The sequence below is a fragment of the Notamacropus eugenii genome, chromosome 2 (assembly GCF_028372415.1).
Source record: "Notamacropus eugenii isolate mMacEug1 chromosome 2, mMacEug1.pri_v2, whole genome shotgun sequence".
Classification (NCBI taxonomy): domain Eukaryota; kingdom Metazoa; phylum Chordata; class Mammalia; order Diprotodontia; family Macropodidae; genus Notamacropus; species Notamacropus eugenii.
This window is the reverse complement of record NC_092873.1, coordinates 351739992-351812080: the sequence shown is the minus strand read 5'-3', so window position 1 is coordinate 351812080 and position 72089 is coordinate 351739992. Positions and strand designations below refer to the sequence as shown.

Below are 72089 nucleotides of genomic sequence, written 5' to 3'. Positions count from 1 at the left end.
TCCTCAAGTATGGCCCTTTAACTGAATCCAGACTTCACAGAACAAAACCACTTAATAAAGGAATCATTTTGTAAAACTTAGACTCAGTCCAAATGTCGCACCCAAGGACCTAGAATATCACATGTGGCTTCAAGGTTGCAGGTTCCCTACCCTTGGGAGAACAGAGAGGGGGTGGAACTTCTGGAGTTCATATGGAGAATAAAGAATTGACTTAAGGAGAGTGGAGAAAGGGGGGAAATGGAAGATTTTTATTTTGATCATAGTGAACTTCAGAATAATGGAGGGATAGTAACTTTGGAGCTAGATAGATGCTAGGTGTTACTGAAATAAAGGGTATTTCTATCTATTCCTGTGAATGACTGAGGTAGATTGAAGTTGGAGGTCATGGGAATTGAAAAAGTTGGTGAACTTAGAGGCTGATGAACACCAGGGATCATTGATGTATGTATTTAAATCCCTGTATATGAGAGTAAATGGTAGGGTAGAGAGAAAGCATGTGAAGCAGATACTAAACTTTGAGAAAGGAAGGAGTATGACCTGGAGGAGGAGTAGATGACTGACAGAAATCTGGACTGAATGATATAGATGGAACAAACATCAAAGTAAGAGAAAGCAGAGTGATGTTGGCAAAAGGATAGTCTGGAAGTGGCAACAATAATTGAGGCATATACCTGCTTCTTTTCCTGGCCCAGAAAGTTGTAAAACATAATAAAGTGAATGTCCAATCCTGTAAAGGGTATTCAGTGTCATTTGGAGAGAGCCAGGTTTTTATGAACACTACAAGACAGAAAGAGTATAAAATGAAGGAGTGGAGTTGAAATGGCAGAGAAAAAGCAGGGACTCATCTGAGCTCTCCCAAATTCCCCTCTAAGCACCTTTAAAGTAATACCTCAAGAACAAATTCTGCAGTGGCAAAACCCCCAAAAGGACAAAACAATTCTCTAGCCCAAGACAACTTAGAAGGTTGGCAGAAAAAAACTTTCCCATTTGGGCAAGAGAAGAGTGTAGTCCAGCACAAGCCACACACTGGCAAGCCAACAGCAGGCCTGGGTTGGGGAGTGCAACTGAATCAGTGGAGGTGGCTTCTGGAGCTCTCAGCCCACAGATAATATGGGAGTTGAACAACTGGTCAGAAGGAGATTACAGGGGTCCTTTTGCTAGCACTGGGTACAGGACTCTATTACATTGCCCATATGCAAATCTGGGCCAAAGTTCCACATTGCAGTCCCAGGGCAAAGAAGGGCACCAACACACCAAAGTTTGCAGCCACAGGGAAACAGGGACTCTGATAACTTACCAGGTGGAAAAGAGTGCTTGTGGTCATTCACAGACCAGAGTACAACCCAAGAGAGTAGTAAACACATCTTTGCTTAGATCATACCACCTTAGAAGAACTGAAAACTTATAGACCCTCTCCCAGAACTGCACAAAAATCCTGAAACTTGAAGCATTGCCTCCTCCACCCTGAGAGCAGAGCCTAATTATAACATAAAGTTAAAAGCCAAGACACAGGCTGGAAAAGAGAGCAAACAACAACAACAAAAAAAGAACTTAAACACAGGGAAGACAGGGAAGATCAAAGCACAAACTCAGAAGAAGACAACAAAGTCAAAATTGCTACATTCAAAGCCTCCAAGAAAAATATGAACTGGTTTTGGATCCATAAAGAATTTATAAAGGAGGAGGAGTGAAGCCAAGATGGCAGAGTAGAAAGATGCACATACTCCAGCTCTTCCCCCACAGCCCATAAAATATCTGTAAAGAATGACTCTCAACAAATTCTAGAGACGCAGAAGCCGCAGAATGATGGAATGGAGGAGACTTAAAGCCCAGGGTGACCTGGAAAGCCAACAGGAAAGGTCTATTGCACCAGATGCAGAGTGGAGCACTTCCCAGTCTTGGCTGCCTGGCACTGGGAGGAGGACTGGAGTAGGCTGCGGGGGTGGAATTCTCAGGGGCAGCAGAGGTGGTTGGCAGATTTATCAACCCACAGGTGCCAAAGGTCAGTGAGAGGGCTTATTCAGCCGGCCAAGAAGGAAGCAGTGTCCCCCTATAGCTCTGGTTCTAGGTGGCTGCGACAGCTCCCACAGCAGGCAGTCAGCATCCGTTGTTGGAGGCCTCCTGGTGAAAGAGGTCCAAAAAGCCAATGAAGAGAAGAATGCTTTAAAAAACAGAATTAGCCAAATGGAAAAGGAAGTTCAAAAGCTCACTGAAGGAAATACTTCCTTAAAAATTAGAATGGAAGAGATGGAAGTTAATGACTTTATGAGAAACCAAGAAATCACAAAACAAAACCAAAAGAATGAAAAAAATGGAAGATAATGTCTCATTGGAAAAACAACTGACCTGGAAAATAGATCCAGGAGAGACAATTTTAAAATTAGGGGACCACCTGAAAGACTTGATCAAAACAAGAGCCTAGACATCATCTTTCATGAAATTATCAAGGAAAACTACGCTGATATTCTAGAACCAGAGAGCAAAATAATTATTGAAAGAATCCTCTCATCACCTCCTGAAAGAGATCTGAAAAGAGAAACTCTTAGGAATATTGTAGCCAAATTCCAGAGTTCCCAGGTCAAGGAGAAAATATTGCAAGCAGCTAGAAAGAAACAATTTGAGTATTGTGGAAGTACAATCAGGATAACATAAGATCTAGTAGCTTCTACATTAAGGGATCAAAGGGCTTGGAATATGATATTTCAGAAGTCAAAGGAACTAGGATTAAAACCAAGAATCACCTACCCAGTAAAACTAAGTATAATACTTCAGGGAGAAAAATGGTCATTCAATTAAATAGAGGACTTTAAAGTATTCTTGATGAAAAGACCAGAGCTGGAAAACAATTTGATTTTCAAACACAAGAATCAAGAGAACCATGAAAAGGTAAACAAGAAAGAGAAATCATAAGGGATTTACTAGAGTTGAACTGTTTACATTCCTACATGGAAAGATAATATTTGTAACTCTTGAAACTTTTCTCAGTATCTGGGTAGTTGATGGGATTACACACACACACACACACACACACACACACACACACACACACACACACACATACACACACACACACACAGAAAGAGAGAGAGAGAGAGACAGACCATAGGGTGAGTTGCATAGGAAGGGATCATATCTAAAAAAATAAAATTAAGTGGTGAGACAGGAATATATTGGAAGGAGAAAGGGAGAAATGGAATGGGGTAAATTATGTCTCATAAAAGAGGCAAGAAAAAACCTTTTCAATGAAGGGAAAAAGGGGGGAAGTGAGAGGGAAAAAGTGAAGCTCACTGTCATCACATTTAGCTTAAGGAGGGAATAACATGCACACTCAATTTAATATGAAAACCTCTTACAATACAGGAAAGTAGGGGAGAAGGGGATAAGCAAAGTGGGAAGGGTGATGGAAGAGAGGGCAAATGGGAGGAGGGAGCTATTAGAAGTAAACACTCTTGGGGAGGAATGAAGTAAAAACAGAGGATAGAAGAAATGAGGGGCAGGATAGGATGGAGGGAAATATAGTTAGTCTTACACAACATGGTTATTATGGAAGTCATTTGCAAAACTACACACATATATAGCCTATATTGAATTGCTTGCCTTCTCAGTGACAATGGGTGGGAAGGGAAGAAGAAAGAGAAGTTAGAACTCAAAGTTTTAGGAACAAATTATGAATATTGTCCCTGCATACAAATGAGAAATAAGAAATGCAGGTAATGGGGTATAGAAATTTATCTTGCCCTGCAGGACAAAAGAGAAGATGGGGATAAGGAAAGGCAGGGATGTTAGAAGGGATGGCAGATTGGTGGAAGGGGTAATCAGAATGTTTGGCATTTTGGGGTGAGGGGGAGAGATGGAGAGAAAATTTGGAACTCAAAATTTTGTGAAAATGAATGTTGAAAACCTAAAATTAATTAATTAGAAAAAGAATTTATAAAGAAGTTCAAAAGTATTTTAAAAACCAAATTAGAAGGGTAGAGGAAAAATTGGGGAAAGAAATTAGAGTGATACAAGAAAATCATGAAAAAAGAGTCAACATCTTGGTAAAGGAGGCATATACACAACATACTGAAGAAAATAATACCTTAAAAACAGAACAGACCAAAAAGTAAAAGAGGCACAGAAATCCACTGAAGAGAAGAACACCTTGAAAAGAATAATTGACCAAATGGAAAAAGTTAAATAAAAATTTACTGAAGATAACTCCTTTAAAAGTAGAATTGACTGGTTGGGAAGAAAATATGTACAAAAATTCACTAAAAAAATAATTGCTTAAAAATTAGAATTGAGTAAACAGGAACTAATGACTCTATGAGACAGCAAGAACATTAAAACAAAATCAACAGAATGAAAAATAGGAAAATATGGAATATCTCATTAAAATAATAACTGGTCTGGAAAATAGACTGAGAAGACATAATTTAAAATTATTAGATTACCTGAAAGTCACGATCAAAAATAGCTTAGTCTTTATCTTTCAAGAAATTAACAAGGAAAACTGTCCTGATATTCTAGAACTAGAGGGTATAATAAAAACTGAAATAATTCACAAATTACCTCTTTAAAGAGATCCTAAATTGAGGGTGCAGAGGCAAGATGGCAGAGTAGAAGGATGGACCTGCTCTAGCTCTCTCCCCATAACCCACAAAGTACCTTTAAAAAATGACTCTAAACAAATTCTAGAACAGCAGAAGCCCTAAAACAACAGAGTGAAAGAGATTTCCAGCCCAAGACAGCCTGGATGGCTGACAGGAAAGGTCTATCACACCAGGCTCGTATTGGAGTGCAACCCAGCCTTGGTGTGTGGCAGGGACAGGACTAGAGCAGGCTTCAGAGACCAGAATCACAGGTAGCAGCTGTGGTTTCCAGAATTCTCAACTCACAAATGCCAAAGACAGCTTCAAAGGTCAGTAAGAAAGATCTTTCACCTGGGTGAGAGCAGAGTGTGGGTCCAGCCTAAACCCCTGCCCCAGGGTGGTGGCAGTCACTGCAGCAGCGTCCACTTTTGGAGCCCTGGACTAAAGATCCTGGGGGAATTGAGCAGCCTATCTGGGTATTGGCCCTGAGTGGTGGTCCTGGGGTGAGTGACATGGTGGAGCTGGTGATGACAGTGGAGAGGGAACCCTACTTGCAGTTCCAGGGCAGAAAAGAGTGCTTGTCACTCCCAGACCAGAACACAGGCCAGAAGAGGAGTAAACTCCTTTCCCTTGATTGTGCCACCTTGCAAGAACTGAAAAGGTGCCTAAAGTATACCCTCCATTTGACAAAGGACTCAAAAGTCAAGTAACTGGCTGAGAAAATCCCCCAAAAAGGGAAAAAATAAGACTATAGAAGATTTCCTTTTTGGTGAAAAGATATTTTCTTTCATCATTTCAGATGAGGAAGAACAAAACATACCATAAGAGGAAGACATGAAAGTCAAGGCTTCTACATCCAAAACCCCCAAAAAAAAATATGCAATGGCCTTAGGCCATGAAAGAGTTCAAAAAGGATTTTGAAAATAAAATAAGTGAAGTGGAGGAAAAATTGGGAAGAGAAATGAAAGTGATGCAAGAAAATCATGAAAAGTGAATCAACAGTTTGTTAAAGGAGATCCAAAAAAAAATGGTGAAGAAAAAAAAACACTTTTAAAAATACACTAACCCAAATGGCAAAAGAGATCCAAAAAGCCAATGAGGAGAAGAATGCTTTAAATAGCAGAACTGGCCCATGAAAAAGGACTTTCAAAAGTTCGCTGAAGAAAATAGTTCTTTAAAAATTAGAACGGAGCAGATGGAGGCTAATGATTTTGTGAGAAACCAAGAAATTATAAAACAAAACCAAAAGAATAAAAAAATAGAAGATAATGTGAAATATCTCATTTCAAAAACAACTGACCTGGAAAATAGATCTAGGAGAGATAATTTTAAAATTATTGGTCTACCTGAAATCCATGATCAAAAAAAGAGCCTAGACATCATCTTCCAAGAAATTATCAAGGAAAACTGCTCTGATATTCTAGAACCAGGGGTAAAATAGAAATGGAAAGAATTTGCCGATCCCCTCCTGAAAGAGAACCCCAAAGGAAAGCTCCTAGGAATATTGTAGCCAAATTCCAGAGTTCCCAGATAAGGAGAAAATATTACAAGCAGTCAGAAAGAAACAGCTCAAGTATTGTGGAAATGCAATCAAGGTAACACAAGATTTAGCAACTTCTATGCTAAGGGATCAAAAGACTTGGAATATGATATTCCAGAGGTCAAAGGAACTAGAATTAAAACCAAGAATCACCTACCCAGGAAAACTGAGTAATCTACTTCAGGGGGAAAAAAGTGAAATTTCAATGAAATAGAAGACTTCCAAGAATTTTGGTTGAAAAGACCAGAGCTAAATAGAAATTTGACTTTCAAATACAAAAATCAAGAGAAACATAAAAAGGTAAACAGGAAAGAGAAACCTTAAGGAACTTATTACAGTTGAACTGTTTACACCCCTACATGGAAAGATGTCATTTGAAACTCATGAGACCTTCTTCAGTATTAGGCTAGTTAGAGGGAATATATGTATGTAGGTATGTATGGTTCTGTACGTATGTTTATATTATATATGTGTAGGTATGTATATGTACATGGGTGTATGTGTATTTATACACACACATATACACAGAGGGCACAGGGCAAGCTGAATATGAATGGAGAATATCTAAAACATAAAATTTACTGTGGAATGGAATGTACTAGGAGTTAGAGAAAGGGAGAGATAGAATGTAGCAAATTGTCTCACATAAAAGAGGGAAGAAAGAGTTTTTACAATGGAGGGGAAGAGAGGGGAGATGAAAGAAAATAATTGAGCTTTACTCTCATGGGATTTGGCTTAAGGAGGGAATAACACACACTCAGTTGGATATGGAAATCTATTTTGCCCTGCAGGAAGGCGAGAGAGAAGGGGAAAGACAATAGAGGGTGAAGACAGAAAGGACAGCAAATTGGGGAAAGGGATAATCAGAAGTAAACACTATTGAGGGAGGACATTTCAAGGGAGAGAATGGAATAAATGAAGGGCAGGATAGGACAGAGGGAAATGTGGTTAGTATTTTACAACATAACTATTATGGAAGTGCTTTGCATTGTTACACATGTAAGACCTATGTTGAATTGCCTGTTTTCTCAATGAGGGTGAGTGGGGAGGGAAAGAATATGGAACTCAAAGCTTTAAGAATGAATGCTAAAAATTATTTTAGCATGCAACTGGAAATTAAGCTATAACAGCAATGGAATATAGAGATCTATTTTGCCCTGCAGGAAAATAGAGGGGAAGGGCGATAGAAAAAGGGTAGATAATAGAAGGGAGGACAGATTGGAGGAAGGGATGGATGGGGTGAATGCTGTCCTGGGGTGGGGGGTGGGGAGAGATGGGGAGAAAATTTTGAATTCAAATTCTTGTGGAAGTGAATGTTAAGAACCGAATATACATAAATTATATATTTTTTAAAAAAGAATTTGAAATGAAATGAGCAGAGCCAAGCAAACAATATGTATGACTACAACAATGTGAAAAAAAGGCATAACCACCATTAAATAAAGCAACTGAAAATGAAAGGTGCAAAATCATAATGAACAAGCTTGACACCAAAGTGAAATGAGAAAACCTCTCCACCCAACATTCATTTCCAGAATTAGGAAGTTGGACCCAGGGTCAGAAATTGCATATATTGTCAGATTTTTTTCCCTAATGTATCCACTGGTTTTGCTGATTTTTTTCCTCTTCTTCTTGGTCCTCCCCCTATTTTCTTTTTGGATAATTATTTGTTATATTCTCAAGGAAGGGAAGGATGCAGCAGAAAATATATGCAATGTAAAAATTAAACATATTAATAAAAATTATCTGAGAAAAAAAGAGATTCTAAATCTAAACTTCCAGGAATATCATAGCCAAATTCCAGAGCCCCCAGGTCAAATAGAAAATAGCACAAATAGCCAAAAAGAAACAATTAAAATAGCATGGAGCCACAGTCAGGATAACACAAGATTTAACAGCTTCACATTAAAGGATCAGAGGGCTTGGAATATGATATTCCAGAGAGCAAAGGAGCTAGAATTATAACCAAAAGTTACCTTCCAGCAAAACTGAGTATAAACCTTTGAGGATGGGGGGAGAATGGACATTTAATGAAACAGAGAACTTTCAAACATGCATGATGAAAAAGACCAGAGCTGAACAGAAAATTTTGCTTTCAAATAAAAGACTCAAGAGAATCATAAAAAGTAAACAGGTAAGAAAAATGTTACAGGATTCAATAAAGTTAAATTGTTTATATTCCTACATGGGAAAATGATACTTGCAACTCCTAAGAACTTTTACATTATTAGGGCACTTGGAACGAATATATATAGAGTGCATGGGTCTGAGTTAAATATGATGGGATAATATCCAAAAAAATAAAATTAAGGGGTGAGGAGGAATGCTCTGTGAGGAGGAAAGGAAAGGTAAAATGAGGTAAATTATCTCACATAAAAGAAGCATGAAAGACCTTTTACAGTGGAGGAACCTCAGTCTTATCGGAATAAGCTCAAGGAGGGAATAATACACTCAATTGGCTATAGAAATCTATCTTACAGGAATGTAGGAAGGCAAAGGGATAAGAGAAAAGGAGAGGATCTGATAGAAAGGAGAGCAAACTGGAGGAGGTGGTGGTCAAAAACAATATACTTTTGGGAAGGGACAAGATGAAAGGGGAAAGAAGGAAAAAATGGAAAATAAGATGGAGGAAAATACACAGTAGTCATAACTGTGAAAAATTTTTTATAACAAGTTTCTCTGATAAAACCCTCATTTTTCAAATATTTGGAGAACTGAGTCAAATTTATAAGAATATAAGTCACTCTCCAATTGATAAATGGTCAAAGGATATGAACAAGCAGTTTTCAGAAGTAATCAATGGTATCTATAGTCATGAAGAAATGCTCCAAATCACTATTGACTAGAGAAATGCAAGTTAAAACAACTCATACCACCTCACATCTATTGGTCTGGCTAACTTATTAGCCAAACAGAAAAGGAAAATGTCAGAAAATTGAGATATTAATGCACTGTTGGTAAAATTGTGAACTGATTCAACCATTCTGGAGAGTAATTTGGAACTATGCCCAAAGGGCTATAAAACCATGCATACCCTTTGACCTAGCAACATTACTACTAGGTCTGTATCCCAAAGAGATTTTTTTTTTAATTTATTTATTTGACATTCATTTTAACAAAATTTTGGGTTCCAAATTTTCTCCCCTTTTGTCCCCTCCCCCCCAAACACTGAGCATTCTAATTGCCCCATCACCAATCTGCTCTCTCTTCTGTCATCCCTCTCTGCCCTTGTCTCCATCTTCTCTTTTGTCCTGTAGGGCCAGATAACTTTCTATACCCCTTTACCTGTATTTTTTATTTCCTAGTGGCAAGAACATTACTCGACAATTGTTCCTAACACTTTGAGTTCCAACTTCTTTACCTCCCTCCCTCCCCACCCCTTCCCTTTGGAAGGCAAGCAATTCAATATAGGCCAAATCTGTGTAGTTTTGCAAATGACTTCCATAATAGTTGTGTTGTATAAGACTGACTATATTTCCCTCTATCCTATTCTGTCCCCCATTACTTCTATTCTCTTTTGATCCTATCCCTCCCCATGAGTGTCGACCTCAAATTGCTCCCTCCTCCCCATGCCCTCCGTTCCATCATCCCCCCCACCCTGCTTATCCCCTTATCCCCCACTTTCCTGTATTGTAAGATAGGTTTTCATACCAAAATGAGCGTGCATTTTATTACTTCCTTTAGTGGGATGTGATGAGAGTAAACTTCATGTTTTTCTCTCACCTCCCCTCTTTATCCCTCCACTAATAAGTCTTTTGCTTGCCTCTTTTATGAGAGATAATTTGCCCCATTCCATTTCTCCCTTTCTCCTCCCAATATATTTCTCTCTCACTGCTTGATTTAATTTTTTTAAGATATGATCCCATCCTCTTCAATTCACTCTGTGCACTCTGTCTCTATGTGTGTGTGTGTGTGAGTGTGCATGTGTGTGTGTGTAATCCCACCCAGTACCCAGATACTGAAAAGTTTCAAGAGTTACAAATATTGTCTTTCCATGTAGGAATGTAAACAGTTCAACTTTAGTAAGTCCTTTATGACTTCTCTTTGCTGTTCACCTTTTCATGTGTCTCTTCATTCTTGTGTTTGAAAGTCAAATTTTCTTTTCAGCTCTGGTCTTTTCATCAAGAATGCTTGAAAGTCCTCAATTTCATTGAAAGACCATTTTTTCCCCTGAAGTACTATACTCAGTTTTGCTTGGTAGGTGATTCTTGGTTTTAGTCCTAGTTCCTTTGACTTCTGGAATATCCTATTCCATTCCCTTCAATCCCTTAATGTAGAGGGTGCTAGATCTTGTGTTATCCTGATTGTATTTCCACAATACTTGAATTGTTTCTTTCTAGCTGCTTGCAATATTTTCTCTTTCACCTGGGAATTCTGGAATTTGGCCACAATGTTCCTAGGAGTTTCTCTTTTTGGATCTCTTTCAGGCGGTGATTGGTGGATTCCTTGAATATTTATTTTGCCCTCTGGTTCTAGAATCTCAGGGCAGTTTTCCTTGATAATTTCATGAAAGATGATGTCTAGGCTCTTTTGTTGATCATGGCTTTCAGGTAGCCCCATAATTTTTAAATTGTCTCTCCTGGATCTATTTTCCAGGTCAGTTGTTTTTCCAATGAGATATTTCACATTATCTTCCATTTTTTCATTCTTTTGGTTTTGTTTTGTGATTTCTTGGTTTCTCATAAAGTCATTAGCCTCCATCTGTTCCATTCTAATTTTGAAAGAACTATTTTCTTCAGTGAGCTTTTGAATCTCCTTTTCCATTTGGCTAATTCTGCTTTTGAAAGCATTCTTCTCCTCATTGGCTTTTTGAACTTCTTTTGCCAATTGAGTTAGCCTGTTTTTCAAGGTGTTATTTTCTTCAGCATTTTTTTGGGTCTCCTTTAGCAGGGTGCTGACCTGCTGTTCATGCTTTGACTGCATATCTCTCATTTCTCTTCCCAGCTTTTCCTCCACCTCTCTAAGTTGATTTTCAAAATCCTTTTTGAGCTCTTCCATGGTCTGAGCCCACAGAATATTTAGTCTGGATGTTTGGGCTACAGAGGCCTTGACTTCTATGTCTTTGCCTGATGGTAAGCATTGTTCTTCCTCATCAGAAGGGAAGGGAGGAGATGCCTGTTCACCAAGAAAGTAACCTTCTATAGTCTTATTTCTTTTCTCTTTTCTGGGCATTTTCCCAGCCAGTGACTTGACCGCTGAATATTCTCCTCACACCCACCTCACCTCCTGATCCTCCCAGCCAGTGCTTGGGGTCTGAGATTCAAATGCTGCTTCCCAGCCTCAGGGCTTTGGGTGCGGGCAGGGCTGCTATTCAGTGTGAGATTAAGTGCAGGTGGTCAGGTTGGGGCAGGGCCGCCTCTCAGGCTCAGTTCCCTCAGGGGGTTTATGCACAGACCTTCAACAATGGATCCAGGCTCCTGCCTGCTTGGGGAGCCCTGGTCTGCCACTGCGTCAGCTACTGCCTCCCAAGGGGGCCTGAGTTATGGGGGCACCCCACTCCCCTCTCAACCTGCCAAGAAGACCCTCTCACTGACCCCCATCACCTGTGGGTGGAGGGACCCGCATGGCCGCTGGAGATCCCGTCCCTGAAGCCCGCTCAGATCTGCTCCTCTCCGTGCCGCGGCCGTGGCAGGGCTGGGCTGGGCTCCACGTCCGCAGTGCGATGGACCTTTTGCGAGAGGCTTTCAGGTCCCTCTGGAACAGAAATCTCCTTTGCTCCACTGTGCTGTGGCCTCTACTACTCCAGAATTTGCCGTGAGTTCCTTTTTACCGATGTTCTATGGGTTGTGGGTTCGGAGCTATGTGTATATGCGTCTTTCTACTCCGCCATCTTGGCTCCGCCCCCCGAGATTTTTTTTAAAAAGGAAAAGGAATGATGTATACAAAAATATTTATAGCAGCTTTTTCGTGGTGACAAAAAATTGGGCGTCTGAGGATGCTCATAAATTGGGAAATGGCTGAAAAAGCTGTGGTATATGATTGTGATGGAATACTACTGTGCTATAAAAAATGTTGAGCAGAACCTGTAAACCTGTAAAGGCTTACATGAACTGCTAAAGAGTGAAGTAAGCAGAGCCAGCGCAACGTTGTACACAATAACAGCCATATTGTATAATGATCAACTGTGATTTAGCTATTCTCAGCAATACAAGACAATTCCAAAGGATTTATGATGGAAAATACTATCCACATCCAGTAAAAGAACTGATGGAGCCTGAAATCAAATTGAAGCATACTTTTAAAATTTTTCTTTAATTTTGTTTGGTTTTGGTCTGTGTTTTCTTTTACAACCCGACTAATATGAAATTGTTTTGCATAACTGCATTATATAACCTATATCAAATTGCTTGCCTTCTCAATGGGGGTGGGGGACAGAGGAGAAAGAATTTGGAAATCAAAATTTTTAAAAATGAATGTTAAAAATTGTTTTCACATGTAATTGGGGAAAAATAAAATATTTTTAAAAACATTTTTAAGAGAGCATAAGATGAAAAGAGCTAGGATGAAGAGGAGCTTAACAGAGTGGCAGAGGACAGAAATGAATGGAGGGGAAGATGAGTGAAGGAAAAATAAGAATTAAAATCTGTAAAAGTTTCAGGACAAACATTTAAATCACTTTCCCCCTGAAGTTTGATAGATCTATTTTTTAGTGAAATGAAGGAAGACAGCATTTGAAAGTACTGCCAGAGTTAAGAAAAAAAATAGGCATGTGGTTTGCATTTTACAGTGGCCTCTTATTAACCCTTCTTTCACCATGAAAAGGTAAAAGATTATTTAAATCAGGGACCAACTTAAAAATAAGTAAAATTTAATTAAGGAATAGAAAGTATAATTTAAATTAAAAAGATGCCTAAAATAAGGGACCCCCCAATCCCAACTCAGAGAGCCCCTTTCGGATCCCTGTCCCAGATCAGGGACATCCTCAATCCCTCCCCACCCCAGTTCAGAGAGCCACCTTCTGACCTCTATTCCAGATCAAGGACTTCCTGTGTCCCTCATCCTAGCTCAGAGATTCCCTTCTGACTCCCACCTCAGCTCAAAGACCCCAACTGATGCCTCCAGTTCAGAGACCCTCTCCCTTTGACCCTATTAATCTCTTTCATTTTAGATCAGGCTACCAAACAAAGGTGCTAGGAAAAAAAATACTGTAAAAATATAGAGAAGCCGGAGTTATATTCTGGACTCAGAAATTTATTACCTGTGTGATCTTAAGCGAATTCCTCAGTGTCCCGATCTGTCAAGAGGAAAATAATAACGCTACCCACCTCCCAGGATTGTTGTGAGAATCAAATGATTGTGAAGTGCTTAATGCCATGACTGGCATATGGTAAGCACTATATAAATGTTGATGACAAAGATGATGATGAACTACTACTACTATTTCTTTAATTGAATGCAGTAACATGGATTTTAGATGTGATTAGTATAGAATACCAAAGGTAATAAGATTAATGATTTTCTACGTGAGATACTTTGGAAATGCATTTAGCTGAATTGATGTCATCTGACTGGTAATAAGTTTTGTTTTGTGCTTTAAATGATATTGTGAATGCTGTTGTATTTCTAAATTCTCTTATATTGTGTGGCAAAAACCAGTTCAAACCTTATGGAGCTAAATCTGTTAACAGAAGAGCTACAACAACTTTAAATTAGAAAACTGCAATTCACCTGAGGCTTTAGAAACTTTTAGTTCTTTTTATACCACTTGCTGTTTCTATTTCTATCTACACCCTTTACTTGATAAAAGATCCTCAAAAAAATTCATGGGAGTCTAACTTGTAAAATGAACTCTTCTGTCTTTTGAAATTATTAGACATTTTTAAAATGGGAAAATAATTTCACTTTCTTTACAATTATCAATGCACTTTTATATATAAAATCCATAATCCAGTTTTGAGAACTTGTTACTAAAACATATTCAAAGCCTAAATTTCCATGTTAGATCCATTTGGAAGTCAATCATATGCATATATACGTATATCCTAGAAAACAGTCTAATCATATTTTCTCAAAATCCGCTTAATTAGAAAACTTTTACATTATGTCTTTGTTTTATTACTTTGTCTAATTCCCCCTTTAAGAGAATATCATCCCTATATGCCACAAATGCAAATTGAAATTGTAAGATTTTTTCGTACTTGCATCTTATTATAGTAGAGTAATCTAGTATCGACCTATGAACTAACTAATTTAGTATTGTTCTTACAAAATGTATAATGTTCACCTGCCCTGAGTGTTGAAATTTGCTCTGAAAGGAAAAGGAGGGACATAGTTGTAATAATATCAAGTTGTAATAATATCAATTGTGCCTCAAGGGCACAATTAATCTGACATATACCACAATGAGGGGAAAAACTCTCAGTTCTGTCTGATTTTAGACACAAGTCATATCTGATGGTCCATCATATAGTCACAAGGTATCAAAAGCCTGGCTCAGGATTAACCAGGTGGGGAAATTTCCTGTTCAAAAAGGAAATAGTACAATGGAGAAAATAAATCAAGACTATCCTATTTTAGGTCAAGCCACAGTTTGTCCCCTCAACTTTTCCCAGGGATAGACAACCACCTGCAGCAGTTCTCAGACTGCAGCACATTCCATTTTCTACTACTGGCTTCATGACAATTCAAATAGTCATCCCTGTGATCAAAACTCAAAACAACAGTCAACTATAATGCCAAGAATTTTTACCTCAAGTAGCAAAATTTCACTAACTACAATTTAGGATTTAAAGATTACTTTCTCATGTCTACCTAACAGTTACATTTACGTTCATCCTTTACTTATAAATTAAAACTAACCATGTTCTGAGGGTTTCAGACATACAACAAATACTTGATAGTCAACTTATATTAATGTATTGAAGTCACATTTTTAAAACACACTATACATTTTCATAACTTTTATGTGATAGCCAAAAATTTTCAAGAGAAAATTCAATCTTTTATTATAGCATAAGGAGGCTTAATGTTATGTAATACTGATAATCATTATTGTAATGTTTTGTGCCCCCCCAAAAAAACAATCCAATGTGCAACAAAGGCAACTAAAGCATAGTTGTGAGCATATTTTATTCAATTTATTAGGGAGACTGGTGGTCAGTCCCTAAGCAATTGGATCCAAGACATTCCTCTGCAGTCAAGGATCCCTCTTTTTAGACTTTTGAGTTTTTGTAGCCAATGAGAGGTTACCACAAATAGAAAAGTGCAACTATGATTGGTTATTACAGAAGAGAAAAAAACTCTTTAATTGTCCAAGGGACATGTCCATCCATCACTGGTCTTCATTCAATGTTTAGTCACCAGAGTTCTGGAACTTTCCACAAGCAGTTATGAACATTAGGAGTGAAATAACAGAGAAAATGGGGAAACTGATTTTTTTGGAACACAGCTCTCATAAGTACATTCAGAGAGGTGGGGTAGAGCAAGACTAGTATCCAAATTAGTATAAATCTTTAAAAGCAATATAATCATTAATACATAGTGAGTTAACTTAGGTAACTCCCATTCCAGAAATGTTAACTAACTCAAACTTAATCCTGTCCTTTTTATTTATAATGACTAATACCCTTAAATCACAAATGAACTCAGTAAATGCTGATTAAATGAGGATATCAAAATTATTCTTATAGCTTTCATTTTTTGTTTCATAGTATTTATGTTTATGCTAAGTTTTCTTGGTTACCTTAGTGACTGTAAATCTCCCCTCTCAAAATCAGTCCATTCATTGTGAGCCCTCTATGTAGTTCAATCCATAGCCTGACTTATGCAATTCTGATTATTAATATATGAAAAACTTTATAGATTTTGTTTATAGGTAAGTGATCCAATGGAGGTAAGGGAACTAGCCCCCTCTCCCATGAATCAAAAGGGGAAATTGAGATAATTAAAACAGTAATAGTGGAAATTGAGTGAATCACACTGACTCCACCTTGTAACTCAATTTTGGAGCTGAATCCGGTGACCAGATGGCTCAGGAAGAGAAAGTGAGGCTAGTGACCTTGCACAGCCCTCCCTCACTCAAAACAAAGTCCAGTGCAAGTCATGTCATCATTTCTCTGATGTCATGGTCCTCTTTGAAAACAAAGGACAAATTCAGCAACAACTCTGGAGCTAGTTCAGTTCCCTTTCTATTCAATTATGGGTCTAGTCCAACTTCTGTCTTGAGAGAAAAACTTTACTCAGTGGTGGGAATTGGGAGAAAACCTTATTGCATTATTTGAACCTACTCGTGCATGACTGGGATGCCACATCTACCTCCTTCTTAGACCCTAAGGACCTAGGTTATGCTGACTAAAAACCTGGTCAGATCTGAAGATTGATGCAAGGAGGTTTCTCACAATTGTACATTTTAAGCAACCCTTATGTCTTATCTGAAAACTGGCCCCATACTGGTCAATCAGTTATTGTTTCCATGTTCCTTTGATTGAATACAGATATTTGTGGGGAGTGAGACACCTCCCGTTCTGATTTCAGGGAATTGTGACTGCTCACTCTCACCTCCCAACCTGGAAAGTCCCTAATCTTTCTTTCTTCCAATTAGAAATCAGATTTCTGTCTGATTTTGTATCCTGGTTAGTTGTTTTCTTTTAATTAATTGGTCTTATTTGATTGTTTTTTAATACATATAAATCACTCTGTTTTCAGGGTCTTTGGACTGAGAGGTTCACTGACCAGTTCATTATGTCTGTTCTGTTAATAGTATTGCTTGGATTGTTTCCTCAGTTATTATTAATTCATCACTACAGAAGCATACTTTACAGTATCTTTGGTGTTCTGTGGCTAGGAATCTGTGATCCTGAGTCCTGCTACAGAGCAGGCTGGCTTTCAATATCTTGAATCCTTTTGGTTAACATCCCCTACAGATCTGGAAAATAGCTAAATGCAATTACTATCTTGGAAAGATTAGGAACCATCACTTTTTTCATAATTTTCGGTGATTTTCTCAAAAAATATTCTGTGTTTTGTTCTAGCTGAAGCAGCAAGAAGCACAGAAAATGAATCAGAAGCTTCCCAAGTCAGAAAGAAAAAGGTGTAATATACTTTGTAGTCCCTACTAGGCACAAAGGGAAGTTTCTGTCTTCCTCAGAGTTAATGCAACCAAATAAATTATCTATTATAGGAAACGAAACGATTACGGTAGGTGGGATAGGGTAATGATTAAAAATAAAACTCAATATCTTATTATAAAAGTTTCCCCATCACCTAGGACCAGATGGCAGCCAGAAATAGTTCTGTGATACTGATTTCCCAAGGGTTCCAAGAATAAAGTCAAGCTTGGGGTTGTGGTAGAATGCCCCTTCCCAATCAGAGCTGGCATCCCCTTCTGTGGAAGGTTGAAAACAACTGCAGATAGCTGAGTAGGAGGTTGATCAGTTTGATGAACCCACAGGATAGGAGGACTTAGACTGAATCTCAGCCATTGAGGATCATTTGGCTTGGCCATTGTGGACTGGTGGGTGATAAATTGGTTGGCTTAGCTGCTGTGGATTGGAACTGTCTCCTTGTTCTGAGAACCCTCCATCAAAAACTTAGTGCTTTTTCTTTTTTTCTGAGCAGAGACCAGGGGCCCAAGAAAGGACTTTGGTCCATAAAAGCAGAGATATGATTTTGTAGGGTGGAGAGTCAGCCCCCAAGATTCAATCCTACGTAAGCTCTGAACTTGGAATCCTGGGTTGTGAATGTAAATTCACAGTGGAATACCTCATTCAACTGGAGATAGAAGAAACAACAGTGAGAGTACAAACAAATTATTCAAATTATTAAGTGAGGGAATCAATATTCTTAGAGGAATAAGGTCTTCCAGTCCAATCCTTCTGGAAGACAGTCTCTTCTACAATATCCTTGGCAATATTCTTATTTGAAGAAAGCCAACTCAGTTACTTTTCAAAGAAGTCTATGGCTCTTTTGCTCTAATAGTGAGCAAGTTTTTCCTTGTATCTTATGCATCTTCAGTTTTGCCCTTGCCACAGACTCATTTCCATTCTTAGGATTGTATTTGCTCTTCCTTTCATGCTTTAAACCCCTCTCTTCTTTCCTAACTCATAATAAAAGTTATGACCTTATTTCACCTCAACCTACCTTTACAATTTTGCAGTCCTTTTCCACATAGGTTCATAGAGTCCTCAGGGGCCATCTAAGTCAAATTCCTCATTTTACATATGAGGAAACAGAAGTACAAGAAAGTTAAGAGATTTGCTCAAGTCCCATAGGAAGTATCTGTTTCACTTACCTGAAGTTTTTAATGCTGAAAGACAGTGCAGAGGTGGCTAGATTTGGATAGTGACTCATACTTATTACCAACTCATTTCATCTCTCTGAGCCTCAGTTTCCTCATCTGTAAAATGAGGAAGTTGGACTAGATAGTCTCCAAGTTCCCTTCAAGCTTGAAATCTGGGATCCTATAACCTGTCATACATAACTTACAGAGTTACTGTGAGACAGAATTTGAAAATCAGCAGGGACCTCAGTGACTAACTCATCTAAAAAAGGAATCCCATTATAACAGACCCAACAAGTAGTCTGGTAAGATAATAATGTATGTGAAACAGTTTCAACTACATTAGTTAATAGTATCAATCACTTCAATCCTACCTTATGGCAGCTAGGTAGAACAGTGGATAGTGCTGGACTTGGAATAAGGAAGATGAATTCAAATCCTGACTCAGACACTCACTAATTGTGTGACCCTGGTCAAATTCACTTTAATTTCTTCATTTGCAAAATGAGCTGGAGAAGGAAATGGCAAACCACTCTAGTATCTTTGCCAAGAAAACCCCAAATGGGGTCACAAAGATTCCAATACAAGCGAAAAATGACTAAACAACAAAAACATATCTCCTAAGTGTGGAAGGTGCATTTTAAACCTCAGATCTTCCTGACTCCAAATCTAACGAGCAACAGGAAGCAATGGAAATAGCCCTGGCCTGGGAGTCAAGAGATCTGATTTCTCCCAGCTCCCTGGTACTCCACTGATTTAAAAGATACTGGACAAATTGCTTCTGGATTTGGGCAGTTTTCTTTTCTGTAAAAAGGAGAAGGTTGGGCAAAATACCTGTTGTTCTATGAGGCTGCTTTCTCTTCTTAAACTCATAGAATGTTAGATTTAGAAGACATTTTAATCTTACTTAGTTGAATGTCCCCATTTTATAAGTGAGGGAACTGAAGCAGAGAACTTCAAGAATCAGAACTCTAGAACTGGAATTTTTGCTGTTGTTTTTCAATTATTTCGGTCATGTCCAACTCTTTGTGACCCTTTTTGGGGTTTTCTTGGCAACTGGTATGATTTACCATTTCCTTCTCCAGCTCAGTTTACAGCTGAGGAACTGGGGCAAACAGGGTTAAGTGACTTGCCCAGGGTCACACCGCTAGAAAGTATCTGAGGTCAGATTTGAACTCTGGAAGATGAGTCTTCCTGACTGCAGGCCTGGCACTCTATCAACTGCACCACCTAGCTACCCCATAATGTATGCAAACAAGATACAGAAATATTTCAGTAGGGTGGACGAAAATACTAACAAATGCACAGATCTGGGAAAGACTTGCTTAGGAGGAAGAATATAAGTTAAGCCTTGAAGGTAGTTGAATAATCCAAGAGACTGAAATAAGAAAGGACAACACTCTAGTCATGGGGTTCAACTATATATATATATAACTCCCACATCAATAGATCCTCCTCTACTATCTCTCCTGAACTCCAATTCTGTATTACTCACTTAGTGGACAGCTCCAACTGGCTGAATGAATTAATTAAAAAACATTCATTGAGTAGCTACTATGTGATAAGTTCTAGGGATATGAGTAAAAAAAAGAAGACAATTTCTGCTCTCAAGAAACTCACCCTCTAATTGAGGAAGGCAAGACATGCAGGATGAATGTTCCATAGGCACCTCAAACTTAACATGTTTAAAAACAGAATTCATTATCTTCTTTTCAGAGGCCTCCACTTTCCATAGTTTTGCTATGGAAGGTACTACTGCCCTTCCATTCAACATTTAGAATCATCCTTGTTTCCTCCCTCTTCCCTGCCCTTCACATCCAATTAGTTGCCAAGTCTTGTCAATTATATTTCCACAATACACATCCAACCCCTTTTCTATACTTACTCGACCTCTACTTCACCTCTATTGGATTGTTTCAAGAATATCATTTTTCTCTTGAGAGTACTTTAGTCATATCCCAGAAATTTTATTATGTTGTTTCATTATTATAATTTTCTTTCTCATAAGTATTGCCATGTGTTTTTTCTTTGACTCACTATTTAGGGCTTCATTGTTAATCTTTTTTGGAGTCAACTCTTAGATGGTTTTAGTAGCGTGCAAGTTGCTTACTCTGCCTTGACCTAAATGCTAATATGTATTTTTTTAAACATGGTTGCTAATAGCTTAGATTTCTTCCTTTGAAAAGTTCTTTTCTATGTCTTTTGACCATTTATCTTTTGGTGACTATCATTCTTATACAATTAAATGATTTCTCTATACATTGGATATGAGACCTTTATCAAAGAAACTTGCTGCAAAGATTTCCCCTGCAAAGTTTGTTTTCCTTCTAATTTTAGTTGCTTAGTTTTATTTAGGTCTTAGTTTTCATGAAAAAACTTTCAAAATTTCACATATCACTTTGTTACCACTTTTTTCATTATTACCTTTGATATTCTTGATCTTTTTTCCCTTCATATGAACTTTGTTAATATTTCTTCTAGTTCTATAAATTAATTGCTTGGTAGTTCCATTGGCATAGCAATGGTAAATTAATTTTAGTATTGTTATTTTTATTATATTGGCTTGACCTACATTTTTCTAATTATTTAGGTCTTTATTTCTGCAAAGAGTTTTTTACAGTTGGATTCATATACTTCCTGCATGTAACTTGATACACTCTGAAATATTTTATACCTTTTGTAGTTATTTGAAATGGTTTCTCTTACTAGTTCTCCTCGATAAGTTTTGTTAATGATGTAAATGAATGCTGATGATTTATGTGGATTGATATTATACCCTGAAACTTTGACAAATTTACTAAGTCTTTCAATTAATTTATAGTTAACTCTAGGATTTTCTAAGTAAATCATATCATTTGCAAAAAGCAGTAATTTTGCTTCCTCTCTGCCAATGCTTATTCCTTTGAGTTCTCTTTCTTTTCTTATTGCTATAACTGACAGTTCTAGTGTTGTGTTAAATCGTAGTGTGATAATGGATGTCCTTGCTTTACCTCTGATCTTGTTGCAAAAGTCTCTGATATTTCCCCTCTGTATATAATGTTTGCTCTTGGTATTAGAAAAATGTTATTTACTATATCAAATTAAGTTCTATTTATCTATATGATTTCTAATGTTTTTAAAAATACAACTGGGTGATGAATTTCATCAAGTTTTTTCAACATTTACCAACAGAATCACATGACTTTAATATTTATGCTATTAGCATGACTTATTCTATCTGCAGCATTTCTCATGTTGAACTAAGAATTGTAGGTATAAATCTAACCTGTTAATATTGTATAATCTTTCTAATATGTTATTATAACTTATCTGCTAATATTTTATTCAAAAATTTGCATCTTTTTTAGGGATATTGTCTATAATTTTATTTCTCTACTTTGTCTCTCCTAGGTTTAAATATAAAAATCATATTTATATTATAGAAAAAGGTTGAAAACTTGCCTTCTTTTCCTCTTATTGCAGTTTGTAAAGTATTGGAATTAACTGTCCTTTGAATGTTTGCTGGAATTCACTTGTGCATCCATCTGGTCCTACAGTTTTGCTCTTTCCGAGTTCACTTATGGCTTGTTCCATTTTCTCCCCTGTCATTAGGTTATATAAATAGTCTATTTCCTCATTTATTACCCTGAATATTTTACATTTTTGTAAGTATTCTTTCATTTCCTCTAAATTATCAGTTTTGTTGATATATAATTAGTCAAAATAGTTTCTGATAATTTCCTTTATTTCTTCTTCAGTTGCTGTGAATTCTCCTTTTTTCATTTTTGATAGGAAGTTTGATTTCTCTCTTTTAAAAATCAGGCTATTAATTAGTTTTTCAAAAAAACAGCTCTCAAATTCATTAGTTCATTAGTGGTTGTATTACTTTCAGTTTTATTAATCATTTATTTAATTTTCATATTTTATTTAATTTTTCTCTCCAGCTTATTTAAGCGTGGTTTGTTAAGTTTTTTAGTAGTGCCCAAATTCATTGATGTATTCTTTTTCTTTTATTGATGAAAGTGTTTAGGGATACAAAATTTCCCCTAAGAAGTGTTTTAGCTGCATGCCATATGTTTTATTATATTGTCTCATTCTTGTCATTTTCTTTGATAAAATTTTCCGTTATTTCAGTAATTTGTTTTTTCACCCAACATTTCTTTAGGATTAAGTAATTTAGTTTCCAGTTACTTTTTCATTCTTTCCTCAAAAGTCCCTTATGGAAGAGAATTTTTATGCTATTGCAATCAGTAAATGATGCGTTTAGTATTTCCACTTTCCTACATTTTTTAATCAGGTCTTTATGCCTTAATTCATTATCAGTTTTTGTAAAGATGCCATGTAAAGCTTAAAAGTATGTAAATTATTTTCTATTATCATTTTTTGTCTAAGATCTATCACCTCTCATTTCTCCAAAGTCCTGTTGTAGTACTTTCTTTTTTATCTATTCATTAGATTTGTATTGAAAAGGGTACATTGAGGTGTTCCACTACTGTAATTTTACTTTTTATGAATTTCTCTAAATTAAATTAATTTTTTCTTTTTAAGTATTTAGATGCCAAACTATTTGGTAGGTATCTATTTAATATTGATTTTGATTTAACTATAGTGCTTTTAAGTGTAATGTTATTTCCCTCTTTTTAATCATGTCTATATTTTCTACATTTTTATTATGTCTATATTTTCTACATCCTTATCTGAAATCATGATTGTTACTCCTGCTTTTTTGAATTCATGATAAAGTTTGCTCCCATCACTCATTTAATTCTATGTGAATCTTTTTATCTTTCAAGTGAGTTTCTCATAAGCAACGTATTCCGTTTTCTAATGCATTCTGTTACCTCCTTCCATTTTAAAACAAAACCTTTTGAAAAATATACATGATAGAGCAAAATACATTCCCACTTTGTCCATGTCCAGAAATATATGTCAAGTGCTTTCTGCAGGAAACCTATCCTGAGTTTCTGATATTTCCCAATAAATTATCTTGTATATTTTTTGTATTCAATTTATATACACATATGTATATATATATGTATTATGTATGTATGTATATACTAAATTGATTACTAATTATCCAGAAAACCTGTCTCTTAGGTTTTTTCATTCATCACAGTTAGAAGAGAATAAATATGAGAGATGCTGTGAAGGCAGAATGAATAAGATTTGGCACCTTATTGGTAATAAGAGCAAAAGAGAATGAGAAATCAATAATTCTGATGTGAACTTTAGTGTGCATAATCTTGGAGTTTTTTTAATCTTCTTTCTCCTTTCTCATATTCAATAAATTTCCAGGTTCATTTTCAATAATATCTCTCAAATCAACCCCTCCTCTATATCCTCACTGCCTCCATTTTAGAAAGAACTGTGTTAACACCAAGAACCCTATTAGCACCAATAATCCTGTCCCTAGTAGCCTTAGGTATTGTTTCCTCCACTCACTCCCCCTCCAATGCATTACACACACACACACACACACACACACACACACACACACACACACTTATACATAAATATTTTTCATGTATAGATCTTTTCACATCACTCCTTTGCAAAAAAGGTTCCTTAGTGCCTTCTGAATAAAATTCATGCACATGGCTCCTGAAACTGAAGGAACCACAAGAGATTAATTCTAAGCCACAGAATGATGAGGCATAGACCTCAATTTTGCCCTCCACTATAATCATGACTGTCCAGAAATCTCAAATGTGTTTCCCTTCTTGAGGGGAGTCCAAGTACCCTTAGAATGTCAGGATATTGCCTGTTGGTCCACCTCAAGCTTGTTTCTCTTTAGAAAGGAACCAAACCACAGAGTTGTACTATGAATCTGGAGTGTTAGAGGACCCTGGGAAAAGGCAGGATTCACCATAAAGGTAGCAGAATTTGTATGAATTGCTGTTGGACTACTGCGGGTAGTTAATGTTTCTTCCACATTTTCTATGGGGTTGAATAAAGGATGTCTTGTATCAAATTGTTACATTGAGAGCTGGATCTAGGGACTTTCCTTTCATATCTGTAGAGACCTAGACGAGCTATATTTAGAGATTCCCCAAGGGAAAATCTGGGTGAGGTTTAATGTCAGGACGCTACAAAATATGATCAACATTACCTTCTATAGCCTCCAACCTCTAAAAAAGCAGGGCCACATGATAGAGGACCCTTGTACTGCTCTGGGGGTTACTGATCACAAAACAATGTGGGTCAATAATACTAACACATTTTTTTCGTTTTATGGAATTTTAACTTTGCAAAGCCCCCTGTTATTATCTTACCCCAACAACCACCTGAGTAGGCATGAGGTATCTGGTGAAACAACTTGCAAAAGGTCACACGGCCCATTAGAGAGGGGAGCAGAGCTGGAGCTGGACCCTGGGTCTCCTGACTCTGAGCCCTGAGTAAGATCTTCTCCCAGAGAAAGCTGGCCCTGGGGAAAGGAAGAGACTCTCCTGCCTGAAGCATCGCTCCAACTAGTTTCATTCCATTGACTAGTCTGAGGTAAAGTCTAGTTAACGATGGGCAGAGAAAAAGCTGGGGCAGGAGCCACAGGCTGCAGGGGCGTTGGAGTGGCAACGGCCAGGTTTTAGTCTTCCCAAGGCAGCCAGGCCTGGCTCATTTAACTCCAAAGAATCCACCAGTAACCGTCAACAGTCTACTTTCCTGGCCCCTGGACCGAGATGTCCCATGTGCCCAGGCAGCTCTGGGTGCCAATCGGGGCTTAGCAGGGAAGGCATCAGATATCGCCTTGAGATCTCTCACAACCTCCTGAGGTACTAAGAGAGTTCAGTCTTCTCCTAGGAGAGTCGGTCCGCCGGCTTCCTCTTCCTAGTTCTCGCTTCATCCTTGGACCTTGCCAGCGTCGCAGGAAGAGTTCGTGTCCTGGTTAGGGGAGAAGGAAGACGCTTGTTCCTGAATAGAGGAGGGAGGCAGGAGGAAAGTTGATGCCGAGGGTAGATGGAGTCCAATGGTGCAGGTGTTTTTAGGGGAGGGATTTAGGCGGGCGGAGCCTGAGCCAGAGACTCAGCACTTTTAGATCAGAGAGGTGGGTCAGATTCATTTTGCCTGCTGTACTCCTGATGGATTATTGTGGGTGAGTGAGAATGCGGGAGGCGTGGGGCTTGGAGGGGGATAGAAGAAAGTTGAGGAAGTGCGGGCTGTAGAGGAATTGACTACCTTTTCTGAGACTCGGGATTTACAGCCATAAGGTACCTCTAGAAATCAACTACTTCAAAACTTCATTTTCTAGAGGAAGAAAAGGTCCGGGCGAGGGGAAATTGGCTTGGCGAAGATCAAGCCGCCAATAAGTAGTAGGGAATGACGCCGAAGTTCCCGTAAGACCTGTACTTTTCCCATTATTCCCCTCCACTTCCTTGGTAAATGGGATACGGGTGATGATGGGTAAAAATCTCCGGAGTAGACAGGTGCTGAGCTTTTGGAGCCGCGGAGAACTAAAAACAGAGCTGGAGAGAATAGCACCTCTCCGGTTTTTACCGAAGCTAACAGTCTTACCGTCTTCTCTACCAGCCCTCAAAGAACTGTCCTTTTGGAAGGTTACAGCCAGTTCGAAAGTTCGCCTTTTGTCTGCAACGTTCAGTTCTGAGCACTCAAGTCCGTTGGCACGTCCAACTTGGAATGCTCCCTTGAGAAAGCTAAATTTGGGAATTTAGAATCTACTCATCCCTCGCGGTGTCAGACCCTTTCACCCGGGTCTGCCCAGTTCAGAAAGCTGAGAAAGAAATTGCTGCCTGGTAGGACGAAACAAAGCCCCTGCCACCATTCGCCCTCTCGCCCCCTTTTATGTGGTGACTGAGAGCCCTCTGCGCTTAGAGAGCCTTCTGCTCCAAGTCTAGGAAGGAAAATATCTCCTTGGTCAATGTGCTCCCCCCTTAACAACAGTCTTTTCTTCCTCTCTATCCAATTTATTGATCCATGACTGAGGAGAGAGGAAGAGAGTATGGGCATCAATTCCATTCTCTGAAAATAGACAAGGGCAAGAGTCCTGGTATGAGATCAAAAGACTTGAGCTGCAAGCCCAGCTCTGGGAGGCAGTTCTCAGTTCTAGATGACAGTTTCCTTCTCTGTAAAGTGAGATCATTAAAGTAAATCATTTTAAAGTCTTTCTTCTAGCTTTATGAACTCCCTGAGCCTGTTTCCTAGTCTGTATAACTATGATAATGATCTCTTCCCTATTTACCTTCTCCAGGATTCTCAATAAGATTGCATTAGAGATTTTGCCTAAGTTATAGACTTTTTTTTAAAACTAGCCTAGTTCTGTCACAGAATTTGAGTTGGAAAAATATCCAGGGCTATATAATAATGTAATGATGAGGAGGAAGATATCATTTTCATAATGCTTTAAGGTTTTGCAAAGTAATGTAATCTCATTTTATCTCTTCCAAACTCAGTACTTGAACAGCAATTCCTTCTCCCACCCCTCCAAGTAAGGGTCTTCTTACTCATTCTAATTTAAGCTTGCTCTGAGTATTAGAAACATTTTCCTAATGTAGGTCTAAATCTGCCTCTTTGCAAGTTACCCATTGTTCTAAGTCCTGCCTTTGGGGCCAACAGACCAAGCTTAATCTCTTGTCCACAGAACAGTTGTTAAAGTATTTGAAGACTACTCTCTTGTTCTCCCAAGCCTTTTCTTCTCTAGGTCAAATGTTACCAGTTCATTCACTGTGTGTCTCAGCCCTTCACCATCCAATATCCTTTCTACTATGGCACCCAGGTCCAAGCACAATACTCCAGATGTGGTCTGAGCAATGCGCAGAGGGACTCTGACTTTTTTATCTTGTGTTGACCTGAAAACTTTGTTAAGAAAAGGCAACAGGCTAAGTGCATACATTTTATGATTTAATTAATTAATTGATCAATTCCCTATTAAAGAAAACAGTAACATAATGCATTATGGAGCCAGAAATGTTCTGGCTACCCAGTGCAGGAATCTTCTGGCTTATATACATTTTGCCGTGAGAAAGGAACTCTCCTAGTTGAACAAATCATAAATTTAGTAAGACAAGACAATTAACAAAGTAATGTTGGTCAGGCCTTGGGATTCCAGCTGGGTAAACATATGTCTCGGTGATAAAGAAGGAAATCCCACCACTAGTAAGTGGCAGGCTTCCTGCCCTAAACAGATAACTGACATAGGAAAGGGTAAACAAAGTTCAATAGAAATTACAACCTAGGCTAAAGGTCTCCTAAGGAGTGTAGAGTCAGCCTTGGCTGGCTTTTGCTGACATAGGAAGAGGCATTCTCTGAGTTTGCTTCAGAGAGAACAAAGAGATTATTCCAAAATTTTATATCAAATATTATCACTTGATACTGTGTTCATGCAACCTAAAACTCTCATATTAAAGCAAATTCCTAAATGAACCTATAGACCTTGAAAATCCCGTATCTTTTTCAGATAGACTGCCCTCTTTGACCCCCTCCCCTGTATATTGTGAAGCAATTTATTGAACCAAATATTTATATTTGCTTCCGTCAAATCCCATCTAATAAGATTTTACTCATTTGAGCCTATTGCAGTCTTTCTGTATCATTGCATGTTAGCTCTATCTTGCAGCTGCACATTTTATATGCATCCTGCCTATTCCTTCATCCAAGTCATTGATAAATGGGTTTAATGCAACACAAGGCCAAGGACAAGGTCCCTGGGATACTCCACACATTCAGTCAATTCTGAATCCACCAAACTGTCCTATCTTTATTGGTTTCAGAGAGTGAAAGATTTGGAGATAAAGATCCCTAGAAGATTTCTATTCAGTTTTAAGGTGTAAAGCAGGGGTATCAAATACATAACCTGTGGCCCACAACACTCCTTAGGGCTACCCAACCAGATTAAAATGTAACTGGAGTGAAATGAGCAGAATCAAGAGAACATTGTACACAGTAACAGCAATATTGTTTTAAGAATAGTTTTGAGTGAATAAGTTATTTTGTCTATTATAAATACCCAAATTAACTATAAAGGATATATAAAGAAAGATGCTATCTGTATCTAGAGAAAGAACTGATAAATAGAAGTATGTATAGAATAATTTTACATACATATGTGTGTATGTGTGTATTTATATGTGTATATATACGTATATGTATGTACCTATTTATATCTAATAGTAGCCAACTCCAGGGTGGGGGATAAGGAAGAAAAAAAATTGGAAAAAGAAATTTACTTGATAACTTTGTTGTATATTTGAAAAGAATAGCAAATTGTGCATAGGAGATTTGCAGTTTCATGTGCAATCATCTTTTTTTTATTGTACTATGTTATGGAAATGCTTGTTTAATTTTATAAATTAAAAAATTTTAAGATCAACCTATACAAGATATAGGCTATCTTTTGCTGTTAAGGAATTGATTAATCAAGGAAAAGAAAAATGTAATTGGGAAATATTAAACAAAATGTACAGAAATACAATAAAAATAGATATTATGTTTTAAAGCTAAGTCAATATGTGGTTCATAGGAATCTTTATATGTGGTTTAGTGGCCCCATTTCTATTTGATTTTGACATCACTGGTGTAAAGGATTAAAAAGCTTAAAGCTAATGCTAATGTCCTCAACTTCAGTTATACCCAGGGCTTCTCACTCCCCATGTCCTGGGTGCACATTTCCCAGACAGATGGATGGTAGTGTTCTGCTATTTTCCCTGTGCCCAATATTTTTGTTCATGTGTCTGACTTAGACTGTGAATTCCCTGCATGAGTCTCTGTCATTTACATTGCTCAGACCCTGTGCAATTAGACACCTAGTCCAAGTTCTGTGTTGTGTTCATCCTTCATTGCCAAAGATGACCATGAGAAATGGTGGGAGAAAAGATGACATGACTTACACTTGACTTTTTGAGCAAGGGAGGGCTGTGCAGGTCACCAGCTTCACTTCTCCTCCAGAGCCATCTGAATCCAGTGACCAGATATTCATCAGGATGACTGGAGATGACCCAGGATGCACTGGGAGATCCTGGGCCCTTTAGGCCAAGGTCTATTTAGATACTCACTTAGGGTGAGGTAATGCCCATTAAGTGAATAGGCCTGTTTAAGAAGTAATCAGGGAATGGCCCCTTTAATGAGGCAAAGAAAAATAACTATATCAGGCTGGGAGGGAAACATCAGCAGTTACTATTGGTAATCACTCTTAAGCCAGGAGGGTCCAGAAAACAGCTCCTAAAGTGGAACTTGGGCAGGGGCCTAGTGTTGTCCTATCGATGGACTTCAGAATGCAGTAGGCATAAGGTTTTGGGAAAGGAAAGAGGAAAGAAAAGGGAAGGGGAGGGAAGGGAAAGGAAGGGGAAAGGAGAAAAAAAAGGAGAGGAAAGGAGGAAAGGAAAAAGGAAAGGAAAGGAAAGTTCTGTGAGTAGATGAATCTCTAAGGTAAGATGTTGTTTCTTTCTTTCAACAGCTGGAGATCCCTGAGGCAATGGGTCCAATTCAAATGGTTACTGGTGTTTTCCCTTTTGTTGGTTAGTGCTCTTCTCTTACAAATCTTCAAAACTCTGAAGGAATCCCAGGAATACCTACGGAAATCAGACTCTCCACCTCCCTTTGCCTTGAAGTTATTGTCCCAGGAGGAAATCAGGAAACTCTTTAACTATAATGGACTCTGGTGAGATATTGCCCCTTACTCCACTTCTCTCCTCTGAGTCCTGGTTCTGCTCGTTCACTCTATAGATTTAAATTATAGATTAATAATTGCAAGGGCCCTCAAAGACCAATTAATCTCATGTCAACTTGAAGATTTGGAAAATGAAAATGAAAGAGGCTTAGTGCCTAGCCCAAGGTCATAGTGGTAGTAAAAGGCAAAGTCAGGATTCAAACTCTGGTTCTCTAACTCCAAATTCAATATTGGATGAGCATCCTTCTTCTCTAGGTAACCAGAGAACTGTGTCGCCCTCCTCTTTGAGTTGCTTCCAGTCCTCAAATCCTTTATTTTAAAGGTCACTTAATTATAGACCAGATATATGAGCTGGACTGAATCATTGATCATCCTTAACAAGGTATTAACTTATAAAATATGGTCAAGATGAATATTATGGGGAACACAAACAACAGAGAAAGATTTTTTAAAGAAGAGGGCAATTTAGCCTTGCCTTGAGGGAAGTTAACAGATTTCCAGAGGCAGAGATGAGGAGGAAGAATCACAAGAGGAAATCACTTATGTTGTATAGCAAGAAAGGATTATGCTTAGACTTTAGAAAGAACTATTTTTTATTTTTAAAATTATAAATTTAATAATCATAAAATCAAGTACGTAAATTTTAGGAACAGTTCTAACAATAGAATCCTTGGGTCCAAAGGTATGATTGGTTTGGGGACCTTTCTTGCATGTTACCACATGGAACTTCAAACACTTCAAACCCAGCTACTGTCCCCCCAACAAAGTCATCAAAATGTCTGTTTCTCTGTAGCTCCACCAACATTGAATCTGATCATTTTTTCACAGTTAATGGATATCAAGCTGTCTTATTTCACATTTCTCTGATACTTAGATTATTTGAACATCTTTTAAAATAGTCACCCACAGTCAAAATTTCCTCCATCATTAATTGTTCATGTCCTTTGATCACTTCTCCATTGGTGTGTGTCTGTTACTCTTAAAGTCACATATTAATTCTTTACAAATTCTGGTTGTCAGAACACTATCAGCTGGAAACTTGTAACTTACTATAAATATTTTCCCTAAGCTGTTTTTTTCTTTCACTTTGGAAGTACTACTTTTTGGGGGACAAAATCTTTTTAATCTTTGTATAATCAAACCCATGCATTTTATTCCTGATCATATATTTCATTTGTTTTCATTATAAAAATTGTTACTTCCTTCTCCATAACTGAGTTAAATGAGTTCTTCCCTTTTCTTACAATTTTTTATGACTAAAGCAATTCATATCATTGATCTAGTTAGTATTGTAGTATATCATATGAAGTATTTCTTGAAACATATTTTTTCACAATGAAGCTATGATTTTCCTAACAGCCTTTATTGGATTGTGATTCTATGCCCCATGGATTTTTAGACCTGTGTTTGCCAAATACCCACAATTAGAGCTGTCTCCAATGGAATGGGCTGCTTCCAGAAGTTGTGGCTTTCCCTTCTTTGGAGGTCTTCAAGCAGAAGACTGGATGAACACTTGTAGGCTATGTTACAGTAAGGATTCCTTTTATTTATGGGATGAACTAAATAGCTCTGAGGTCCTTGCAAGCCTTCAAATTCTCTTATTCCATGGCTGCATCAGTGCTCAAAGTTGTAGGTTTCTATAGCTTAACATGGCCAACGCTTTGGGAAGCTTTGACATATTTAGAAGGTCTTTATATGTCTTCACACATTGAAGACCAATTATTTGATGCAGTTCTTGCTATTGCAAAAGTGGTTTCTCTGTAAATTTTCTTTATTTTGCTAGTGGCATGTAAGAATATATATATAATTTTGTGGTTTAACTGTATATTTTCTAAAGTTATGTCAGTGCAATTAGATTTTTGTTGAGTGATTTGAGTTTTCTGAGGATGCAATCATGCCAGATGATTTTTAAATCATAAAGAGATCTTTTTAGCTTCTTTAATGCGTATGCTCAAGCTATTAATTTCTTTTTTCATGTTAGCCACTAAAACATAATTTAAAGCAGGGATATTTGCTTTCATTTTTTGTTTGATGGTTTTTGAGAAGTTAGAGATAACTATATTTTAAAACAATAACTTGCATTTGTTTTTGAATTTTTTGCCATTTTTGAACAGATCCTCCTATTCTCATATTTTTGGCATCTTTAAACTTAATATAAATGACTACTCTATTTTTATGAAAGATTTTCTCTGCATCTCTTTGTATAATCATACCATCTTTATTTTTTCCATTGTTACTAAGGTTTATAATGTTTATTTCCTGCTATTAAAACATCTTTGCATTTAAATTACAAAGTTCATTTGATCCAAAGAGACAGTTTTGCTTTATTACTTAATCAGTTTGCTAGGTTTTTTTTTTTTGTTTTTACTGCTATTTATGATTGTAATGGCCTTTAGTTTTCTTTCTTAGTCTAATTTTTGTCTAGTTTGGCAATCAAAATCCTATTTTCATCATAGAAGGATATAGGTACTTTCACTTTGTGCTCAGAAAGAACCTATATGAGATATGAGTACTTGTTTTTAAAAATTTGGGATAATTAACTTGAGAGTCCATCCGAACCCAGTTCCTTTTTTTTCAACTATAATTTTTTTCACGAGCACTATAATTTCTCTTTCCATAAGGTCTTGATGGTTCTATTTAGTTCATGTACTTCTTAGATTGTTAATTATGACATTTTGTAGTTTTAAAAAGTCATCCATTTCTATTAGGTTTTTAAATTGCAATTATGTGTCATTGTCCTTAGAATATAATAGTTAATAATAATAATTAACATTTATATAGTACTTACTATGTGTCAAGCACTTCACAATTATCTTATTTGAGCTACACAACAATCATGGGAGGTAGGTAGGTGTTATTATTAACCCCATAAGAAACTGAGATGAAGAAAGTGACTTGCTCAGGGTCACACAGTTAATAAGTGTGAGGCTGAATTGAATTCAGGTCTTCCTGATTCCAGGCCTAGTACTCTGTCCACTGAATCACCCAACTGCTGTCCTTCCTGGTGAATTACACATCGTATGTGCAGATGTTCATTGTCCTGTTTCTAATCCAATCATGTAAAGAGCCTTGGTGAGATATTTTTATCCATAAGTGATTTGAGGGCCAGTGCTGTGTTGACTTTTGGCTGACTATGGACTTGGGAACCAGGGACTCAAGAGGTACTGAACTGAAAACTGTTCAAATATAAAAAAGGTTTATATATTTCTACCTCAGTCTCCTTTTCTTTCTTTTCCTTCCTGGAAGTGTGTGAGGCAAGAACTCCTATGAGCTACTGGGAAGGTAGGGGACTGCCCAGTCTCCCACTTAGCCACCATGTGACTATGAACACAAGCCTTTTCTCCATGTTTTGTTCGGATTCTTTCCTGGTCTTAGGTGAATGGGTATCCCTAGATTGGAGTGACCAGTGAGACTGAACAATATATCAAAGCTAATAGGGGTTCCACTGGCTGTCAGAGTCACTAATAACAGTAGCCAAGGTCAATGACAAGACCCAACCAAAGCCTAGCCACATGATTAACTAATCCAGCAGTGGACTGAAACCATCAGCTGAGACCTGCAAGGGGACAGAGAACCTAGATTAAAGTTATCTTGACTGCAGCAGAAATAAAAACATCAGATCACGGTCCAAGATGATGCACAAATTTCCCCTACTGTCCAAAATGGTTGAGACTTTTACCTGGTTTCTTGAAACTAATTATGGTTGCTTATATTTCAGCCCAAAATACCTGGTTAAAGCACTTCATAGTCAATTATTAATTTTCAAAAGTTAAAACATTTTACAACCAATTTGACCCACTCATTAATACATTCTATCAATGTACTTAACCCTCATAATTGTTCCACTTATGTTTTCTTACTTATCTTGCCTTGCCTGGTCTTATCATCTACTTTTTCCTCCCCCTTTTATCTACCACTTCAACCTCTACTTCCTAGTCCAGCTTTATCCTCTTTAATCCTTTTATATCCTCTTTAATTGTCCTTGTTCTTGCTTCTCTTACAACCAGAAAGTAGAAACCGAACCAGGATCTGGACCTGGAGATTGTTTTCCTTCAACTCTTCTGCAATTTCTTCTAAATTTGAGTTTCAGATATTATCTTTCCAGGTAGGAATGTAAACAGTTCAACTTTAGTAAGTCCCTTATGACTTCTCTTTCCTGTTTACCTTTTCATGCTTCTCTTGATTCTTGTGTTTGAAAGTCAAATTTTCTATTCAGCTCTGGTCTTTTCATCAAGAATGCTTGAAAGTCCTCTATTTCATTGAATGATGATTTTTTTCCCTTGAAGTATTATACTCAGTTTTGCTGAGTAGGTGATTCTTGGTTTTAATTCTAGTTCCTTTGACTTCTAGAATATCATATTCCAAGCCCTTCAATCTCTTAATGTAGAAGCTGCTAGATCTTATGTTATCCTGATTGTATTTCCACAATACTCTAATTGTTCCTTTCTGGCTGCTTGCAATATTTTCTCCTTGACCTGGGGAACTCTGAAATTTAGCCACAATATTCCTAGGAGTTTTTCTTATTGGATCTCTTTCAGGAGGTGATCAGTGAATTCTTTCAATATTTATTTTACCCTCTGGTTCTAGAATAACAGGGTAGTTTTCCTTGATAATTTCATGAAAGATGATGTCTAAGTTCTTTTTTTAATCATGGCTTTCAGGTAGTTCCATAATTTTTAAATTGTCTCTCCTGGATCTGTTTTCCAGGACAGTTGTTTTTCCAATGAGATATTTCAATAGTCTTTTATTTTTTCATTCTTTTGGTTTTGTTTTGTAATTTCTTGGTTTCTCATAAAGTCATTAGCTTCCCCTTCTGCTCCATTCTAATATTGAAAGAATGATTTTCTTCAGTAAGCTTCTGAACCTCCTTTTCCATTTGGTTAATTCTGCTTTTTAAAGCATTCTTCTTCTTGTTGGTTTTTTGAAACTCTTTTGCAAATTGAGTTAGCCTATTTTTAAAATTGTTATTTTCTTCAGCATTTTTTTGGGTCTCCTTTAGCAAGCTGTTGACTTGCTTTTCATGATTTTCTTGCATTGCTCTCATTTTTCTTCACAATTTTTTCTCCACCTCTCTTACTTGATTTTCAAAATCCTTTTTGAGCTCTTCCATGGGCTAAGACCATTGGATATTTATTTTGGAGGTTTTGGATGCAGAAGCCTTGACTTTTGGGTCTTCCTCTGATGATAAACATTGTTCTTCCTCATCTGAAAGGACAGAAGAAAATATCTGTTCACCAAGAAAGTAACCTTCTGTAGTCTTATTTTTTCCCCCTTTTTTGGGCATTTTCCCAGCCAGTTAGTTGACTTTTGAGTCCTTTGTCAAGAGGGGGGCATGCTCTGGAGACCTGTAAGTTCTCATTTTCTCCAAGGTACACAATCAAGGGAGAGAAGTTTACTCCTCTCCTGGCCTGCACTCTAATCTGGGAGCAACCGAAGCTTTTCTGCCCAGGATCTTCAAGTAGAATATCTTTTCCAGAGCCTCCACCAGCTCCACCATGCCAACCAGCACTCTTCCTCAATCCAGGGCTGCCACTTAGGGCTGAGACCCAGATCAGAGGCTCAATTCCCCCAGAGTCTTTAGGCTGAGGTCTCCAAAAATGGATGCTACTGCTGCTGTAGCTGGCTAGGATCAGGCCTAGGGGAGGACCCTGATCCCTTCTCACCTAAGTGAGAAAGCTTTCTCACTGACCTTTGAAATTCTCTATGGCATTGTGGCTTGAGGGACCTGAGAACTGAAGATGCTGTGGGGGATTCTGCCCCTGAGGCCTGTTCTGGTCCTATTCCTGCCAGTGCCAAGTGGCCAAGACTGGGCTGGGTTCTGTTGGCTGCACTCCCCTCCATGCCCTGTGTGATAGACCTTTCCTGTCAGCTTTCCAGGCTGCTTTTGGCTGGAAATCTCTTTCACTTTGTCATTTTGTGGCTTCTGCTGCTCTACAATTTGTTTGGAATCATTTTTTACAGATATTTTGTGGGCTGTGGGGGAAGAGCTGGAGTAGGTGCATCTTTCTACTCTGCCATCTTGGCTCCACCTCCAATTTCTTCTAAATTTTATCAAGTTTTTTTGTCTCCCCAAATTCAATTTCTGCTCTGCTTTGCTGGTTCAGACCCATCCAAGGTGCTGAGATGATTTCCTTCTTCCTACTTAGCTCAAATCGCCTTCTTGTCTCCTATTCCTCCTCCCATAACTTTCTCCCATAGAAGTCATATGTGTGTGTATGTATATGTGTGTATATATATATGTATGTATACAGACATACACACATGCACATATATAATCCTAGAAGAGATGAATATCAGAATTTCTTAGCAGGAAACTACACCCAGCAGAGATTAAACACAGAAAAGATAAACACCACCAGACCAATAGTTGCAACACCCAGTTTAGACTGTAGACTGATCAATCATCCAGGGTCACCTAGACACCCAGGGAATAATGCACTCAGAAATTGATCCACACCAAGACAGAATCAGGTTCAGTGAGGACTGCATGATAGCACCACCAGAAGACAATAGTTATCTTACAGCATAACAGACATGAATCTCTCTTACATTTGCTCTGAGTACACATATATCTGAATAGCTAGAAGGCACAGTTGATAGAATACCAAACCTGGAGTCATGAAGACTCATCTTCTGGCATTCAAATCTGTCCTCAGACACTTCCTACCTCTGTGACCTTTCACAAGTCACTTAACCCTGCTTTTCTCAGTTTCCTCACTTGTTAAATGAGCTAGAGAAGGAAATGGCAAAACAATCCACTATTTTTGCCAAGAAAACTCCAAAAAGGGTCATGAAGAGTCAGATACAAATGAAAATGACTGACCAACAACATTTATTTCCTATTTGCACACATTCTTCCACATCTATGCTTTGGCTAGGTTTTCCCATGAGCATTCCATCTCTAGAATTCTCTGCATCCTCATTTCCTCCTGGCTTTCCTCGTATCCCAAAATTAAACCCTACCTGCTTCAGGAGCCCTCTCACATTCTCTTCCAAGTCTAGTTCATTCACTCTGAGAATATTTTTCATTTAAACTATATATATATATATATATATATATATATATATATATATATATATATATATATATATATATATATACATATACATATATATGTATATATATATAGTTTGTATATATATAGAGAGAGACATATATATATATATAATTACAAGTTTCCAGCTGATAATGGTCCAACAACCAGAATTTGTAAAGAATTAATATATGACTTTAAGAGTAACAGACACACACCAATGGAGAAGTGATCAAAGGACATGAATTAATGATGGAGGAAATTTTGACTGTGGGTGACTACTTTAAAAGATGTTCAAATAATCTAAGTATCAGAGAAATGTGAAATAAGACAGCTCGATATCCATTAACTGTGAAAAAATGATCTAATTTAATGTTGGTGGAGCTACAAAGAAATAGACTTTTTATGACTTTGTTGAGGAGACAGTAGCTGGGTTTGAAGTGTTTGAAGTTCCATGTGGCAACATGCAAGAAAGGTCCCCAAACCAATCATACTTTTAGACCCAAGGATTCTATTGCTAGAACTGTTCCTAAATAATGCTATGCATATCTGTTGTAAAATATATGTACTTGATTTTATGATTATGAAATTTATAATTTTAAAAATAAAAAATAGTTCTTTCTAAAGTCTAAGCACAATCCTTTCTTGCTATACCTCTTGCGATTCTTCCTCCTCATCTCTGCCTCTGGAAATCTGTTAACTTCCCTCAAGGTTAGGCTAAATTGTCCTCTCCTTTAAGATATCTTTCCCTGTTGTTTGTGTTCCCATAATATTTTTCTTGAACATATTTTATATTTAATCGTGTATTTATTTTTCCTTCCGATAGAACTTATAAGCTCTTTGAGGGCAGGGACTGTTTTGTTTTTGTCTTGGAATCCCTAATGCATAGCCCAGTGCCTGACTTAGTAGGTTCAGCCATGTTATCATTTGGAGTTTTGAGAAGCAATATGTATTTAGAAACAGCTTTACTTCCCTGGCCATCATTTCATATCTCTTCTATTAAGTGCAACAAATTTCTGTTCCCTTTCCTAGAGTTGGACTGACCCTTTTGATTTCTCTGCATATTTGGAGAACTGTATCTGTAGTTGCTTGGGCTTCCTCTTCTTTTTTTTTCATTATTGTGAAGTGACTTTGGGGTGAATCCCAACTATGGAGACTTGACTCAGGGAGAGTGGCATTACATGATATATTTATATATAAAATATATATATATTTATATTTATAGACAGTGACTCTGGTCCTATAGCTCCTCCCACACCTCTAGTTTTGACATCTCTTTGTATTTCCATGGAGATAACCACTCATCTCCTAGTCTTTTACTCTAACTAGACCAGCTCCAGGAAGAAAAGGAAAGAAATAATGGGATGCTGTTTTAATGGGCTGAGTCTAGGAGTCCACCCATTCCAGTCCACCAACATGAACCATATTTATAGATTTTTTCCTTTTTGCAGGTTGTTCCCCCAAAAGCAGTGTGAATGTGAAAAGCAACCAGGGAACTACATTTTTCAAGAGTTCTACAATGAGAGTGAACTTGAGGCAGTGAAAATCAGGAGAAAGGCAGAATTTGAACACTTCCAAAGGAGGTAATACAAACTGTACATGAGGAATCTCTAAAATATCTTTGGCTGTGTCCTAGGAGGATTTTCCAGTGTCTCTGTCTCATGTGGATCTTGAGGCAAGATCTCTCTTGAGGTCACCATAGAATCCTGGTAGCATTTATACTCATTCCCCTTTTCCTGGCTTTGTGAGTGATCCTTCTTTTGTCATATGCCATTAGTGAGGGGGTCTTGGTTCAATCTGAGGGCCTAGGAAGATGGAACTGAGGTAAAAAAACAGGAAATATCTGAGGGTGAGGGAAAGATTTATATAAAGGAATAGAGATGGACAATTGGGTGATGCAATGGACAGAGCACTGGGCTTGGAATCAGAAGGACTCATCTTCATGAATTCAAATCTGTCCTCAGATGCTTACCAATGGTGTGACCCAGGGAAAGTCACTTAACCCTGTACACCTCAGTTTCCTCATCTGTAAAATGAGATGGAGAAGGAAATGTCAAATCACTACAGTATCATTGCCAAGAAAACGCCAAATAGGGTCGCAACTGAACAGCAACAACAAAAGGATAGAGAATCCATTTGGAACTTGAGTTTTGTGTGGTATTTGGATCCTATTCAAAGGCAATCATTATTCACCACCAGTGATGAATATGATACCTCTGGGGACAGAATTCTGTGTCGATCACTGTTAGTGGTAAGATGTGTCTGTGTGTGTGATGGGTTATGAAGCCTAAAAAAAATAAGAGGAATTACATGTACTAAAGGGTCATGGAAAGACAGGGTAAAAATTAATTGAAACTAAATAGTTTAATCCTAAAGAATGAGTGAGTCAAAAAACAAATCATAGAAACAATAACTGCATCCAAAAAAATGATAATAATGAGACAATACATCAAAACTTCTGAGATGCAGCAAAAGCAGTTCTTAGGGGAAGTTTGATATCTCTAAATGCTTACATGAATAAAATAAGGAAAGAGGAGATCAATGAATTGGGTATGCAACTAAAAAAGTTAGAAAAAAAATAAAACTCCCCAAATAAATGCCAAATTAGAAATTCTGAAAAGGAGAGATTCATAAAATTGAAATTAAGAAAATTATTGAGAACTAATAAATAAAACTAAGAGCTGGTTTTATGAAAAAAATAGATAAACTTTTGGTTAATTTGATTTTTAAAAAAGAAAGAAGAAAACCAAATCACCAGGATCAAAACTGAAAATGGTTAATTCACCACCAGTGAAGAAGAAATTAAAGCAATAATTAGGAGCTATTTTTCCCAACCGTATATCAATAAATTTGACAATCTTGGTGAAAGGGATGAATATTTACAAAGCTATAAATTGCCCATTTTAACAGAAAAGGAAATAAAATACTTAAATAACCCCATTTCAGAAAAAGAAATTGAACAAACCATCAATGAACTCCCTAAGAAAAAATCTCCAGGGCCAGATGGATTTACAAGTGCATTCAATCAAACATTTGAAGAACAATTAATTCTAATACTATATAAAGTATTTGAGAAAATAAGCAAAGGAGTCATGTAAAATTCCTTTTATGATACAAATATGGTGCTGATACCTAAACTGGGAAGAGTCAAAACAGAGAAAGAAAATTATAAACCAATTTCCCTAATGCATACAGATGCAAAATTTTTAAATAAAATATTAGCAAAAAATTTGTATCAACTTATCTCAAGTATAATACACTATGACAAGGTAGGATTTACTTCAGAAATGTGGGACTGGTTCAATATTAGGAAAACTAATAATAGGATAATAGATGACCATATCAACAACAAAACCAACAGAAATGGTATGATTATCTCAACAGATGCAGAAAAAGCTTTTGACAAAATATAATACCCATTCCTATTAAAAACACCAAATGGATACAAATGGAGTCTTCCTTCAAATGATAGGTAGCATCTATCTAAAACCAACAGCAAGCATTATGTGTAATGGAGATGTTAGAAGCATTCCCACTAAGATTAAGAGTGAAACAAGACTGTCTGTTATTATCACAGTTATTCAATATTGTACTAGAAATGTTAGCTTTAGCAATAAGAGAAGAAAAAGAAATGGAAGAAATTAGAATAGGCAAAGAAGAAACAAAGAGATCACTCTTTGCAGATGATATGATGATATACTTAGAGAATCCTAGAGAATCAAGTAAAACTACTTGAAATAATAAACAAGTTTAGCAAAGTTGCAGGATGTAAAATAAACCCACATAAATCATTGAAATTTCTACATTACCAACAAAACCCAACATCAAGAGATAGAAAGAGAAATTCCATTTAAAGTTACTATAGATATTATAAAATTTTTGGGAGTCTACCTGCCAAAATAAACTCAAGAACTATATGAATGCAATTACAGAACACTTTTCACACAAATAAAGTCAAATCTAAACAAGTGGGAAAATGTCAATAGCTCATGGGTAGACAGAGCTCGTATAATAAAAATGACAATTCTACCTATATCAGTTTACATATTAAATGCCACACCAATCAAACTACAAAAAATTATTTTATAGAGCTAGAAATAAATAATAACAAAATTTATCTGGAGAATAAAAGATCCAGAATATCAAGGGAATTAATGAAAAGAAATGGAAGGGAAGGTGACCTAGCCATACCAGATCTTAAATTAAACTATAAAGCAGCAATCAAAACTACTTGGTACTGGTTAAGAAATAGAGTGGTGGATCAGTGGAATAGGTTAGGTACACAAGACACAATAGTCAATGACTATAGTAATCTACTGTTAGATAAACCTAACGACTTCAGTTTCTGGGATAAGAACAAACTATTTAACAAAAATTGCTGGGAAAAATAGAAAACAGTATGGAAGAAACTAGGTATAGACCAGCATCTTACACCACATACCAAAATAAAGTCAAAATGGGTACACAATTTAGATATAAAGGTTGATACTATACGCAAACTCAGAGAACAAGAAATAGTTTACTTGTCAGATTTATGGAGAAAGGAAGGATTTATGACCAAACAAGAGATAGAGAACATTATGAAATGCAAAATGGATGATTTTGATTACATTAAATTCAAAAGTTTTTGCACAAAGTCAATGCAAATAAGGTTAGAAGGGAATCAGAAAGCTGAGAAACAATTTTTGCAACTAATGTCTGTGATAAAAGTCTCATTTCTAAAATATATAGAGAACTGAGTCAAATTTACAAGAATACAAGTCATTCCCCAACTGATAAATGGTCAAAGGATATGAACAGGCAGTTTTCAGAAGAAGAAATTAAAGCTATCTATAGTCATATGAAAAAATGCTCTAAATCATTATTGATTAGAGAGATGCAAATCAAAACAGCTCTGAGGTACCTATCAGATTGGCTAACATGACAAAACAGGAAAATGATAAATGTTGGAGAAGATGTGTTAGAGTTGGAACACTAAGTCATTGTTGGTGGAGCTGTGAGCTGATCCAACCATTCTGGAGACCAATTTGGAACTATGCTCAAAGGGCTACAAAAATGTGCATATTCTTTGACCCAACAATACCACTTCTAGGACTGTATCCCAAAAAGATGATAAAAATGGGAAAAGATCCCACATGTACAAATATATTTATAGCAGCTCTCTGGTGACCCAAAACTGGATATCAAGGGGATGCCCATCAATTCTGGAATGGTTGAACAAGTTGTGGTATATGAATATAATGGAATACTATTGTGCTATAAGAAATGATGAACAGCAAGACTTCAGAGAGGCCTAGAAGGACTTATATGAGCTGATTCTGAGTGAAAGGAGCAGAACCAGGAGAGCATTGTATGTAGTAACAGCCACAGTGTGTGAGGACTATTTCTGGTAGATCTGGCCCTTCACAAGAACCTAAAACATTCCCAATGGACACTTGAGGTAGAATGCCATCCACATCCAGAGAAAGAACTATGAAATTGGAATGCAGAATGAAGCAGAATAGTTTCTCTTGTGTTGTATTATGTTTTGTTTTGTTTGGGTTTTTCTCATGGTTTCTCCCATTCATTTTAATTCTATACAACATGACTAATGTGAAAATGCGTTCAATAAGAATCTATGCATAGAACCCATATAAGATTGCATGCCATCTCAAGGAGGGAACAGGAGGGGAAGGGGAGAAAATCTAAGACTTATGGAAGTGATTGTAGAAACTGAAAACAAATAAATTAATAATAATTTTAAAAATTAAAGTCAGTGTGCGAAAACAAAAAACCAACCACAAACAAACTTGGATTTGTCAGGGTTGTTGTAAAAAAAAGAAACAGAGTGGTGGATCAGTGGAACAGGTTAGGTACACAAGATACAATAGTCAATGACTATAGTAATCTACTGTTAGATAAACCTAAAGACTTCAGTTTCTGGGATAAGAACCCACTATTTAACAAAAACTGCTGGGAAAATTAGAATAAAATATGGCAGAAACTAAGCATAGACCAATATCTTATACTACATACCAAGATAAAGTCAAATTGCATACACAGTTTAGATGTAAAAGTTGATACTTAAGGAAACTGAGAAAAAAATAGTTAGCCTGTCAGATTTATGGAGAAGGGAAGAAGTTATGACCAAACAAGAGACAGAGGATGTTATGAAATGCAAAATGGATGATTTTGATTACATTAAATTCAAAGGTTTTTGCACAAACAATGCCAATGCAACCAAGATTAGAAGGGAATCAGAAAGCTGGAAAACAATTTTTACAGTCAATGTCTGTGATACAGGCCTCATTTCTCAAATATATAGAGAACTGAGTCAAATTTATAAGAATACAAGTCATTCCCCAATTGATAAATAGTCAAAGGACATGTATAGGGAGTTTTCAGAGGAAGAAATTAAATCTGTATATAGTCATATGAAAAAATGCTCTAAATCACTATGGGTTAGAGAAATGCAAATCAAAACAACTCTAATGTGCCACCTCACCACCTACCAGATTGGCTAACATGACAAAACAGGAAGATGATAAATGTTGGAGAAGATGTGAGAGAATTGGAACAGTAATTCATTGTTGGTGGAGCTGTGAGTTGATCCAAATATTCTGGAGAGCAATTTGGAACTATGTCCAAAGGGCTACAAAAATGTGCATACCTTTTGACCCAGCAATATTGCTTCTAGGACTGTGTCCCAAAGAGATCATAAAAATGACAAAAGGTCCAACATGTATAAAAATATTTATAGCAGCTCTTTTTGCAAATGGATTAGATCCTCAATAGAGAATTTGTGGAAAACATGAACAATAATTTTACAGGGTAAGAATCCTTGAGGGGTTACAGATTCCATCAAGCAATAGTTTCACACTTGTGAAATCACTACTCCATCAATGTATCAAAGGGTCTTGCGGTAACTATTAGATGACACTGTTTTGTCAAAGACTCCTGGAAAGACCAGCCCAATCATTGAAAATCCTTCCTTAGACTCTTCAGGTTCAAGAAAGTTCCCTGAACCTCATCCAGTAACCTAAGTTTTCAAACTCTACTATGCTCCAGTGAGAAAATATGGAAAAGTTTGTACATTGCCTCTCAACCCATCACTGGATGACTGTATAGATGTTCTCAAGTTATATTTGGTGTCCATACCCTATTTCCTACAGTCAGATTAGGTGCTTACAGAAAAAAGGTACTATGTCTCCCATAATACAGTGGGAGCTCAAGCCAAAGGCAAGTACCACATTTCTGCAATCAGAATTCCATACTGTTCCTCTCCTCAGTTGCACTTACTCCTCAATAGCCACTATAGTATTTATCACTTCCAGATTTAGACTTAGCTGATGCCTTTAGCTAAAGTAATGTTGCACTCTTTTAGGAAAAGGCAATGACTTTAACCCTAAATTTAGAAAAGACTTCAACTTCTGTTCATTGGAATAGTTCCCCACAATGTCTGTCTTCCCACAGACCATCACAAGTCACTGCCCTTGGAAAATATTTTGTAATTGTTTCTTGGAGGTGAGAACAAATAGCACAAGAGGACCTCAAAACACTGCATTCATATTTCTCTTTCTTCTGCAGAGAAGGGCTGCCCCACCCTCCACCTGTGCTGGCCCAGCCAAACATCCCTTTTGGGTACCCTATCCATGGGGTGGAGGTGATGCCCCTTCACACAATCCTGATCCCAGGTAGGTGCCTGCCCATTTCCTTGGCCCCATTCACCTCTCTTATTTTCATGCTTGTTCCCAAGGCTGAGTAACAGACAATTTATTAGTTAATTCTCTCACTCTTAATCAATCAATCAATCAATGGTCATTAATTAATTGCCTACTACGTTCCAGGCTAGTTCTGGGGATATAAAGAAAAAAGTGAAAAAGTTCTGGCCTTCAAGGAGCTTACATTCTAATGAAGGAGAAAAAACACACATATATAAGTATATACAAAGCATGTATGTAACACCTGAGGTAGTATACCTCTAGTATAGAACCCCACCCCACCAATCTCTTGTCTGACTCATTCACCTCAACCTGAATTCACACTGTCAGTTCTAAGTTCTCAAAGAAGTGTTAGCTATGCTCAAATTCTCTCAGGATCCTAAGGTAGCCTTTTTGTGGGAGAATACATTTTTCATACTCATCACAGATCTCATACTCTCACCTATGGACTTACATTTATATAAATTTAACCACTCACAATAATGGCATGTTAGATAGTAAATGAAACTATTTACTTAACAATAAATTAAAAGAAACAAAAATGACATCATAATTATTCATGTAAGGCAAATGCAAGAATGATAAATACATCACACTTTGCACCTAAAACTGAGTCACAGTCTTCTACCAATATACTGAGTGCCTGTCCGGAAGAGTGGACACAAACCTGGCAGAGAAGCACATGAGTGAGGAAAAGCCAGTGTTACACTCTTTTAGGGAAAGGCAATGACTTTTACCCTAAGTTTAGAAAAGTTCTCTCCAATATAACTTTGATTTCTTCATTGCAAAACTGCCTGTTTATGTCCTTTGACCATTCATCAATTGAGGAATGTGTCATATTTTTATAGATCTGACAAGGTTCTTTATATATTTGAGAAATTAGACCTTTAAGAAACTGTCTATAAAAATTTCCCCCAATTTTCTGCTTTCCTTCTAATTTTGGCTACATTGGTCTTATTTGTACAAAAGCTTTTTAATGTAATCTAATCGAAATTATACATTTTGCACCTCATAATGCTTTCTCTCTTGTTTTATTCATAAATTTTTCTCTTATCCATAAGTCTGATTGGTAATATGTTCCATGTTCTTCTAATTTTCTTGTGATATCCTCTCTTTATAGCTAGGTCATGTGTCAATTCTGACTTTATCTTGGTAAATTTTGTAAGATATTGGTCTATGCACAATTTCTGGCAGACTGCTTTCCAGTTTTCCTAACAACTTTTGCCAAATAATAAATTCTTATCCTTAAAACTTAGTCTTTATACTTGTTAAACACAAGGTTACTATAGTCATTTGCCACTGTGACATTGTGTGTTTACTCCATTCCACTGACCTACCTATTTCTTAGCCAATACCAGATAGTTTTGATAATTACTGTTTTATAATATAGTTTAAGATCTGGTACTGCTAAACCTCCATCCTTTTTAAAAAAATTAATTCCTTTGAAATTCTTTTGTTTTTCCAAAAATGAATTTTATTATTTTTTCTGATTCAGTAAAATGATTTTTTGGTAATTTAATTGTGATGACATTGAATAAATAAATTAGTTTAGGTAGGATTGTAATTTTTACTATATTAGCTCTCCCAATGAACAATTACTATTTCCCCAATTATTTCAATCTGACTTTATTTGTATATAAAGTATTTTATAATAATGTTTCTGAAGTTCCTGGGTTTGTTTTGGCAATTATATTCCCAGGTATTTTATACTGTCTTCAGTTTTTTTAAGTGGGGTATCTCTTACTATCCCTTCTCACAGGGTTTTGTTGGTGATATTCAGAAATGCTGATGTTTGATGAGGGTTTACTTTATATCCTGAAACTTTGCTACAATTGTTAATTGTTTTAACTAACTTTTTAGTTGGATCTTTAGGATTTTCCAAAAATATCATCATATTGTCTGCAGAAAGAGATAGTTTTATCACCTCATTGCCCATTCTAATTCTAATTCTTTCAAGTTGATTTTCTTCTCATATTGCTATTTTCTACTTGTATTGCTAGCATTCTAAATAATATTGAATAATATTAGTGATGGTGGGCATTCTTGTTTCACTGCTGATCTTATTGGAAAGGCTTCTATCCTCACTACAAACAATGCTTACTGATAGTTTTAGGTAGATGCTTCTTATCATTTTAAGAAAATATCCATTTATACCTACTTTCAAGTGTCTTTAATAGAAATGAGTGTTATATTTTAGCAAAAGCTTTTCCTTCATCAGTTGATATAATCATATGATTTTTGTTGATTTTGTTCTTGATATAATCAATGGTGTTAATAGTTTTCCTTATGTTAAACTTCCCTGCATTACCAGTACAAATTTCACTTGGTCTTTGTACTATATTTTTGTAGTCTCCTTACTACTACTTTATTTTGGATTTTTGCATCCATATTCATTAGTGAAATTGGTGTATAAATTTCTTTCTCTATTTTTGCTATTGTTATCAGTCTCCAGAATGTTAGCAATGCTGTTATAGTATTCTTTCAGCACCATGGTCAGGGGCATAGGAAGGAACAAAATACTGTGAGTTCAATCAATACTAGAACAAGGGTTGCTTGCAAATGAATTGTGCTGTTTGCCATTGTGGGTATATGGGAATGGCATGTAGTATGATATTTGAGAAGGTTATTGTACCTGCAGGAAGTTTGGAAGTAAGCCTCTTGGGCTTGCAAAAGGTGCCATTTCATTGTCTGGATTTCCCCAAGCAAAATTTCCCCTGATATTGGTATGTCATCATGCTTCTTAGGTCTCTTCCCCAGTATAGCAGGAAAACAACCAGGAAAAAAACTGTGTGTGCATGTATGTGTGTGTGTGTGTGTGCGTGTGCGTGGGTGGGTGTTTCTATGTCACATCTCCAAATGTCAGGTGTCTTGTAGACACTTTTTGCATCAGCTTCAAAGGGTCAGGGCCAGAAGGGTCTGAGACTGAAATGAGGAAGTCTTTTCAGAGGCAGCTTTGACTGTGTCTGATTTGATGCCTTTTCTGAGACTTTCATCATTCTAAGTATTTATAAGAGCCCAGACATAATGTAAAATATGAGACATACTCTTACACCAAGGTAAGGATAAAGATGTGATCTCAAGACAACTAAGGTTTCAATTGCCCATGATTTAATTTCTAGAGTGAGAAAGGAGGGCACTAAGTGAACAGAAAAACAGTATAAAATTGATTTGGGAAATAGGGTAAATAGGGCAGTAGCAAGAGTCTTGGGTTTTAAAACAGAGGATTAGAGTTCAAATCCTGGTTTTACTACTGATATGGAATTTTCAGCAGGCCAATTAACCTCTCTGAACCTTAGTTTCTTCACTTAAAAATGAGGAGTTGGTCTGATGCTGAGTGAAAAGAGCAGAACAAGGAGAACTTTGTGCACAGCAATGACCACAGTGTGCAAGAGTTTTTTCTGGTAGACTTGGAACTTCGTAACAACACAAGAACTTAAAAAAAAATTTCCCAATGGTCTTCTAAGGCAAAATGCCTTCCACACTCAGAGAAAGAACTATGGAATTCATTCACAGAATGCAGCAGATCATTTGTGTGCGTGTGTGTGTGTGTGTGTGTGTGTGTATTATGTTTTGATTTGTTATATGATTTCTTCCATCTACACAGCATGACTATAGTGAAAACATATTCAATAGTAAAGTATATGTAGATCCTATACAGAATTGTATGCTGTCGTGGGGAGGGAAGGGGGTAATGGGAGGTAGGTAGCGGGGATAAAAAAATCTAAGTTTTATGGTAGTGATTGTAGAACATTAAAAATAAAAAATAAATTTAAAAAAATGAGGAGTTGGACTACCTAGCACTCAGATCCTTTCCAATTCTATATTTTATGATCCTAAGATTTTCAGAGGAATGAGTTGAACAACTCTATGAATACTTTAATTCTAGGATATGTAGCAAGGCTCTACTGCACATGTAATATGGGAGTGTCATTATGTAGCTCCAAGGAAGGTAGAATAATCATCTTTAGCCTCTTTTTTCCAACTTTTCTTGAAGAAAGATTTTATTTCCTGCCAAGAGGGGAAGCAGGGGGGAGAGGAAAAAAGTTTGCTACTTTGTGCTCCATGGAGTTTAGAGGAGTGGTGTTGGTGATGGTTAATTAAATGTAAAAAAAGATTTTAACATTCATTAGTTAGAATGTTGAGTTCCAAATTTTCTCTCCCCTTCCTTTTCCCTTTCCCCTCCTTGGAAATGCAAGCAATTTGATTTAGGTTATACATGTGAAATTACATGAAACATTTCCAGATTGCTACTGGTACTCGTTGGTACTGGTACTGGTTGTTGTCCTTCGTTTTCGAAGCAAACCAAAATGACATCATCCTGATAAAGTGAAGTTTCAATGTGTACGATTATGGCTGATCAGACCAATACGAACTCAGAATGCTCTACCACAGATTAGGCACAGATAGTATGTGTGAACATTTAGGGTGGTCACTCCAAATTTGCACATACTACATTTCCTTTGTGCTGTTTCAATTCTGCTTTGCTTATAGAGCACAGTACCTTTTCTGATGTGGGAACACCATGCTAAGTGGTCCTGTGCCAGTGTCTCCCATGTCCCACAATCAAATCCAAAGTTCTTGAGAGAGACCTTGATAGTGTCCTAGGATCGCTTCTTCTGACCACCATGTGATCACCTACCCCATGGTGAGTTCTCCATAAAATAGTCTTTTTGGTAAGTGTACATTTTGCATTTGAACAACTTGGCCAGCCCATTGGAGTTGTGCTCTCTGAAGTATAGTTTGAATGCTTGGCAGTTTAGCTTGAGCAAGGACCTCGGTGTCTGGTACCTTATCCTGCCAGGTGATCTTCAGAATCTTCCTAAGACAGTTCAAATGGAAGCAATTCAGTTTCCTGGCATGGTGCTGATAGACTGTTCGTGTTTCACAGGCATACAATGAGATCAGCACAATGGATCTGTAGACCTTTAGTTTGGTAGTCAGTCTAATATCTCTTCTCTCCCAAACTTTTCTTCTGAGCCTCCCAAACACTGAGCTAGCTCTGGCAACACATGTGTCAACCTCATTGTCAATGTGTACATCCCTGGAAAGTACACTACCAAGGTAAGTGAACCTGGGGTGTAGGGTATGTTCAGGGAGGACCAGTACCTTTGGTGGGATGCCTGCTGAGCCCTTTTAAGGGCTCTTTCCACCTTTGGTGTCCACCTGTTCCACCCAGCTCTCACCTGTGGTTCCAAGAAGTTGCTACATGCACAGTGGCCACACCTCAGAAAATCATTTCAGTAGACAGGCCAAACCAGGTTGAGGGTAACTGAGGGGTCTCAAACCCATTGGTGAGTCAGGGAGGTATCTACCCCAAGTATGTGAAGACTTCCCCTGGTGGAATGAGTGGATGAGAGCAATTTGTTCCAATGGCCATGAAGGCAGCTGAAGTAAGCAATCTGGAGAGCTTGGAGCTTGGTTAGACACCGAAGACACCAAGGTCATGCACTGCAACCTGAGCCATTGCCAGTCATCTTGATTCTGTCCTGCCACTGGACTGTGATGACTCTGGAGGAGAGAGTGAGGCTGATGACTCCGTGCAACTCTGCTTATCTTAAATTCAATTTATACACAAATCAAAGGACATCACCCAGTTAGTCATGTTGTGAAAGAAAACAAAACAAAAAAACTCAAGAAAGATAAAAAAAGCTTAAAAAGTATGCTTCAATTTGCATTTTGATTCCATCAGTCCTTTCACTGGAAGGGCATAGCATTTTTCATTATATGTACTTTGGAATTGTCTTGAAGCATTGCATTGCTAAGAATAGCTAAGTCATTCACATTTGATCTTCATACAATATTGCTATTACTATGTACCATGTTCTCTTTATTCTGTTCACTTCCCTTTGCATCAACTCATGTCTTTCAAGGTTTTTCTAAAAGTATCCTTCTCTCATTTCTTGTAGCACAATAGTATTCCATCAGAATCATATACCACAACTTGTTCAGCCATTCCCCAATTGATGGGCATCCCCTCAGTTTTGATTCTTTGCCATCACAAAAGGAGCTGCTGTAAGTATTTTTGTACACACAGGTCTTTTTCCTTTTCTTTATATCTCTTTAGCATACAGAGCTAGTAGTGATATTGCTGGGTTAAAGTGTATGCAAAATTTTATAGCCCTTTGCTCTCCAGAATGGCTAGATCAGTTCATAATTCCACCAGTAGTGCTTTAGTGTCCCAACTTTCCCACATCCACACCAACATTTGTCATTTTTCTTTTCTGTTATATTAGTCAATCTGATAAATATGAGGTGATACCTCAGAGTTGTTTTAATTTTCATTTCTCTAATCAATAGTGATTCAGAGCATTTTTTCATATAGTCTTGATTTCCTCATCTAAAAACTGCCTGTCCAAGGCAGTTTTCAGAGGAAGAAATTAAAGCTATTTATAGTCATGTGAAAAAATGTTCTAAATCACTATTGATTAGAGAGATGCAAATCAAAACAACTCTGAGGCAGCATATCACACCTATCAGATTGGCTCACATGACAAAACAGGAAGATGATAATTGTTGGAGAAGATGTGGGAGAGTTGGAACACTAATTCATTGTTGGTGGAGCTGTGAGCTGATCCAACCATTCTGGAGAGAAATTTGGAACTATGCCCAAAGGGCTACAAAAATGTGCATACCCTTTGACCCAGCAATACCCGCTTCTAGGACTGTATCCTCAAGAGATCATAAAATTGGGAAAGGGTCCCATATGTACAGAAATATTTATAGCAGCTCTCTTTGTGGTGGCCAAAAACTGGAAATCAAGGGTATGCCCATCAATTGGAGAATGGCTGAATAAATTGTGGTATATGAATGTAATGGAACAGTACTGTACTATAAGAAATAATGAACAGGAAGACTTCAGAGAGGCCTAGAAAAACTTATATGAACTGATGCTGAGTGAAAGGAGCACAACCAGGAGAACTTTGTACACAATAACAACCACGGTGTGAGAGGAATTTTTCTGGTAGACTTAGTACTTCATTGCAATGCAAGGACTTAAAAAATTCCCAATGGACTCTTGAGGCAAAATGCCTTCCACATTCAGAGAAAGAACTGTGGAATTTGATTGCAGAATGAAGCAGACCATTTTCTTTTGTATTATATTTTGTTTTGTTTTATGATTTCTCCCATTCATTTTAATTCTTCTGTGCAACATGACTAAGGTGAAAATATATTTAATGGGAATGTATGTGTAGAACCTATATGAAATTGTATGCTGTCTCAGGAGGGGAGTGAGGAGGGAGGGGGGGAAGGAGAGGGAGAGAGGGGAAAATATATGGAAGTGATTGTAGAACACTGAAAACAAATAAAACAATTTAATAAATTAAAAAAACTTCCTGTTCATATCCTTTAGCCATTTATCAACTGGGGAATGATGTGTACTTTTATAAATTTGATTCAATTGTTCTGTGATCTTAGAAAAACATAAATTGACTTGCATACTTCCTGCTTCCTTATTGCCTGTAAACGCAGCAGTAACTCACCATCCCCACTCCACCCTACTAATTCTACCTCCTCCCCTTCCCTTCCCTGCATCCAAATTCAAAATTCTTTTGAGTCTCACCCAAAGTCTCATACTCTTTTCCTCTGTAATAACCACAGGGAATTCAGAAACTTAGCATTTAAGCATAATACAGAATTTTAGAGGGACAAGACCTTATCATCACAGCTTCAGATGTTTGTATTACTGCCTGTGAGGGCGCTAAAATCCAGTACGTTGTCTCCTTTGATCTCAGTGGAAAAGCTGGCAAACAATAGTCTCCAAAATTGTCCTAGCAATTCATTCTCCTTCAAATTAAACTTCTCTCATACAGTAGCTGGGGCCCTAAATTTCACAGTGATACACTTTTTTTTTTCCCATACAAAGTCATTTTTCTCCTATTCTATCCCCCAAATCCATAGTATTTAAGGAAATAAGGGAGGAAGGAGTCTTAGAAGATGGACGGAATTATTATATTCATTGAGATAGTGAGGACATTCCAGATTGAAGGCGAATGGATTGAACAAAGGTATGGGAATCATAGGATATATTCAAAGAATGAGAAGTCCTGTGTGCGATCAGAAAAGTGCTTGGTCCTGAGCATCCTTCAGTACCACTCATGTCTAACTAGGAATTGTCTGAAGAACCCATGGTACTGTTATGATGTCTCTGTCTCTTTTTCTGTGTTTTTAAGGCCTGAAGTTTGATGGAACAAAAATATCATTGTACAAGGTCAGTATCATTTTCCTCTCCACCTCCTACAGCACCAAACCCTTTTATCTCTTTGTCTCTTGACTTCTTCCCGTGTTCCGTCTTATCATCTTCTCACCAGCCTCAGCACTAAAGAAAACCAAATTCCAGATTGACTATTCAGATATGAACCAAGTGACGGTGAGGATTCAGAAGACATTATGAATCTAGATTTCTAGTGACTGTGGAGTGGGTAGCAGCAACTTGCAGGCTCCAACCTACTCCATCTACCCAGAGTCTGCAAGTTCCACTGCAAGAACATCCTGCCCATCTCTTTGGAAGACGATTGTCCAACAATCAAACTTAGTGTCTGTTTGCTTCACCTCCCAGGTTACCCTGAAGGCCTCCTTAGGGACCCTGAACACTCTTGCTGACACCCCAGACAATGAGGTTCTGGGTAGAGGACAGAAGCAGCTGTCTATATTGACCCCTTCCCAAAATCATCTGAATTTCATCCTGAAGCATGTGACATACACAAGCACTATCTACCACTCAGGAGCTGTGGACATTGGTGAGAGTCCATCATTTGATCCCAGAACCCTTTGGGAGAGAAAAGGAATTTGCAGAGATTGTCTCCTTGAGGAAGTATGTACCAATCTAAGTAGGCAGAGAGAGGGAATGGTTTTTCTTTTACTTGTGTGTCATGTTGCACCTGTTCTGCAGATGGCTTTTTCCACTTCATGCCTTTCAAGGCACAGTGCCCACAGGTCAAACTCTAGAGACAAGGAAATATGATACCTGTGAAGATCTGCTGAGGTTGGAGGGGAGCTTTCTTACATCTTCCTATTTGGGCCCTAGTATATTACAGTGTTCACTAATTTTTGAACTACATTTGTGTGCATAGGGAGTTCCTGACAAGAACATTCCTCTTCTGTGACATGATCTTTGACAGTTACCTGAAGAATTAAGAGGTTGAGTGACTTCTCCAAGGTCACAAGTCAAAAAGGGTCAGAAACAAGATTTAAACCTAAATGTCCTTATTTCCTGAGGTTGACTCACTATCTGTTGTACCATGATACTTCTCAGACTCACTAACAATGTTCTGAATTTTCATAGTTTCTTTCCATAGAATACTTAAGACTTCTGTGATCTTAGCTATAATTTTGGAGAGAAAGCATGGAGTTTGTCCACACCTTTTATTGAGCACAACCTTATGCTGAGAAAGAGTTCCTTATCTTCACGTGATCCCAATCTGACATTGTCCAGATAGAGAAACAGATATACACAGAATGCTGCACAAGGGCAGACTGTAGGCAGAAGTAAGAAAGGGATGATTCTGCCATGAGGAAAACAGAGGGAGGAAAACAGAGATCTATAGAAGTTAAGCCATCCTTTCAAGGTCATAAGACAAACTAAGGACAAAGTGAAGCCAGAAATCCTGAATCCCAGACACAAGCTCACTCCTCATTCCTTCTGTTGCCTTATCAATCAGACTTCCCTGAGCTAGAGCAGAAGGATGCTGTTCCCCAAGGCTAAAGAAAGTGACCCTACACTGACCTCCTTTTTCTCCTTTCAGTGAGTATTGAGTTTGGGAGCTCAGTGGCTAAGTTTCCAGTGCATGTCAACCAACCCACCATCCCCAAGTTGTTTGACCCTGGGCCAGGTAAGTCCTTTGTCTATTTGACTCTATGGAGATATGTAGATAGCAACCCAGAAATGCCTTAGAAATATTCTAGTTCATTTGGTTTAAATATCTAAACTCATGTTGCTGCTCATCTTCAGTTTTATTATTTCACTTATTGAACTGTTCATTTTCACTCTGCTCTATAGTGAAGGTTACAAAAGCAAAAACAAAAAACAAAAAGGAAATAATCCCTGCCTTCAAGAAGCTTACATTCAACACATAACATTAATATATCATGGGGAATAAAAGGAACAAGGGAGATCTCAAAGTGCTCTAGGTCTGTTTAAAGAAAGAAATAACATTAACATCTAGGACAATTAGGGAAGACCTCTAGGATGAAGTTTCACTTGGCTGAACTCTAAAGAGTAATAAGGAACGAATATGAAGGATAGAAGTTGGGAAAAACTGCATTCCAGATATAGAGACCACTAGTGCAAATGTTTGGGAGTAATCCCTTGGGAGTAAATTATATTCAGGGAACAGCCAATAGTCCATCTTGGCTAGAATGCAGAGATGGATATTGTGTGAGTAAGGATAAATCCAACGGTCTTTCAACTACACCATCACAGGAAGATGGGAGTTATTGAAGAGATATGGAGCAGAGGAATAAGGAAAGACATTGAACTCTCTTTTTCCCTCTCCAGAGAGGAAGCTCAGGGACCTGGTGACCATTGCTACTAAGACTTTCCTCCGTCCCCACAAACTCCAGATTTTACTTAAGAGTATCCGGGAGTATTACCCAGATGTGACTGTGATTGTGGCTGATGACAGTGAGAAGCCAGAGAAGATCGATGATATTTATGTCGAGCATTACATCATGCCCTTTGGAAAGGTACAGATTCAAGGCACCATACCTTTGGATCCCCAAGTGGCAGGAGAGCTATAGCCCCAAATCACCATCACTGGAGGATAATATAGCTGCCTTTATGATGAGGCACAAGGTTAAGATTATGGAGATGGAAGGGACTGAAGACTGTTTCTCACACTGAGTCCATAGTCTGAGAAAAAGATCACTCCCAAATCTGCCCTAATGATGTGGCTAATCTGAAGGTCCTTCCTCTTGGTCTATAGAATTCATTTTGGTCCAGATGTTTGCTAAGGGTATGTCATGTTTCATGGATTCACAGCATATTTAACCCAAGTCTATAGAGATGCTGAGAAGACCTGTGTCAGGTGAGCAAGATAGAAACTTGTCTAACTTCCGTTGTTTGCCTCCCATTCTATTCCTTTTCTTCCTTCTGACAATGGATGGTGTTATTACTTGCTTGGACATAGCTCCAACCGTAGCAGTTACTCTAAGCTCAAAAGTTAACCCATGCCTTCCCGGGGTTCTGAGTAGAGTTAGAGGGATCTGGGGATGAAAAAGCCATCCTCAAAGGAACAGAGAATCCATGTATTAAAGGTTATTCATCATATACAATCTTTATAGTTCTTTTACAGACTTTTCTTTTTTCAAATTAATTTTTCCCAATTACATTTTTAAAATTACTTATAAAAACTTTTAACACTCTTTATTTTAAATTTTGAGTTCCAGATTTTATCCTTCCACTACCCACTCATTGAGAAGGCAAGCAATTTGATATAGGTTATAGAAGTGCAGTCGTGAAAAACATTTCCATATTAGTCATGTTGTAAAAGAAAAAACAGACCAAAAATAAAAAACCCAAGAAAAATAAAGTTAAAAAATATTTATTTCAGTCTGCAATCAGACTCCATCAGTTCTTTCTCTGGCGGAGGATATCATTTTTCTTTATAAGATCTTCAGAATTGTCTTGGATCATTGTATGGTTGGGAATAGCTTAGTCTATCAAAGTTAGTCATCGCACAATGTTGTTACTATGTACAATGTTCTCCTGGTTCTGCTCACTTCACTTTATATCAGTTCATGTAAGTCTTTCCAAGTTTTTCTGAAAGCATCCTGCTCGTCATTTTTAAAAAATTATTCCTTTTAAACTTAAATACAAAATGAAAAAAGAAAAAAAAGAACATTTCCATGTACGCAGCAGAACACATGAGAAGATTCAGTACAAAACAATAAATTTCCATTTCTCAAAAACCTATATAATAAATCCTACACATTGTTTTCAAAGCAGCCCAGCTCTTCTGTGCTTCCTTCTAGATTTTCTTTTGTTCTCTGCTGTGTACTTTTTATCCCCCAGGCTACAATTGAATGAGAATATATATACATATATCTATAAACATACACATATATTCATATACACACATGTACATATATGTAAGACTATGCTATTCATATTTCTATCTGTCAGTTCTTTCTCTGGAGATGAATAACACCTTACTTCATGGATCCAAGTCTTTCCATGTTTTTCTAAATCAACCAGTTCATCGTTTCTTATATCACAGCAATAGTTCTTCATAATCCTATCCTATCTAAGAGATTGTCTATGAAAATCCTTTCCCAATTTTCTTCTTTCCTTCCCATCTTGGCTACATTGGTTTTATTTATACAAAAAAATTTAATTTAAAATAATTGAAATTAATTCATTTTACACTTCAACAATGCTCTCTCCTTATAACGTAGTTTAAGATCTGGTACTGCTGAACGTTTTTCCTTTCCTTTTTTTTCCACTTAGAAATTTTGAAATTGTGGACCTTCTGTTCCTCCAAATGAAATTGGCTATTATATTTTCTGACTCAGTAAAGTAAGTTTTAGTAGTTTAATGGAGATGGCATTGAGTAAACAGGTTAGGTAAATTGTCATTTTATTAATATTGGCTTTATTTACCTATGAAGAATTACTATTTCCCCAATTATTTAAATCTGACTTTATATATATATATATGTATGTTTTTTATATTTATGTTTATGTTCATGTAGCTATCTATAGTTAGGTTGAACTAGATAACCTCTGATCCTACGATTCTTTTTCCAGCTCAGCCAATATCTAATACCCAAACTCTGCAGGCATCATCCCTGTCTCCTTTGAAACCTGAGTTTGTGACTCATGTACCCTCTCATTCACAGGGTTGGTTTGCTGGCAGGAATTTGGCTGTGTCTCAGGTCAGCACGAAGTACGTGCTGTGGGTGGATGATGACTTTCTTTTCACAGAAACAACCAAGATTGAGGCACTGGTAGATATCCTAGAGAAAACAGAGCTGGATGTGGTAAGAAATAGTACAATTTCATCCCTCCCCCCCACTGAAGTCTGGGAAGAAGGGGTACACAGTATTGAAGATGAGTAGATTCAGCTAGCTTTGGCATGGTGGTGAAAGCCCTAAACTGAAGGTGGGGTTACAAGGACTGGGTGTGAGTTCTGGTTCCACCACACACTCATTTTGAGATATTGAGAGAGTAATTTAATGTTTCTGTGCCTCAATATTGTCCCTAAAATAGGAAAATAATGCATCTGCCCTGGCTACCTCACCTGAATGGGCTGTGGATAAATTAATTTTGACTCCACAAACATTTATCAAGTTATCTACTATGTTCAAGGCTCTGGAAATACAAAGACAAAACAAAACCATCCCTGACCTCAAGGAAATTACATTCTATTTAAAAGAAAAGAATATGCAAACATGTAAGTAAATAAAAATTATATGTAAAGAGATTTTCAAGAAAAGTGTAGAAAGGTCAATGGAAAGGATTGGAAAGAATTGAACATGCAAAATTTGGAAGGAAGTTAAAGGGAATGGCATTATGGATGCAAGTAGAAGAATCCACGTTAGTGAGGACACACATCTATGACTAGCGAAAAAGAAGAAAAAGGGCAACGATGCCCAGAAATTTTAAGGCAAAGGCACTTAACCTTTTCTGCTATAGCCCCCTTTGGAAGTCTGGTAAAACCTCTGGACTCCTAGAATAGTAATTTTGAATGCATAAAATAAAATAAATAGAATTACAAAGGCAACCAATTATGCTGAGTTACCAAAGTATTTTATAAAGTAAATTCTAGGTCTTCAGTTAAAGAATATTTGTTCTAAGGAATGGACAAGGAAAGGGAGCCCAGGGAGGTCATAGAATATAGTTCAGTCTTCTCATTGAAAAAAGGTTAAACCACTGCTCTAAGCATGTGCATGGGGTGGGGAACAGTGAAGTTAGAGGCAAAAGGAATGCAAAGGTCTCGGAACATTTACTGAGGAGAATGGTCAAGGGAGTCAATTTCTGAAGCATAGTGTAAGTGAAACAGATGTTTGTTGCCGCAGAAAGATCATGATGGAAGTTTAACCTCTAGCAACCATTAGCAATGTCGACCACTAGGTGGCACAATAGGGCGCCACTGGACCTGGAATCAGAAGGACCAGCTGCAGATAACAAGCTGGGAGACCCTGGACAAGTCACTTAACCTCTAGTTACCCCTGTTTCTTCATAAAGTAAGGGTAATGACAGTACCTGACTTCAAGGGTAGTTGCAAGAATAAAACGAGATATTTGTAGAGCCTTAAAACATGACATAAATGATGATAATCACTACAGCGTCAGGTATACATGTCCGCTACCTTGGACACCTTCCAACACACAGCTCATAATGTTGGGCCCAGGGACCCACACACCTTCATAATTTAGTGGCAACCGGAGTCTTACCTGTCTCATTCCCTGCCTCTTTTCACATGATAGTGCTCTGGCAAAATCTCAAATATGTCAGAAAGTTTCTACTGCTTCTTCCTGATTAAATACTCTAGCTTCAAGATATGCCAAGAAGAGATAAAAACATTGATCTTACATCCTCCCAATGCAACAGTCATATCCTCTCCCTTCCGCAAAAAAAAAAAAAGTTCAGGTGAATTGCCTTCCCCATTAGCTAACAGGCTTGTGTTGCAGTGCATTTGGTTTCTCTGAGGACACAAATGGATACAGAAGTGTTATGGTGGAATAAAGACACTAAGAAATTACATCCAAACAATAACCTATTTAGTAATGCACACAGCTGCAGAAACAAATCAGGGCCATGGTTTGCAGTCCACCAAGGACATTGACCATTGATTGCTACAAGTTAATATACAATTTGGAGGGAGCAAAGAATGTAGAGATTGAGATACTTGGTTTCTTATTGTTGGAAGGGATTGGGAGACACTGAGGTGAGAAGGAAATGGTAAGTTCTGTGACATTCCTTAAATCAAGTCACCTTTGGAAGGAGGTTATGACTTCTCCAAAAGCAGATGACTTAAAAGCAGCTGAAACTTAGCTTCACAAAATGGTGGACAAAGGCAAAATGGAGTCACTAATGCTATTTTAATATAACAGAAGAGAGGCCAGCCTGAACAAGACTGAAGATGCTTGGTGTAAGCTAACATGGTATAAGCCAATAAGTCACCACGCATTTATTAATCTGGCATTGTGCTAAAGTGCTGAAATATAAAGACAAATGAAAAAAAGCCAATCCCAGGCCTCAAGGAGCTCACAGTCTAATGGGGAAGACAGCAGGCAATCAGCTCTGTACAAATCAAATTATTCCAGAACAAATTAGTGGAAATTGACAGAGGGAAGGTACCAGTATTGAGGGGCAACAGGAAAGGCTTCTTGCTACAGAGCTGGGAGCCATGGAGAGAAGCTACAGAGGAAACATTAGGCTTGGTATCGGGAGAAACTTCAAATTAAAGCAGTCCAAAGGTGGAATGAAATGAGCCATCTTGAGAGGTAGTAAGTTCTCCATCAATATAAATTTTTGAACAGAAGCTTTGGTACAAGAGATGCTGTAGAGGTCATTCCTGATCAGGTGAAAAGTAGAGCACATGCTGTCTGAGTTCTCTCCAAGCCTTGATATTCTATGATTCTGTGGTCCCTGGAGACATCAGAACTTTGTCCTTGTAGCTCAGACCAGGGATACTAAGATAGTCCCCAGGGGATTGAAACTGAAAAGCAATCAACACTGGTTTGGTGGTAGTAGAAGCAAGAGAAAAAAAAAGTTTTGGGCTTTTCTAGAAGGAAGATGTGGAAAGGTAGGTGATACAGGGGAGAAAGAAAACTGAGAGACCTTGGAGTAGACAAGTGGGTAGATGGACAGAATCATAGGAGAGGAAGGAAGAAAGGGAGGGTGGGAGTGGGGAATAATTCAACATGGGAATACAAAGATTCCCAAGAGAGGCAAACTTATTATTATATTAGATTTTCTCTGATCTCTTTCCCTACCCCATTCCAGGTTGGTGGCAGTGTGTCTGGAAATGTATTCCAGTTTAAGCTACTAATGGAACAAGGTGAGGATGGAGACTGCATACACAAAAGGTCAGGCCATTTCCAGGCCCTGGATGGCTTCCCCAACTGTGTGGTAACCAGTGGTGTTGTCAATTTCTTCCTGGCTCACACTGAGAGCCTCCAAAAAGTTGGATTTGATCCCCGACTGCAGAGAGTGGCACACACAGGTAAGGAGGCTGAATGGAGAGATTAAGAGTAACCTCAGATTAAACCACATTCAGGAGCTGACTCTATCTCCAAGAGACACACCTTGTTGATCATATTTTATTACAAAAAAAAGGCAGTTATCAAAAGTACTCCAATCCAAACTGAAGTAGTGTCATGTAGTAGAAAGTGCGTCAAAATAGATGTCTGGAGAACCTGGATCCAAATCCCACTTCAGACAATAGTGATGTGACCTGGGAAATCCTTTAACCTGTCAGAGCCTCAGTTTCCTTATCTGAAATACTGAAGATAGAGGGTGGGGATAGAAAAATGAACTCTTAGGTCCCTTCCAACTCTAAATCTATGATTCCATGATTTTTCATTTCCCTCTTCACCCTTTCTCATTCTGAGTCTTGACAATGTTTTCCACCCTGGGACACTCTATTCTCCTCTCTGACCAGTCACATCTGGAATACTATATTCCATTTGGGGCACTGCATTTCAAAAAGAACATTTAGAAGTGGGAGTATATCTACCTTTTCCTTCCCTCTGAACCTTCCTTCTTTCAGAAAGTGTTCCCAGACTCACTACGTCCAAGTCCAGTACTCACTTCTATCTGGTCTCCAGTTCCCCCTTTCCCATTCCTCAAGTGTAACACATAGTCTCTGTTCAGCTAGAAGTATCTATTCATGTCTGTCTCTAAGTCCATGTTTGTCATAGTGGTTTATATCCTACTTCCTCCTTCAGACTGGGAGGTCCTTCAGAGAGGGGGAAAGAGAGAGGAGGGGAAGAGGAAGAAGGTAGGGAAAGAGAATGGGAAGAATGAGGAGAGACAGTACTTTCTCTCTAGGAACTTACACCTCAAAGGTGGAAAGAATAAATATAAGAGGCTGTTTCTTGCCCTCAAAATGAGAGCCCCCTGAGGACAAAACAGTGTCTCACCCTTCTTCTGGATTAGTTTTCAGGGTTCTGCATAGGGCTCTAGTAAAGCAAGTGCTAATACAGGTTGAGAATTGACCACAGGAGCCTCTGGCACAAAGTTCACAGAATCCTCTCTCTCTCTGTTTCCCCTCCCTTAACAGAGTTTTTCATTGATGGGCTAGGGAGTCTTCGTGTTGGATCGTGTTCAAATGTGATTGTGAAACACCAGGCCCACAACAAACCTTCTGACCCAGATCAAGCTGCCCTGGAAAAAGCCTACAGTGTGTTCCGAACTAACACTCAGAATCAGTTCAAGTTCAAGATGGCCCTCCACTACTTCAAGAATCATCTCCAGTGTTACACTCAGAGATGAGGCTGAGGGTAGTGTAGAATGGGCAAATTAGACTCTTCCAAGTAACTTATCCCCAGTCAATAGGACAGGAGGTATGGAGTAGGCCAGTCAGTAGTGAAATGACTGAAGTTTGCAGCTAAAAAAATGAACTAATTGATTAAAAAAAAGAAAGAAAGAAACCATGTAACGGGTGATGTGGTAGGAAGGGCAATTGGGGTAAGATCAATCTTTGGTTAGGGCGAGGAGCCTCCCAGTGGTCAAGGTAACATGGAATATAATGATAAGTTTTAATATTTATGAAGGGTTTTACCCACAACAATCCTATGAGATATGCAGTGAAAGTATTATCATCCTCATTTTATACATAAGAAAGATGAGGATCTAATTTGCTCAGTCATAGTTAGCTTTTCTTTGAACCATAACAGACTTGTTGATAAAATTATGGACATGTCAACCATAATGCTAATACTAATACTAGTACTTCATAATATAGAGGTCTTAAGAATCCTTTTTTAGAAAATATGGAATAATTGCAACAGAATATTAGTGGACATTGGCTACATGGCCCATGTTTACCACATGCCAATAAATGCAGCTATGTTGATACAGAAGTTGATATCATATTCATTAAGCACAATTTGAGATGCTAATAATTTTTATGTAGTAAAGACAATTATCATATTTGCATAATTTCTCAAGCAATAGCTTCTTCTTGAAAGAATATTAGTAATTAATATTAATAATTAATACTTTTTAAAAGTCAGCTGAAAGTATCACTGTTATTCTTAAGAAATTTTTCCATGATCCTAAATCCAGATGTGTCTTTTATACAGAGTCACTTTGATTTTCCATGATGTCATTTCCAAAATGAAGTAGCAGGAATGCTCTTAGCACAGAAAACCATATATGAATCTTTGTTCTTGTATCCTCAACTAGGAGAAAGAAACAACTCTATATTTTTACTACTCTAACTAAGAGAACTGAGAAAGAAATTTGCTAACAATGGGGGATGATCATTGATAGTGATTTGAACCTGGTAAAGTGGTAGTGGGAGAAGTCTCTATTTGTCATCTGGATCACCTAGAGCAGAGATCTTAACCTTTTCCATGTTTCATGGATCCCTCTGGTAGTCTGGTGAAGCTAATAAGTTTCTTTTTAGGATAATATTTTTAAATATAAAAAGAAAACATGTAGGATTATAAAGAAAACCAATAATATTAAAATTATAGTTATTCAATTTTCAAGAAAAAAATATTTGGACCCCCAGGTTAAGAATTCCTATTCTACAGCTTTCAAGGACAACTCTTGAGAACTTTTCTGTTATTATAGATTCATGGGGTGAGATTGGGGGGAAGAGAGGGAAGAAAATGCCTTAATCCAGGAAGACATGGAATCTTTTTAAAGTTGCTTTTCTCACTTGGTTCTATGATGATCTTCTTAATGAGTTTTAAATTCGGAAATTTTATCTTTAATAAAAAAAAATCTTAGGCAAATAAGTGGTTGTCATGCTCTTTCAGGTTAAATAAAATCCACAGGCTTTTCCAAGATCTTTTAGAAAGAGCAAAGTAACTTTATCCTTAGATTAATAAAAAAAAAATTAACCCTGCCTTGTTCCCTCAAAGAACTGGCTGCTGAGGCCTTCTATTACCCTAGAAGAAGATACTCAGTTCTGGATGCTAAGCTCTTAAGAATAAAGAGCAGGGACTTCTGATTAAGGGAATGAAACCAAAGGTCATGAAGGAACCAGGTTCTCCACATTCACTCCAACAAAAATGTAAAGGGGCATCAAATCAAATAATAATTGAGGCCAAAAAGTAAGTAAGCCTCTCTACCCAGTCCAGGACTACAGAAAAAGTGACCAGAAGCATAATGTACTGGGAGAGGGGTCTTGCCAGGGGAGATGGAAAGCATCATAAACCCATGGTAAAGACTCCCAGAGTAGCAGCAGCATTCAGTCTATGAAAGGAACAGGACAGAACAGAGGGTATGCCCCTCATCTAAGAGTGCAATCAGCAGCTGAGTGTGGCATTGTCACAAAGGACCAATATAGAACTCAGGCTGGAAAAAAATGAGTAAAGAGAAAACACCAAACACAATGAAGAAATACTGTGAGTTAAGAACAGCCCAAGAGGCATACCCAGAAGGAGAGAGTAACTCCAAAAAAAGTACATGTAGAACCTCAGCGGGGGAAATGGCTTGGCCACAAGGACTGAAGAAATGCCATAAAAAAGATTAAAAATGAAATCAGAATTGGAAAAGGAGTCTAGAGGAAAACCGCAAAATATAAGACCTAACCAAGTGGTCAAAGGATGTGAACAAAACAATTTTCAAAAGAATTGCAAATTATTAATAGCCATATGAAAGAATGCTCCAAATCAATAATAATAAGAGAATGAAATTCTCCCCAAAAACCCACCAAGATTTTACTTCAAGTTGAACATCCTAAAGCATTATTGGTGGAGCTGTGAACTGATTTAACCATTCTAGAAAGCAATATGAAATTTTGCCAAGACAGTCACTAAACTATCTATACTTTTTGACCCAGAAATTCCACTCTTAGATTTCACATACTCCAGGAAGATCAATGACAAACAAAAAGAACCACATATACATATATTGCTTACACTGTTATATTATTTATTATATTATATATATAATAATAACATATATTATGATAGTAAAGAACTATAAACAAAGTAGATGCCCACTGATTGAGAAATGGTAAGCAAATTGTGTTCATGAATGTAATGGAATAATGCTGTGCTTTAAGAAAAGATGACTATGATGAATATACAGAAGCAGAGGAAATGATGAAACTGAAACACAGCAAGGAAAACAATATACACAGTGATAACTATCTAAATATAGAGAATAACTGCAACAATAAAATCAAAACTTAATGTTGAAATTATAATGCCCATGCTTGTCCCCAAAGTAGAGATATGAGAAAATACCTCTCTTCACTTCTTTACAGAGGTTGGGGATTAGGGGTATGGAATTTTGTATATGTTAGATTTCTTTGTTTGTTTAGTTTTATTGAACTTTTCTTCCCCTTTTTTTGTTTTTTATTATAAGAGATGGCTTTTTGTGTAGGGGAGTGAGAGGAGCGATATGGTGAGAAATCTAGGTGACAGGAAAACAAAGGAACCCTCAAAAATATTTTATAGAACTAGAAAAACAATAATGAAATTCAGATTGAGGAACAAAAGGTCATGAATATCAAGAGTAATAATTTTTTTAAAAAGGCAGAAAGGAAATGGGTCTGTCAGCACAGAAGTAATCATTCAAATGCTTTGATAGTGGTAGAGAGACAGAGAAACACAGAGACAAAGAGAAAGAGGCTGATCAGTGGAACCGATTAGGTATGAATAATATAGATGCAAACAAACATAGTAGCATAGAGTTTGATAAACCCAAAGACCTCACTTGGGGGGAAGAACTACTACTTGATAAAAACTGTTGAGAAAACTTAACTACATTCTGGCAGAAATTAGCTTTAGACCAACATCTTATACCATACACTAAAAAAAGCTCCAAGTAGATACATGACCTGGACATAAATATTGTAAACTAATTGGACAAGAAAGAAAGAAATTACCTTTCAAATCTGTGGATAGAAGAATTCAGGACTAAATAGGTGATTGAGAGAATCACACAAGATAAAATAGACATCTTTGGTTATGCAATTTTTTATTTTACATAAACAAATCAAAGGTAGTAAAAATTAGAAAGGAAACAGGTAATGGGGGAAAAAAAACTTTGCAACAAGTTTCTCCAGAAAAGACCTTATATTCAAGATATATAAGTGCCTGAGTGAAATTTATGACTAAGAGCCAGTGTCCCAATAGACAAATAGTCAAAAGATATGAACAAGCAGTTTTCAAAGGAAGAAATTCATGCTATCAATAATCAGTTTTGAAATGTTCTTAATCACTATTACAGAAATTCACACTAAAATGCTTTTCAGTTCCCTACTCATACTTACCAGACTGGAAAAAATAACATGTTGGGAGGACTGTGGGAAAACAGGTACATTAATGCATTGTCGATAAAGCTTTAAATTATAAATTTTGGCCAGCAATTTGAAACTATACCCCTGTGCATCACAACTCCCTCCAGTTTGTGTTAAGCATTAGCTCACCAATTAAAGGTGGTCCTTGCTGATGGAATCCTAATAAAGCTGCCCCCAGCCTCAATATTCTCACTTTCTTATGGGCCCCCACTGAACAGCAGGCATGTCCTGATTTATCCACACAATCTGGCTTTAACCACATCACAGGCCCCCAGACTCAATACAGCCACTGCCCTTAGCTAGCCATTTCCCTCATGTCTAATTCACATATTTGAACAGATGTGTTCCTATACTCAACCACAATCACATCATCCATTTAGCCTAATTCAGGGCCACAATACCTAACTCTCCCTCTTAACCAGACAGGACCACAATAGCTAGCCAATAGGAGGGCAGCATGACTAGGATGTTTGGCCACTGAACCATAGAAGGGACCCACCCTATTACCTAATCCTTTAACAAATTCCTCCTGCCTTTCTAATATTCATAATTTCTGTTATGTAACTGCATCTTTGCCCTATAAAAATCCATCTTGCTTTCTCTGAAATTGCTGCTTCCTCCTGGAACCTGGACTGCTTCTGAGAGGCATCAATCTTCAATAAATGCCTATACTTAGATCCGAGGTGGTCTGACTCTGAATTCTTTGAGATGGTGCCACCACAATACACTATGAAACCACACCGTTGCCATGCTTCCCACCCCAATGATCTTTCCACAAGAACATCTTGTGTGACAATATCTTTTAACCTCTTCAAAGCTTCCCAGATTTAATGAATCAGTTTGGTCATTCAGATGAAGGTATCTTATCCAGTCAGCTAGCTCTTACAACATCCCCTTCCCAATCTCCTTTTCCCAGAAGCTTCTCCTTCCTTTGTAGTTTCAGTACATGTAAGCCTCATGTAAACTCACTTTGGGAAGTTTTTGCCCATATGTGGAAGGCTTCCTTGCTAGAGGACTCAATAAACCCCAAGACAAATTTGATAATCTGGGGTCTTGTTATTCTTGCATCACCCATACCCCAAAAGTTATCAAACTCCACAGGCTTTGACTCAGTCATATTACTGACAGGTCTATACTCTTCTCTCCCCCCTCCAAGAAATCAAAGAAGACGACTCCTCTATATGTACAAAAATATTTATAGCAGTGCTTTATATGGTAGTGCCAAACTGGAAACTATTGGAAAATAGTTAAACAAATTGTAGTATATGAGTGCAATAGGATATTATTCTACCATAAGATACTGTGCCATAAAACAAATTCGAAGGAAATTGGGATGACCTCTATGAACTGATGCAGAGAAAAGTAAGCACAGCAGAACTAGGAGAACACCTATACAATGCTAATGTCAAAGAGAACAACAACTTTAAAAGACTCACCTAACAGAGAACACGCTAATACTTATGAACATGGCTAATACGGGAATTTGTTTTGCCAGATTATGTAGATAGGTATTGAGGGCTTTATTTTCCGTAGTTTTTTTCCCCCCTTAATTTGCTTTAGGCAAAAGCAGCTATGAGAAGATTACTGGAGGGACATATTAATTTAAAATGCTTGTTAATTGAAAAAATTAAAATAAACTATTAAAAATGAAAAAGATCTGGGAATTTTGGCAGACAGCAAACTCAGTACAAGTCATCATGATGTGTGATGTGGTGATAGAAAAAGCTGTATTAAGAAAAGCATAGATTAAGGGATGAAGAAATGCAAAGTCCTTCTGTATCTTTCTTTGTTCTGACCCCATGTGGGATATTGTGATCATTTCTGATCACCAGAGTTGAAGGACATTAATAAGCTGAATAGTATGTAAAAGAAGGTATCTGAGTCTTTATCATATGAAGATATGTTTAAAGAATTGGGAATATTTAGCCTGGAGGAGAGAAGAGGAGGGTGGTGGAAAAGGGATTAGATTTAATCTGTTTCTACCTATAGGGCAAAATTAAGAGCAAATAGGCTGAAGCTGTGGAAGATCTATTTAGTTCTTAATTAGAGGTATCCAAAAAAAAAAAAAAAAAAGATGGAATGCATTACCTACAGAGGTGGTAAGTGTGATGTGGCAGGCAAAAAAGCTCCATTAAGAGAAGCATAGTTTCCAGTAACGAAGAGTTGACTGTCACTCTGTATTCACTCACTAGGAGGGAGAGGGCTTCCTTGGAGATCTTCAAGAAGAGGCTACATGGCTATTTGTCAAATACGCTGTAATTGGTATGCCCTTCTGGTATGAGTTGGACTGGATGCTCCTGAAATTCCTTCCAGTTCTCAGAGTCTATAATACTTTTCCAGATTTACTATACATTATTCCCCTTTATGCATTCCATGGTCCAGCCAACTAGACCTCCTTGCCATCCCTCACAGGTGACATTTTCCAACTTCATGCTTTTCCCCAATGCTTGGAATAAGAAACAGCATGGTCACTGACTCTAAAGGTAGAAGATATAGGGTGTCCATCCCACCGTTGATGCTTACTACCTGTATACCTTAGGCAAATCACCCCTGTGCAGCAGTGTGGGTTCTTCTCTAATGCTAATGACCCAAGCCCCCATGCTGGTGTCTTCTTCCTAATATCAATCACCAGTTATAGTTAACTATCTGTCTTATATCACCAATACCCTCCAGTGATTAACATGTCAGTATCCTTTAACCAATTAATGTCAATTACTTTTACAAAATAATATATTCTGAGAAGATATAACAGGAAGTGCAAATGTTTCCCTTTAACCCCCAGGAGCACACTCTCTCCTATACCTCCTTAGTCACTAGGGGAAGTGGGCTCAATCTTAAAGCAGGTGCTACAAAATATTCACTCCAAGTTTACTTCCAAATTAAACCTAAAGTATGAACAGCTTCAATCAATTGCTTGTAGGATCAGACACCGGCCTGTGGGGTCAATCCATTACTTGGAGGCTAGATCTCTTTCCTTGGGCTGTTCTGAATGACCAGACTTGGCTACTCACACATAGTATGATGAAGTCCTTTCACTGGACCTTTGATGGTTCACTCTTCTGACTTTCTGAAGTTCACAAGATCTCAGCCTAGTCTTTTACCTCCCTAACATTCCTTCACATAGAAGGCATGAAAGAATCAGCAGTAGTGTCATATTCTCATAATTTCAGCTAGGTGTGAATGGGAAGAGAAGGATATTGGTACTGGTTCTCTTTCCCCACCCAGAGTCTTAGAGCAGTCCCTGCCCTCTTACTCAAACACAGCCAACAGGAAAATCAAGAGTCACTTTGGTGTATTAGGGCCTTTTGAAGGTGTGCCAACTTCCAAATTACCAGCCAAGCAAAAGTTCGTTTCTTTTCCAGATGATTAGAAAATCTGAAACAACCACGGAGTACTTTTGGATACTCTGAAGCCCATGTAGGGACTGAATCAGGCAGACATGCTATGTATGTTCATGATAACTATGCTGGGCCATCTCCATTACATTTGTATTTATCACCAGAAACAAGCTTCAAATGTCATGCCACATAATTCATTCCCATTCAGAAACAGCTTATTTGCTGAATTCTCAGAAACTGTGTGTCATGTCTGAACAGATACTCAGTAGGAAGGGCATCTCTGTCAGTGTTAGCACAAGTCCTGGTAATTCCCCTTAGAGGTGTTCCATATATTTGTTCTTTCTGGAGATTTGGGTATCAATCAGTGCCTTACAGTACTTTTAACAAAATACTCCAACTAAAAATGTTCTTGAGTCATGTGGAAGTGGTCTTTGTGTATTACTGTCCTTTTTTTGGAAACTAGGCCAAGACAATTCAACTCAACATGCATTTATTAAGCATTTACCATGTGTCAGGCACTGGGTTACCTGAGAATACAAGTAAAATGCTGTTCATTGCTCTTGGTAATTTATGAAAAGAAATTAGGTTTCTCTTCTTTTGTAAAATTAACAACAGATTTATCAGTTGTTCCTGTTACATTTACATGATTATAGGTGCCCTTTGAAATTGTGATTGTGAATTTGTGATTAGCCCAATGAGAGACTTAGTCCAAACCAGATTGGCCCAAACAGGTAACTTAGTAGGTGGAATGCTAGAACTGGGAGTCAGGCAACTTCTGATGTTTGTTAGTTTTGTGACCCTGAGCAAGTCACCTAACCTCTGCCAACCTCAGTTTCCTCCTCTACAAAATGGGAAGAATAATTACACCTACCTTATAGAGTTGTGCTGAGCAGTTCATATGAAATTTCAGGTAGTTATGGATATAAAAACACAAATACATATATTTACACCCGTGTATGTACGTAAGGGGCAGCTAGGTGGCACAGTGGATAGAGTGCTGTGCCTGGAGTCAGGAAGACTCATTTCCCTAAGTTCAAATTTGGACTCAAACACTTGCTAGCTGTGTAATCCTGTCACTTAAACCTGCTTACCTCAGTTTCTTCATCTGTTAAAACTGAGCTAGAGAAGGAAATGGCAAACCACTCTAGTATCTTTGCCTGGAAAATCCCAAATGGGGTCATGAAGAGTGGGACATGATCGAAAACAACTGAACAATAAACAGCAATGTATATATGTGTATATATGTATATAAACACATATGTGTGTGTATATATATGATATACATATGAAGTGCATTGCAAATTTTAAAGTACTATATTCTTATCTGCTCTTATTATTAGCTATTAATTCAGTACTATGACCTATGCTGACTCTTGCAACAGTGAGTAAAGTCTTGGAAATAGCTCCATGTAATCTAGGACCTGTTCAGGAACCTCTATCTATTTCACTATGGTGAGCACTCATCCCAAGGTAAACCTTGTGGTTCTTACAGTAGCTGAGTGACAACAAGTGCCAACAACAAAAATAGGCCACAGAAAACTCCGAGCGGGAATGGCTGCCATAAAGCTTCCTAGTTGCCCATGACACAGAGGTCCACATCTTTCTTAACTGAACCCAATCAAATGATTTCTCTGGCCTGAAAATGAGAAGGGGGAGAAGGGGGACGGTTAGAAACAAAGACCAGTCTCCTTTCATGAGTGAACTTCTCCATCTTCTGGACTCTTGGTGAACTGCAGCTACAGACCGTCCTGGGATATGGGTCTCTCTTCTAAGGGCCAGGAATAAAGTCTAATTAAGACTAAAGCCAAAGTCTTAGATCAAAGAACTTCAAACTGAGTAGGAACTGAACCTATGAAATCAAAGGCATATGGAATTCCCTGATGAGGATGACACATTCTTTCTAACTTGCAGTCTTAAAAGGCTGCCTGGAACACTGAAGGGTTAAATGGTTAGCCATGTTTGGCAGGAACAGGACTTGAACCCAGGTCTTCCTGACTGTCTATTCACCTAGACACAGGATTATAGATCTAAAGTTGGAAGGGACCTTAGAGATCATCTCATCCAATCATCTTTATTTTACAGATGAAGAATAAGGGCCTAAAGAGGGAAAGTGATTTTCTCAATATCACATGCATTCAACAATTCAACAAACATTTATTATATACCTACTGAGTCCGAGGTGGTAGCTAGGTGGTTCAGTGGTTAGAGGACTGGACCTGGAGTTAGGAAGAATCGAGTTCAAACCTGATGCACTGTGTGTCCCTGGGCAAGTCACTTAATCTGTGTTTGCCTTGGTTGTTTGGCTGTCCTTCGTTCTCACCGAGGACCAATATCAAAATCATGTCATCATTTCCCGGATGTCATGGTCCTCTTTGAAAATGAAGGACAAACAACCTGGACCAACATGGCATCACTATGTTGCAATCAAGTTACAGTGAGACTGACTGTGGCTGATCAGACCAATACGAGTTTGGTATGGGTGATATCTTTTCATTAGAGCATAAATTGGATTTAAGTAAGACAGAGTTGTGCAAAGCCATCAGCCTCATTCTCTTCCAGAGTCATCACAGTACAGTGGCAGGGCAAAGTCAAGACAACTGGTGATGACAGTGAATAGCCTTGGTGGCTTTGATGTCTAACCAAGCCCTTAGCACTCCACAACA

General features: G+C 37.6%; 1 protein-coding gene across 2 annotated transcripts; it reads left to right on the top strand.

The window, feature by feature from the left end:
• Positions 1-24701: 24701 nt before the first annotated feature.
• Positions 24702-64717, top strand: B4GALNT2 (beta-1,4-N-acetyl-galactosaminyltransferase 2 (SID blood group)). Of its 2 annotated transcripts, none has more exons than XM_072646135.1 (11): positions 24702-25077; positions 29712-29915; positions 38410-38541; positions 44525-44631; positions 52830-52867; positions 53216-53396; positions 54402-54488; positions 55154-55341; positions 57495-57635; positions 60607-60826; positions 61886-64717. In XM_072646135.1, the coding sequence occupies exons 1-11, from the start codon at positions 24992-24994 to the stop codon at positions 62095-62097; spliced, it is 1596 nt and encodes a 531-aa protein (XP_072502236.1). In that variant the 5' UTR covers positions 24702-24991; the 3' UTR covers positions 62098-64717. The 2 variants fall into 2 exon arrangements, with proteins under 2 accessions (XP_072502236.1, XP_072502237.1); XM_072646136.1 differs by having other exon boundaries at positions 24986-25397; positions 61886-63708.
• Positions 64718-72089: the final 7372 nt, after the last annotated feature.

Coding starts and splice junctions, on each gene's coding strand:
- B4GALNT2 (XM_072646135.1), top strand. CDS start 24,992: ATGTGCCCAGGCAGCTCTGGGTGCCAATCGGGGCTTAGCAGGGAAGGC. Junction 44,632..52,829: donor TCACACAATCCTGATCCCAG/GTAGGTGCCTGC, acceptor TGTGTTTTTAAG/GCCTGAAGTTTGATGGAACA. Junction 54,489..55,153: donor GTTGTTTGACCCTGGGCCAG/GTAAGTCCTTTG, acceptor TTCCCTCTCCAG/AGAGGAAGCTCAGGGACCTG.